The sequence below is a fragment of the Equus caballus genome, chromosome 11, assembly GCF_041296265.1.
Source record: "Equus caballus isolate H_3958 breed thoroughbred chromosome 11, TB-T2T, whole genome shotgun sequence".
NCBI classification, from domain to species: domain Eukaryota; kingdom Metazoa; phylum Chordata; class Mammalia; order Perissodactyla; family Equidae; genus Equus; species Equus caballus.
In genome coordinates this window covers 1475736-1528937 of record NC_091694.1, presented here as the reverse complement: position 1 = coordinate 1528937, position 53202 = coordinate 1475736, and the positions used below count along the sequence as shown (strand labels likewise).

At 57.3% G+C, this 53202-nt stretch overlaps 7 protein-coding genes across 18 annotated transcripts; 4 read left to right on the top strand and 3 right to left on the bottom strand.

The window, feature by feature from the left end:
• Positions 1 to 4477: 4477 nt before the first annotated feature.
• Positions 4478 to 9902, top strand: TSPAN10 (tetraspanin 10). The gene is made up of 3 exons (XM_005597064.4): positions 4478 to 4755; positions 6512 to 7104; positions 8781 to 9902. Exons 1-3 carry the CDS (start codon positions 4699 to 4701, stop codon positions 9208 to 9210), a joined length of 1080 nt encoding a protein of 359 aa, XP_005597121.1. The 5' UTR covers positions 4478 to 4698; the 3' UTR covers positions 9211 to 9902.
• A 716-nt stretch (positions 9903 to 10618) lies between these two features.
• Positions 10619 to 16374, bottom strand: PDE6G (phosphodiesterase 6G). Of its 2 annotated transcripts, none has more exons than XM_070226797.1 (4): positions 16020 to 16374; positions 12280 to 12485; positions 11728 to 11768; positions 10619 to 11257 (listed from the first exon to the last, which is right to left on the bottom strand). In XM_070226797.1, the coding sequence occupies exons 2-4, from the start codon at positions 12423 to 12425 to the stop codon at positions 11181 to 11183; spliced, it is 264 nt and encodes an 87-aa protein (XP_070082898.1). In that variant the 5' UTR covers positions 12426 to 12485; positions 16020 to 16374; the 3' UTR covers positions 10619 to 11180. The 2 variants fall into 2 exon arrangements, with proteins under 2 accessions (XP_070082898.1, XP_001488767.1); XM_001488717.5 differs by lacking the exon at positions 16020 to 16374 and adding an exon at positions 14043 to 14089.
• A 217-nt stretch (positions 16375 to 16591) lies between these two features.
• OXLD1 (oxidoreductase like domain containing 1) lies at positions 16592 to 18435 on the bottom strand. Its single transcript, XM_023651791.2, has 2 exons — positions 18172 to 18435; positions 16592 to 17204 (listed from the first exon to the last, which is right to left on the bottom strand). The coding sequence occupies exons 1-2, from the start codon at positions 18229 to 18231 to the stop codon at positions 16785 to 16787; spliced, it is 480 nt and encodes a 159-aa protein (XP_023507559.1). The 5' UTR covers positions 18232 to 18435; the 3' UTR covers positions 16592 to 16784.
• Positions 18416 to 25157, top strand: CCDC137 (coiled-coil domain containing 137). Its single transcript, XM_023651785.2, has 6 exons — positions 18416 to 18576; positions 18965 to 19098; positions 20513 to 20735; positions 22189 to 22271; positions 22441 to 22520; positions 22657 to 25157. The coding sequence occupies exons 1-6, from the start codon at positions 18422 to 18424 to the stop codon at positions 22885 to 22887; spliced, it is 906 nt and encodes a 301-aa protein (XP_023507553.1). The 5' UTR covers positions 18416 to 18421; the 3' UTR covers positions 22888 to 25157.
• ARL16 (ADP ribosylation factor like GTPase 16) lies at positions 24582 to 30992 on the bottom strand. 3 transcript variants are annotated; one of them, XR_011423113.1, is made up of 7 exons: positions 30848 to 30992; positions 30589 to 30647; positions 30000 to 30113; positions 29090 to 29205; positions 28248 to 28935; positions 27151 to 27277; positions 25124 to 25362 (listed from the first exon to the last, which is right to left on the bottom strand). XR_011423113.1 is itself a non-coding variant. In XM_070226796.1 (5 exons), exons 1-5 carry the CDS (start codon positions 30906 to 30908, stop codon positions 28764 to 28766), a joined length of 522 nt encoding a protein of 173 aa, XP_070082897.1. In that variant the 5' UTR covers positions 30909 to 30992; the 3' UTR covers positions 24582 to 28763. The 3 variants fall into 3 exon arrangements, 1 of the variants encoding a protein (XP_070082897.1); XR_011423112.1 differs by having other exon boundaries at positions 27151 to 28935; XM_070226796.1 differs by having other exon boundaries at positions 24582 to 28935.
• Positions 30966 to 47053, top strand: HGS (hepatocyte growth factor-regulated tyrosine kinase substrate). 8 transcript variants are annotated; one of them, XM_023651780.2, is made up of 23 exons: positions 31139 to 31260; positions 32160 to 32279; positions 32867 to 32951; positions 33286 to 33361; positions 33778 to 33870; positions 35600 to 35723; positions 37121 to 37173; positions 37614 to 37682; positions 38426 to 38550; positions 39697 to 39775; positions 39845 to 39943; positions 40115 to 40210; positions 40892 to 40930; positions 41007 to 41150; positions 41249 to 41308; positions 42008 to 42218; positions 42673 to 42845; positions 42917 to 43057; positions 43139 to 43316; positions 45222 to 45355; positions 45455 to 45574; positions 45792 to 45881; positions 46372 to 47053. In XM_023651780.2, the coding sequence occupies exons 1-23, from the start codon at positions 31224 to 31226 to the stop codon at positions 46480 to 46482; spliced, it is 2457 nt and encodes an 818-aa protein (XP_023507548.1). In that variant the 5' UTR covers positions 31139 to 31223; the 3' UTR covers positions 46483 to 47053. The 8 variants fall into 8 exon arrangements, with proteins under 8 accessions (XP_023507549.1, XP_023507550.1, XP_023507548.1 ...); XM_023651778.2 differs by having other exon boundaries at positions 31169 to 31260; positions 42005 to 42218; XM_023651781.2 differs by lacking the exon at positions 32160 to 32279 and having other exon boundaries at positions 30966 to 31260; positions 42005 to 42218.
• An 829-nt stretch (positions 47054 to 47882) lies between these two features.
• Positions 47883 to 52791, top strand: MRPL12 (mitochondrial ribosomal protein L12). Of its 2 annotated transcripts, none has more exons than XM_001488514.5 (5): positions 47883 to 48673; positions 49278 to 49464; positions 49610 to 49696; positions 52148 to 52282; positions 52389 to 52791. In XM_001488514.5, exons 1-5 carry the CDS (start codon positions 48600 to 48602, stop codon positions 52503 to 52505), a joined length of 600 nt encoding a protein of 199 aa, XP_001488564.1. In that variant the 5' UTR covers positions 47883 to 48599; the 3' UTR covers positions 52506 to 52791. The 2 variants fall into 2 exon arrangements, with proteins under 2 accessions (XP_001488564.1, XP_005597118.1); XM_005597061.4 differs by having other exon boundaries at positions 49248 to 49464.
• The last annotated feature ends 411 nt before the right edge of the window (positions 52792 to 53202 follow it).

Here is a 53202-nt window from a genome sequence, read left to right as displayed (position 1 = left end):
AAGGGGCCACAGGAGAAGCAGGGAGACCCTCAAGGAGGCTCATGCCATAGTCCAGAGGACAGCTCATGGTGGCAGCGAAGGCCGAGAGGTGGCTGGACCCCGGACGGACATTGGAGGAAGAGCTGGTAGACTGTCCGAAGAACTGGTTTTTATTCTGCTGGTACATCCTTCTCCTCTTATTTTCCCTCTTCTTCTTGTACAGAATGGCCTCTGATCTTTTCACTTCTCTTATAACCAAATGTATCCCTTACACAGAAGGGCCCGCCTATGCCTTCTTCGTGATGTCTCCTGGTATGATTGTGTTCGAGCATCGCATGAGGATGGACAGGTTATTCTATGACACATTGCTTACTTTTTAACCTCCATTATGTTATTGTGAAGGTATTACATTGGTTTTTTTTATTAAGGTTATGAAAGTTAACATCCTTGTGAAATTACAGTTGTACATCATTATTAGTCATGTTGTAGGTACATCACTTCACCCCTAGTGCCCTCCACCCACCCCCCCTTTCCCCTGGGAACCACCGATCAGTTCTCTTTGTCCGTATGTTAACTACCACCTATGACTGGAGTCATACAGAGATCGTCTTTCTCTGTCTGGCTTATTTCACTCAACATAATACCCTCAATGTCTATCCATGTTGTTGTGAATGGGACGACTTTGTCCTTTTTTGTGGCTGAGTAGTATTCCATTGTGTGTATATACCATATCTTCTTTATCCAATCATCCATTGCTGGGCGCTTAAGTTGGTTCCACATCTTGGCTATTGTGAATAATGCTGCGATGAACATACGGGTGCATGGGACTTTTGGAATTGCTGATTTCAGGTTCTTAGGATAGATACCCAGTAGTGGGATGGCTGAGTCATAAGGTATTTCTATTCTTAACTTTTTGAGGAATCTCCATACTGTTTTCCATAGTGGCTGCACCAGTTTGCATTCCCACCAACAGTGTATGAGGGTTCCCTTTTCTCCACAGCCTCTCCAACATTTCTCACTCTTGGTTTTGGATATTTTTGCCAATCTAACAGGTGTAAGGTAATATCTTAGTGTAGTTTTGATTTGCATTTCCCTGATGATTAGTGATGATGAGCATCTTTTCACATGTCTATTGGCCATCCTTATATCTTCTTTGGAGAAATGTCTGTTCATGTCCCCTGCCCATTTTGTAATTGGGTTGTTTGATTTTTTATTGTTGAGTTGTGTACATTGATTTTTTTAAAGTGATATTAGTAGTTGTATTAGTTTTCTGGTGGCTGCTTTAAAAAACGCCAATGACTGGGTGGCTTAAATTTATTTTCTCACAATTCTGGACGCTGGAAGTCCGAGATCAAGGTGATGGCAAGATTCTGAGGATTCTTCTGAGGCCTCTCCCCTTGGCTTGCAGACAGCCACGTTCTCCCTGTGCCCTTCCCATGTTCTCAAGCATCCCTGGCGTCTGTCCATGTGTCCCGATTTCCTCTTATGAGGACGTTGGAGTCAGGCCTGCCCTAATGGCCTCATTTGAAGTTAATTACCTCTTTAAAGGCCCTGTCTCCTGGCCCTGTGGCCTAGTGGTTAAGTTCAGCACGCTCAGCTTCAGCAGCCTGGGTTCAGTTCCCGGGCATGGACCTCCACCACTCTGCAGCAGCCAAGCTGTAGCAGTGACCATGCTGTAGCAGCAACCCACATGCAAAGTAGAGGAAGATTGGCAGTGGATGTTAGCTCAGGGAGAATCTTCCTCAGGAGAAAAAAAATGCTCTTTCTCCAAGTCATGTTCTGAGGTACTGGGGTTGGGACATTAACAGATGAATTTAGGGGAACACCATTCAGCCCATAACCATGGTGGTGACTATAATTTCATCCAAAGGCTGCCCATCATCAGGACAGGACAGAGATGGAGCTGGGGAGGTGATGGTTGTTGCCCTGAGAGCCTGGCTTCGGAGCTGGATGCAGCCTGAGTGTGTCACCTTTGAGGAAGAGGTGAATGATGGCTTGACTACAAGGTCTAATCTCAGTTCTCATCCTTGCCCTGACTTCTGCCCGCAGCACAGAAGCCTGAGTGGTCCTTTTAAAGCATGAGGCAGGTCACAATGCTCCTTTACTTGACTCCCATAATCTCCCCATCTCACTTGGAGCAAAATCCTTCCTTCTTCAAACTTACCAGCCTTGCTCCCACCTAAGGCACTTCCCATGCCTGAAATGCTCTTCCCGCACACATCAGTGTAGTGTGTGCTGGGTGCACCGCCCAGACCCCCACTTGGGCTGAAGCTGCTGAGAGTGTGAGCGGCCAGCAGTCCTCATCTGAGCTCCCCTTGGGGGACTGCCCTCGCCCTGGATCACTGTCCCTTTCCCAGGCAGCCCATGCTCAACAACAATCGATGGCTATCAAGGCCCAGCCCTTTGTCCCAGTTTAGGACATCTCTGCAGGCCATCCCGGTTCCAGAGCTCCTCATAGGATCCCGAGCCTTTGTTGTGACTGCCTGACAGCTCACCTTCTCCCTGTGCCCAGTCCTCTTTCCTTCCCAGAGGTGGATCCCTGGTCACTTTCTCAGAGTTGGCCTTGCGGGGGGCGTGAGCTGAGAAAATCCATGTGGCTTGTTTCCTTGCCTCCTTAGGTTTCTTCTCAGTCCTCTTCTTCTTCTTTGAATTGAGGTGAAATTCACATAACATGCAATTAATCATTTTAAAGTGAAAAATCAGTAGCATTTAGTGCATTCACAATGTTGTGTAACCACCTCCCCAAAAGGAAACTTGTCCTACTCAGCAGTAGCTTTCTGTTGCCCCCTCCCCAACCCCTGGCAACCACCAATCATCATTCTGTCTCTGTGGCTTTACCTATTCTGAATATTTTCCATAAATGGAATTACATGATATGTGGACTTGTGCGTCTGGCTTCTTTCACTGAGCATAATCTTTTCAGGGTTCATCCGTGTTGTGCGTGTGTCAGTGCTTCATTCCTCTGCATGGCTGCATAGTACTCCACTGTATGCATAGAGCACGTTTTGTTTATCTGTTCTTCGTCGATAGACATCTGGGTTGTTTCCACTTTTTGGCGACTGTAAATAATGCTGCCTTGAAAATGCATGTATATGTATTTGTTTGAGTCTCTGTTTAAAATTCTTTCGAGTATATATGTACCTCGGAGCCAGACATCTTCTCACAGTGAGGCCCTCCCTGATCACCTTATATGAGACACCACTACCCCACACCCTTTATCTCTCTTTCCTTGCTTCATAACTCTTATGATTATATAAAATAGAGTATATTGACTTATTTATTCTCTTGCTTTATGAGTTCCCTGTACTAGAATGTAAGCTCCTGGTGACTGGGGATTGTCAGGTTGTTTTCACGGCTGTGTGGCAAGGGCTCAGAATGGCCCTAACAGAACAAACCCTTGTATCAGTTATGTGTTGTCACAGCAATGCTGTGTAATGGGCTCTCCCAAAACCTAGTGGCTTAAAACGACAAGCACTGCTTCGGCTCACAATCCTGCGGGTCAGGAAATTAGGATGGGCGCAGGCTGTGGTTGTCCTGTGGGAAGCTCGTAGGGGGACATGAAGCAAGAACAGAGAGAAATAGTAAACGAAGCAAAATTGAGTACATCAGAATAGAAGCGAAAAGCGCTCCAGAAGCCCAGAAAGGGGGAGCCCACTGCCCCCTGGGCAGGAGACGTCTGGAGCTGGACGCAGGAAGGAGATTTCAGGGGATGGCAAAGGTCGGGTCGTACGAGTGTGGGGCCATTTGGGGCCAGCCAGCAGCCCCTGTGGCTGGATTGTGAAGTGGTGGGTAAAGTGGGGAAGAGAAGCTGGGGCTGGAATGCCAAACCCCGGTGGGGAGGATGGTGGAGACGGGATGGGGCCCTGGCATGCCCCGGAGGTCACCCTCTCTCCTGCCATGAAAACACGCGTGTGCAGAAGGTCTCCTCCCAGTCTCTGCCCCCACGACCATCAGAGGTGCCCGGAAGCCAACAACTGACGTGCACATCATAGCCTCACAAATGGAACAAGGGAGGTGGGGAGACGTGCGTGCCCAAGCAGGTGGGGGTCCCCTCTGAGCCTTCCTTCCCACCACTGTCCTAGCCACTGAGAGAAGACGAGATGAAACAGAGTCAGAGTGTCAAGCACACCTTCTGTCCATCCACAGGGTGGCTGCGTGGCCCGGGTCCTTCCAGGCACTAGGGCACAATGCTGACTGTGACAAAGTCCTGCCCCTGAGAAGCCCAGAGGGTTGGGGAACCCAGGTACCATGAAACCAGGAAGGATGTGAGCTGGCCAATGGATATTGTCTCATTCTTACCATGAATGAATCAGGGGAATAATCTTGCCTATAGCTGCGGGCAGGTCTCCAGGGACTATTCCTGTGAACAGGGTCTGATCTCTTGGGTGAGCTGATGGAGCAGCCAGAAACCTGCCAGGCTGAGGCCCACCCCAGGGCCCTGTAGTGATGGCCACGAGGCCCACACCCTGACAGCCCCATCCACGTTGTGCTTATGCAGAACTTCAGGGAATGCACAGAAAGAGCCAAGAATCTGGGCTCGAGAAGAAAGATCGTCTGCATCTCAACAGGCAGAGGCTGTCTTAAGCCCTAAAATGTGACTCCTCACATGATCCGGTTGTGACTACAGCGTCCTGGTGGGGCTCATAGCTGCCAGAGCAGCCAGAGACAGGGGCAGCATCAGGCCCGGTGTCCCAGCCAGAGAAGCTGGGCAGGGGACCAATGTGCCTGTGCTGGTGGAGGATGAAAGAGGGGGAAAGGAGCCCCCTGCTGTCCCAGGTAAGCCAGTGCCCTGGTGGCCTCCCCTGGGTTTGGAGATGTCCCCAGCCCTAAGGCCCGTGGGAGGCCCCTGGGCCCAGTTCTTACACACCCTGGCCCCTAGCCCCATCCCAAGCCTTGCCGTATGCTGGGGTTAGCCAGGCGGCGGATGTCCATGAGAAGCTGCTAAGATTGGGGTTGAGGTCTTCCCAGTCAGGCTCCTTCACCTCACCCAGCACCCCGTTCAGACTCTGAAATGTGACCCGACCTTGTCCTTGCATTTGACACTGCACAGATGTGTCCATGCCCCGAGGAAAGCACACGCCCAGGGCTTGGTCCCCCTCCACTTGTGACTTCCCCCCACAGGCCCCTTGGCCTTCTCACCTCCCCTGTGGCCCCTTCCCCACTGCTCCTGTTCTCTCAGCCCAGTGCTGGCCCCCGGACAAGGGGTTGGGGGCGACCTCTGGCTCAGGGTGAAGGAGGGACTAAAGGCCAACATCCCTCCCACCTGACCGTGGAGCTGCAAGGTGACGTCCCCAGCCCACGTCCACTCCCATGGCCTCCTCTGGCCCCAGTCCACCCAACCTAGCACTGGCAGCCTGTCCTTCCGCTCCTACTGGCTTGTTGGTGTCTGGGGGGCTGATAAATAGCCCTCCTTCCCTCTGCTCTGAGTTCAGAAGAAATGAAGCATCCATACAGAGTCAGACAGGTGGGGATGAGGGGCAGCTTCTTCCTGGTAAACTGGACTGGAATGGGACCCCTGCCTAGACGTGGGGTGTCAGCTTCCTAATCCTCCCCCCATTCAAACTTCATCACTGGCAGAGCTGGGTGCCTGCGGGCCTCCCCAGCGGGGGCTGGCAGGGGCAGGCTGTCCCTCTGCTCCTGCAGAGAGAGACCAGAAGGCCCTCCCACACCTGCCTGCGGGGCAAGGGGGTCAAGTGAGGAAGAAGGGGCAGGCAGAACTGAAATTGAGATCGTCCATTAAGCGGCCAAGTAGAACAGGCTTTGCAGTTTCTCTAAACCTCACCGATCAATGAGCCACTCCTCTGTGGGGAATTGTGAGGGGGGACAGGCCCCCAACATTCAGCACCCCTTAACTATTCACTTTGGTACGGCCAGGAGCCCCAGGCTTGGCTGAGTCCTGCTAGAGGATGAGGGGGCCCCTTGGAAGGCCCTGCGTCCCACAGAGCCCTGGTCTCCTGGTGGCCCTTCTCCCTGCCCCGGGAGCCGGGTGGGCAGGGCCCTGGCCTGTCCCCCACTGTCGTGGGCCCAGCACAGCACTTGCACTCAGTTAGCAGGGCTGACCAAGTGGATTCTGGGACATCAGGTCTGGTTTCAGAGGCAGTGAAGGTGGTCACTTGGGCCAGCCCCTCTGCCTGGTGGGCCCCAACCTCCTGGCCTGGTTGGAGAAGCCCCCCAGTGACCACGTCTTTTGCCACACAGGTGCAGAGGGGAGAGGCGTGGAACGGGAATAGTTATTTCCCACCATCGCCTTGCTTAATCTCCACCACGGACTTGGAGGGGGTAGTAATCCCCCTGTTCTAAAGGTGCTGGGACCCTCACTGTCCCCTCTGCTACCCGGCCGAGCACGACAAGCCTGGAGGCTCCATGTCTTGGCCATCTAGGATCTCTGAGCCCCCTCCCCCCTCCACCGTCCAGCTTTCTCCCCTCTGCCGGCTCTACCCCTTGCTGTGAGGTTTCCTCCCTCCTGACTGTCAGGGGTCTGTGGGAATGGGGTGGCACTGGCAAGGTCTCCCTTTTCTTCCTCCCTCTGCAGGACGCTGGGGGCCAGGAGCCACCCCTCTCTGGGAGCAGCCCACTCACTTCGAGCCACCTGGGTCCAGCACTCCAGGAGGGCCAGGCCTGGAGGACAGGCCTTGGGGGAGGCCTGGTCCCCTTCCTCCCCTCGGGAAGAAGTTGCCTCAAGTGCCTGACCTTCCTATCCAACTTCCTCTTCTCTCTGCTCAGCCTGCTGGCCCTGGCCATGGGGCTCTGGGGCCTGGCCATCAGGGGCTCTCTGGGGAATAGTTGGGGGGGCCCCCTGCCTGCAGACCCCATGCTGGGGTTGGTGCTGGGGGGGCTGGCGGTGAGTGTGGTGAGCCTGGCGGGCTGCCTGGGTGCCCTCTGCGAGAATGCCTGCCTGCTGCGCTGCTTCTCGGGAGGCCTTCTCACTTTCCTGGTGCTGGAGGCCGTGTGGGGGGCCCTGGTGGTAGCCCTCTGGGGCCCACTGCAGGATGGCCTGGAGCATGCCCTGCGTGTGGCCATCACCCACTACCAGGATGACCCAGACCTGCGCTTCCTCATGGACCAAGTCCAGCTCAGGCTGCAGTGCTGCGGGGCCGCCTCCTACCAGGACTGGCAGAGGAACCTGTGAGTCCCGGAGCGCGGGAGGGAGGAGGGTGGCCTCTGGTGGTCAGCAGGGTCCCCGGGGCTGGAGGGGGGTCACCCCACACACACACACGTCTGCACACATACACACTCAGACCCAGCCAGGGCCAGGTGGACACGCAAGGATCTTAATGGAGAAGCCCAGCCAGCAGACTTAGAAAGTCACTTTTGGGGGATTTTCTTTGGTAAGGACATCATACAAAACACCTCAATGTCAAATGACAATAACTTTTAGGTTGATTCAGGATGTCATTCTGGACCACGACTCCACAGTCCTCCCTCCACCGTGTGTGCGTGTGTGTTTCAGCACTCTCTGCTCAGGCGCACAGCAGTTTCTTTTTTGTTCTGCTCGAGGCTATCTGTTTTGTCAACTGTCCCCAATGCACAGACTCTGGAGCAGCATCTGCTCTCTATGTGACACTCACGACAGATGGTATATGCTCCCCCCTTGGGCCTTCCTGGTGTGTGTATCCAGGGGAAACTGACCACAAGAGATGGAGTCATGTGGAGACTCTCAAAAACCAGCCATTCGTACCCAACAGTCACTAACACGTGTGGAGCCCATCCATGTGCCAGGCACTCTAGAAGCATGCACCTGGGTTGTTCTTGTTTGCTGGCTGCATGTGACCTTGGATTGGTGGCAGCTCCCTGTGGAGTTGTGGCCACTTATCCTTTGAGCCCCTTCCTTACAAGACCCACTCTTTTGGGAGATGAGGCAGTGCCTGTGAGGGAAGGTGAAGGGGATGAGCCTACAGGTTGCAGGGTCCTGGACACCTGTCGGAGGCCAAGGGCGACTGGGGACTGTGACCAGAGCAACACTCCCTGGCAGCCCTGGGAGCTCTTCCCAAGCCTCCCACCTCGTGTCACTGGCCAGTGCTGCCCCTCACTTCCCCACTATGACCCAGTGACCACTAAAGAGGCCTCTGTCAGGCCTCATCCCACCTTCTCCCACTCCAGTTCCACTGCTCAAACCAACTCAGCAGCATCTATGGAGCCAGGCTGTCTTTTTTTTTTTTTTTTTTGAGGAAGATTAGCCCTGAGCTAACTGCTGCCAGTCCTCCTCTTTTTTGCTGAGGAAGACTGGCCCTGAGCTAACATCTGTGCCCATCTTCCTCTACTTTATATGTGGGATGCCTACCACAGCATGGCGTGCCAAGTGGTGCCATGTCCACACCTGGGATCCGAACCAGCGAACCCCAGGCCGCCGAAGTGGAACATGGGCACTTAACTGCTGCACCACCGGCCTGGCCCGAGAGCCAGGCTGCCTTTATTTCCACCCCTCATCAAATGCTTGTCTCCCCTTCAACCATCTCATTAAATATGGCCCCTCTAGCCAAGAAGCTATTACATCTGCCTGCATGTGCAGAGGGCTACCACATGCCAGGATCAGTTATAGAAAGCTGGGTATTGTGTGTGTGTCTGTGTGTGCATGTGCATATGTATGTGTACATGCTTGCCTGTGTGAATTCATGCCTGTGTGTATGCAGGCGTGAACGTGTGCATGTGCATGAGTGTGGGTGTGTGTGCATGCGTGTGCACCTCTGTGTGTGTGTGTGTGGCCATGGAAGCTTGAAGGTGGATGGGAGACACTCTGTGCAGCACCAAGTCCCAAAACAGTGGGTGCTGCCCTCCAGCCTGACGCCCTGTGTGCCCTGCAGGTTCTTTAACTGCAGTTCCCCCGGGGTCCAGGCCTGCAGCCTTCCTGCCTCCTGCTGCATCAACCCCTGGGAAGATGGAGCCTCTGTCAATGACCAGTGTGGCTTCGGGGTCCTGGGCCTGGATGAGGATGCAGCTCAGAGAGTGGTGCACCTGGAGGGCTGCGGCCCCCCACTCCGACAGTGGCTGCGCGGAAATATCCCGGTCGTGGGTAGTTGCTTGATCACAGTCGTGGTGGTCCAGGGGGCAGAGCTCCTGCTGGCCACCCAGCTGCTGAGGGTCCTGGCTGGCCGCAAGGGGGCGGCGGAGAGCCCCGGAGGGGAGAGGGAAGGTAGGCCTAGCCACTGGAGTCCCAGAACTGATGTCTGGCCCTCTGCCAAGCTGGCTGGGGATGACTGGCACCGGGGACAAAAGATGGGGGCAGTGGGATAGAGTCTGGGACCCTCCCAGGGAAGGCGTCAGAGTGACCTGCGTGGGTGCTTGTGGACGTGCACCTCGGACACCCGAGCCGCCTCCACCTGCTGGGCCTCTGCTCCCCAGGGTCCCCTCTCCCCAAGGGCTGAGCCTGCCTGCCTCCTTCTCAGTTCTGTTGTTTCCCCAAGGCTCGGCTGGAATGAGTCCCCGGCGGCCACCTGATTTCGCTCTGTTTTGGAGGCTTTGCCCCCAGATCCACTGACTCACACTGCCTGATCGCTTGCAAAAGCCACTGTGGTCTAAGTGTAGACCGACCCCCAAGAGGTGCTGCCGGGCCAGCGTCTGCCTCCCACAGAGGATGCAGGCAAAGCCACCTGGCTGGGAGGGAGAATGGGGTGGGACAGGGACTGGATGAAATCTTGCGGCCAAGCCCCCAACTCTGAGCCCTGCCTGTGAGGTCCCACGTCCAAGGCCCATCTCCCACCCGCCTCTGAGGCCAGCCTCAGACCCCCACCTTCAAGGCCTAACCCTGAGACCCAGCTCCTTACCACAGCTTGGCATCTGCCCTCCTCTGGGGCCACCTCCCCCTTTGCTATCCATTGTGGTGGTTGAGGGTGAGGCCCAGGCCTCTTCCTCCAGAATTCTTTTTTTGGGGGGCAGTAAATGTTATTGAGATGTATCATTCATGCAGTAAATTGCACCAATCTTAAGTGGGCAGCACGAGGAATTCTTACCTATCTAAACACCTGGGGAACCACCACCAGGTCAAAATCCAGCCCCAGCAGGCTCCCCCAGCCCCTCCCTGTGGTCACCCCTGTTTGGACTTCACCGCCTTCGGTTAGTGTGGCCTTTCCTGGCTTTCACATAAACGGGATCACTGAGGGCCCTTCCCGAGAGTCACCATCTGGTCACCACACCTGGTCCATGTCGACACGCACCTGGGTGGCTTCCGGATAATGACTGCTGCCAGCGACAGTTTTGCACAGGTCTGGTATGGAGGTGGCCCTGCTTCTCCTGGCTGTGGTGTCAGGAGTGGAATTGCCAGGTCACGAGTGGGTGCCTGACCAGCTTTAGTGGACACTAAGGACAGGCTGGCTGGGCCACTGGGTAAGTTACCGAATCTCTCCGCACCTGTTTCCTCACCTGTGAGGAGGGGAAAGACGTTCCCTCCTCCTGGCGTGAGCTGTTGTTGGGCCTTGTCCTGTCCCACCTTCTCGGTCAGGCCTGCTCTGGCCACTGGGAGTGCGCGAGGCCACCTGCCTGCCTCGTCCCAGCCCTGGCCTGGCTGCTTGTGTCCCCGGCCATGAGAGAGCCAGGCTCAGAGCCCGATGGGTTTTCTTCCCTCTCAGCCTGGCCAGGGCCCTGCTGCCCCCACTGCCCTGCACCTTCATCCATACATTCTACTGACAACATGCCCCAAATGAGCAAGTGGGGGTGCACTAACTCTATTTTGAAACAAGGACAGCAAGCATGGGCCATGTTGGAAAGGACGAGGTCCTGCAGGCATGATGGTTCACAGTGGCCTTGCTCTCTTGCTGATGCCCTCAGGACTCCTGCCCACAACCATCCCAGACCCAAGGGCGCCTGCTGGGACGGGCTAGTGGGAGGGGCTTGTTCTCACCCTGGGACAGGGAGGATGGGGGCCTGGGTGAGGGGGACACTCCTGGGAGGTCCTGCTCTGGCTTTCCAGCCACCAGTGGAGAGGGGCTGGGGTCCAGCTCCCTGTCTCCAAGGGCAAGCCTGGGGGTGTGGGCCAGAGTCTCGGGAAGTTAAGCAGGGCCTGGCCGGCCCCAAGAGGGCATCCTGTGGGGAGATGGTGGGCTCCTGGGAACTAGTGTCTGGGGGCCTGAAGTCGCTGCCCTGTGCAGGTCTCCAGACACAATCTGGGCAATCCGGACACACTGCACTGGGGGGTGGGCCTCCTCCACAGGAATCCTGAGCAGGGGTTGGAGCAGACAGCAGGGTGGAGGGTCCCGGGACCCTGGGTGCTAGATGATTCCGTACTGGGCCAGCTCATGCAGCTCCAGGTGGTTGAAGGCCTCCCATGGGCAGATGACTGTGATATCTGCAAGAGAAGGAGGCCAGTGTCCAGGAGGGTGCCATGGCCTCAGAAGCCACTATCCCTCGGGGCCCTATTATCTACACCCCAAGTGGTGAGAGTACACGTCTTGGGTGTAGAGGCCTCCTCCCAGGACACACCAGCTTTGGGGGTGTGTGGAGTGGGTGTCCTGCCCAGGAAGAGTGGCTACAGCAGGCCCAAGGGAGGGACTGGAGGAAGGTGGGCCTTGCTGCCAGGGGGAGGGGACGGCAAGGGCGCCCTGTTCTTTTCCAGCCCCTCCAAGAACCCGGTGAACCCACAAATGAGAACAAGCTTCAGTTTCCACTGTTGGGGGAGATGTTGGGGGAGAAAACAAAGGACAGGCTCGGGGCGGGTGACACCCTAAATAAGCCTGGGCCTGAGAAAGCAAGGGAGGTTGGGCCTGGGCACACCGGTGGGTGAGGGGGCAGCTGGGTGGACCCTAGCAGTCGTCATACCTGTTCCCAGGCCTTCCATTCCAGGGATGTCGTCCCCAAACCTGTGAGGACAGAGCAGTCAGGGACTGTGGCCAGGAAGAGAGTGGGGTTGGGGGGGGGGGGGGCGTGTGTGCTCTTGACTCAGGTTCCTGAGAGCGTGGTGTGTCTGGGAGTGTGTCCCTGGTGTGTTCACGTGGGCTGTGAGTGTGTGTGCAGGGACACTAGTCGGTTGAGGGGGCTGTGGCTGAGTCTCAGGTGGGAGTGGGTGCTTTCGAGACCTGATGGCAACACCAGCTAGAGAGGGTGACTGGAGCCCTCTGAGCATCCCCCTGTCCCTCCTCCCATGCTGGGGAGTGGGGGGCTCTGAGACAGGCTGGGCTCGGGCCCTTGGAACTGCCCCATCCCATTAGCATGATGGGACCACCCAGCCAGGAAAGGGTGGCTGAGGCCCCTCCCCAGCCTCCCAGCTACAGCACAGCCGCCCTCCTATGCCACCTGAGGATCAGGGGGGTTGGGTGGGGGGGCTGGCCCTCCATCCCCTTGCAGAGGCTCCCCTCCTTGAGCTGTGCTTACCCTTGGACGCCTTTCTTGGGGGGCTTGCTCTTGAATTGTCTTGTTTGTCGCTGCTTAAACTTGGGGGGCCCTTTCCTGGGAGTGACGGGCCCCCCGGTCACCCGGGTGGCGGACCGGATCTCGGCCTTGGGTGGCTCCAGGTTCATGGTCAGGCCGGCAGACACCCTGTGGTGGCCTCTGGCTTCTGGACTCCTTCACGCTGTGGGCTGGGGGTAAACCAGGCCGGGGATCCCAGTCAGCCCTCCTGCTACTGATGCCCCTCGCAGATCTTGACCACCAGAGCAGAGGAAACCCTGAAACATGAGATCCAGCTCTGCCGGCCTTCACCCTTCGGTATGACCCTGATGGCAGGCCCCAACCAGCTCCTCGTGGGGCTCGACGTGGGGCTAGGCAGGGGAATGGGAATGCTGGGTGACCCCCAAGTGTACCCCTCCTCACACGTCTCCCCCTTCTCCTCTGTTCCCCACCCCTATCCCTGGGGGTTGGGACAGTCGGTCTCATTCATGGTGACATTCCAGCACCCAGTGGTGCTGATGAAGAATGACCGGAAAAATGGGAGGGCAAGGTGCCTGGGCAGAGCAGGGCCCTGTCTCAGAATGAGACGCCCAGCTGAGCTGTGTAACCCTCACCCAAGCAGTGTCTTCCCTCTGCTGGTAAATCCTCTGGCCACTCACTGCGCTTGGAGCCCACTCAATGCCAACATCACCTGCCTGGCTCGGGTGTGGCTGAGCAGGTCTCTCCGCTGCTCCAGACAAGGCCAGTGTCCTTGCACCCACCTCAAAGGGTGACCTCCCCACCTCTCCCCCAGAGCCTCTCCCCAGATGCCCTAAGCCCCAGTGACCTTGGCCAAGGGTAGCTCGGCTTCCTCTAAGCCTGTTAACACCAGAGGGAGACTCTAATCCCTCAGGGAACACCATGAGCCCAGAAGGGTCTGGGGCTAAGCACATGACACACAGGAGCCACTGCCCCTGGCACTGGAGAACCCAAGGACCACCTCTTGGGTCCTGTTTCTTGCCCTCGGTCTTGTGGGCTGTGATGCCTGACTCCAGCCTTGGGCTACCGTCAGCTCCCTGCTAGAGCGTCAGGACTGAGACCAACTGCGAGGTGAGGACAGGTGGCCCCACAGGGAGCAAGGCTTGGCGGCAGGTCCAGGGCACCTGGGATTGGGGTGGACCCCGCCATGGACCATCCCTCCCTAAGGTGCAGCCTTTGTGCCAGGACTAGCACCAGCCTGGGAGGAACCAGGGCTCAGGAGCCGGATCTGCGTGGGGTCTAAGGCGGACAGCAGCAGGCCTGGTGGTGCTGGCTGCTCAGACCCCACAACCCCACTCCTCACAGCCCAGATGTATAGGCCCAGTCAGACCCCCTCCCCAGTCCCAGGCCATAGGCCTGGCAAGGACAGCCAGGGGCCCTGATGGAGCTCCAGCTATCATGCTGTCCCCGTGGAAACTGATGCCTGAGCTGCCCAGGGCCCAGCCCCCCCTGTGGTTGGGGCCCACTCAAGCTGGCTGAGCATGTGTGGCCTAAGGCTCCCAGACCATTGCTGTCTCGGGGATGGCCTGCACCACTGTTCGACATGGGGGAGCAGGGAGATGGGCTGGGCACCCTCTCTGATGGAAAGGGCCGGGGATGGACTCTCGCAGACCCAGGCCTAAGTGTGGTGGCGAAAAGCCCACCTGCTGCCCACCCTCTGGGTAGATGCCCACTAACACCCTTGGGTAAATGGCCACCAGGAAAGGCGACCTGGGAAGGTCACTACTCACCAAGCTCTGGGGCAGGTCTCAGGGGGTTATGGGTGTGAGTGGCCAGGTTTCCCTCAGCAGGGTGCCGGCCTGGGCATTTATCCTGCTGTGGGTAAGCTGATTAGGACTGTCCTCTGACACCACACTAATGAGATTGTCAGGGGCCCTGGGGCAGGCACCCCCCGCCTTGACGCTTCTGGGGGACAGGGAAGCAGCTCAGGTGTGGTCAAGGGCCTGAAGGAAGGACAAGCCAAGGACGGGGCCAGGACAGGGAGGGGAAGTGTGATCAGGAACAGAACAGCAGGAGAACAGCAGCACTCTCTCTTGAAGCCGCTCAGCTTTGAAATGAAGATGAACCCGCACTGGCTGCCGTCTTGCACCTCTCCCTCTCTTTCAGTCCTCTGACTTCTGAAGAACCCACCTTTGTGGCCCCCAAAGCCGTGTGTAGCCAGGCCTCTATCTTTTTTTTTTTTTTTGAGGAAGATTAGCCCTGAGCTAACATCTGCTGCCAATCCTCCTCTTTTTGCTGAGGAAGACTGGCCCTGAGCTAACATGGATGAACATTTTCCTCTACTTTATACGTGGGATACCCACCACAGCATGGCTTTTTGCCAAGCGGGCCATGTCTGCACCCGCCAGGCCCCTATCTTTGGCCTCACCTTTCACCCCTCTCTCGTTCTCCGTACTCCGATGAGCCCCTTCCACCCCAGGACGTTTGCACCTGCTGCTCCCTGGGTGGTGCATTTTCTACACCTCTCTGCTTTCCCCCAGCTCCCTCCTCCTAGGCCTTCAGAGCTCTGCCCCAGTCTCATCTCCCTGGGGCGACCCCTCACACAGTATCAGGATGCCTATTTCATAGGACCTCACAGCAGCTGGAAGTTTCCTTCATCACACTTATCATGTAATTGTATGTTTGGATAATTCTTGTGTTAACCTCCGTCTCCCACACTAGAGCAGAATGGGGAGACAGATTTCCACCGGATCCCAGAGTCTAGCCCAGTGCCAGGTATTTGGCAGACGCTCCATAAGTACCTGTGGGATGAATGAATGAATGAACAATGACAAGATCCGCACTGGGACGGTAGTTTCAGCAAGGCTGGTGCTGACACTGTGCTGGCATCCTCAGCCGCCATGTTTTACATGCAGGAGGGGGCCTGCCCCATGGCAAGGGGCGAGGCCAGTGGCTTCTCTTTGGGGATGTCCCACACTGAACGGGCCTTTTCCACGACTGGTGAATTTTAAAACAAGGCTAATTTCGTAGGATCCACTGGGTGGGCTGTATACATACGTACACAAGTACACACACGTGTATATGGATATATGTATACATGTGTATACACATATATACAAGACGTTTTGTAAATCCCTATTTTTGAGGAAAATATAGAAACCCTCTTCCTACATCTCTGAGATAAACCCCCTCTATGTCGTGGACGACTTCAGGGGGTCCCGGAGCACACTGAGCTCTGCTGTGCTGCTCTATGTGGGGAACATCTTTTCCTGCACTGTTTTCAAATCTGTATCACAGGGGTTAGACTAGACACTGAGATAGACTCTAATAAATATGTCACCATAATCACATTTCTCTGAACCCACCAAAGCTCTGAATGCTTCTGGATGACACTCATTAGCTGTCCAAGACAACAGCCTGAACTACTGCGTGTCTTGTTAGGCATTGGTATGGCACATTTTGCGGTTGCGTGGTTTTAGTCTACTGTCCACAGATCTCTATCTCTCTGTGAAACGCTGGCTTTACACTAAAGACCCCAACCTGGGAAGACCTGTTTATCAGCGCAAATCCCTTGTGAAGTCCTGTTACAATCTTAGCCAAATGAGTAGGAATAAAACAGGCATAAATTCATGTAACCCTCGCCAGGCCCAGGCCACTGGAATCAGATCTTGGAGTTGCTTGGAGGCGGATGAGGGGGGAAAGTTTCCATGGAGGAGGGTGAGCAGGACATGGGGATGGGCAGTGAGGGCCCTAAGATAAAGTCCTACCTGGGCCAATGGTCCAGTGCCAGGTCTGTAGCCAAGGACCAGGCTGGTGCCGGGAGGCTGGTTCCAAGGCTAACACTCGAGGTCTTCCGGTCCTTCCAAGCCCACTGCCTTGGGAGCCATGGCTAAGCAGCTTGAAACGGCTGGTGGCCAAGCAGTGCTCAGGCCCCTGAGGCTGACCTGCAGCCTTCTACCTGGTGGTGGAAGGGTGTCTCCCAAGGACCCGAGCAGCTGAGGGCTGACTGCAGCTGGATGAATGGGGTGCTTCCCGGGCTGCCTTCAGGCGTTGGCACCAAGGGCTTTGCCAATGGCAACTTCACGGGACCAGATGGTCCTCTCTCTGCCGCATGTTGAGAGTAACCAGAGCTGACCTCTGGGCAGGACTTCTGGGATGCTGGGACATGGAAGGGAGCCCCGGGGTCACTGTCACTTGAATATTCAAGGAAATGAGTCTTATTTCACCCTCACAGGTTGGTGAAGGCTGTGGGTGCTCGGTAAATATGACCACCTGTCCCTGCTTTCTTTGATGAGGCAACACAAACCTTACAGACATATAACGACACAGAAGCCTCCTGTCTAACCACCACAGAGAACTTATTTATTCTCAGATAAAGTCAATAAATAACTCTTCCTATTCGCATCCAACACAAGCCCCATAAAGAGATGACAAATAAAAGAGGCAGTGTTGCTTCCCAATAAGGAACCGCCAAGCTGGAGCCCCTTAGGGCGAGGGCCTCCGTCCGGGTGAGGCTGTCTGGCTGGGCCGGCTCAGCCTCCACTCCTCACTCGGAGCCGGATCTCCATCCTGAGGAAGGCCTTGAGGTTCTCGTCAGCCACGTGCTCCTCCAGGGCAGCCAGGGCCCGCTCCCCACCGTCCTGGTAGTGCTGCAGCAGCGTGTCCGCGTACTCCACCCACACGCAGTTGGGACAGCCGCTCATGCAGCAGTTGGTAGGGGGCTGGAGCTCAGGTGGCAGGGGGTACGGGGGTCCCAAGGGGCCCCTGCCGGGCAGGGAGGATTTGGGCTGCCTAGTGCTGTCTGCACCTGATTGGGAGCCCACCTCCACATGGTCCTTCGTGAACTCTCTGCGGCCTTCACGGACTCGGATCCAGGTGTGGTGCCTGTGCAGAATGTTGCTGCCTTCAGGAAGCCTTTGGCAGCAGTCCCAGCTGGAGAGTCGGCGTGGCCCCTAAGAATGCAGATAAGCATATGAGTCTCTAGGAAGCTGGTAAGGCCTCGCCTGCCCCCAGCTCTGGGGAAATTTCATCCTCCTGTCACTGGTCGGGGGCTCCATGTCCTTCTTGGCTTCCTCATTTCCTGTGTTACTTTAGACAAGTTACTTTTCTAGACTCAGTTTCCTGTCTATAAAATGGGCATGATGGTTGGTATGAACACGACACAATTATGATTCATGAGAAGTGCTGGGTTCAGGACCAGGCACTAGGTGTGCACTCCAGCAGTGGCGGGGTGGGAGGGGGGGAGGGGGGGAGAAGCTTGGTACCTCCAGCTAAGATAACTGCTCTATGGACAGGAATGGTGGCAGGGAAGCCTGTAAGCTTCGGCCACACAGCCACCTCTCCCTCTCTAACCAGTACAGCCACGCCCCCCACGCCCAACCATCCTGACTAACCACATCATCCTCTCATCTCTGTGTCCCTCTGTCACGAGAAGCCCAGGCCTCCCAGGTCATCCCCCAAAGGCCGCGGGAGGATGGGGGGCAGCCTTCCCTCCTTCCTCCCTCCCCAGCCCAGGTCCCCAGGGCCCCTTCCCTGTTCTGTGTGTCTCCAGAGCACTCAGCAATGACTGACACTGCCCAAATTTCCTTCATTTCTTCAACTCCTCCTGCAAGAAGCATCAGCTCCTTGTTCACTGCGGCTTCCCCAAGGGCTCGCACACAGCAGACGCTCGACAGATACTGCCGAAGGAGTGAACGAGCTGAGAACCCGGCTGGTGCTATCCCGGGGCCCTGCCCAGTGGCAGAGCGGCCCTTCTCGCACCCCGCCAGGGCGGAACAGACAGGAGGCGAGGCCCGCAGGCTGTCCTGCCCACCGGGAGCGCGGCGGTTGCAGCTGTCCCCTAGGAGGCGGGGAGGCCGGGCGGGCGCCGGGCCCCGGCCTCCCGAGCGCGCCCCAGCCCCGGTCCCCGCCGGTACTTGCCGGCGCACGAGCAGCGGCGGCCACCGACCGGCCTCCCACGGCCAAGCTCCGCAGCAGCATCGCCGGCGGCCTGGCCCACGGCGCACGCGCGCCTCAGACCAGGGCCCCGCCCGAGCCGTGAGCGGCAGCCGCGCTGTCCAATCGCAGCCCGTCAGGGAACAGCGCCGTCCCAATGAGCGTGGGGCTGAGCGCAGGAAGCGCAGGTAGCGGTTGTGGGGCGGGCCGTGCGGGAAGGCGGAAGTGGCTTCTTATGGGAGCGCAAGGAGCGCAGATGGCGGGAGCTCGGCGCGGAGCGGCGGCACCCGCAGGGGCGGCGGGGCCTGGGATCCGGGGGCGACTGCACGGCCGGCAGCAGCCGCAGCAGCGGGGGAAGCAGGGCTCGGCGCCGTGGCCCCGGCCGCGCAGGTGGGTGTCACCGCTCTGGAGTCTCTCCCGGCCCCTCCGCCGGCCGGGCCCAGCGCCCTGGTGTTGGTGCGGTGGGCGCGCGGGAGCGAGTCTCCGCTGTGGCGCCTGCCACTTCCTGGGGTGCTGTCTTTGCGAGGCGGACGAGGTCAGGAAGCGACGGGCCTCCCCGGGCTCTCGGAGCGCCCCTCACCCAGCGTCCTGGGAGAACCCGGTTCGGGGGCCGCCTCCGAGCGAGCGTGAGAGGAGGGGTTGCTGCTGCCTTGACCCGCACGCGCCGCGGCAGCCAGGGTGGCCTGCGAAGTTTCTTTCTCGAGGCCCAGCTTCGGTTTCTCTGATTCTGCTTATGCTGGGCTTGGGACGCGTCTCACTCTGGTGTTCTCCTTTCCAGCAAAGAGAAGAAGAAAGTGAATTGCAAGCCCAAGAACCCGGATGAACAGGAAATCCCTTTCCGCCTCCGAGAGATTATGAGGATCCGCCAGGAGATGAAAAACCCCATCAGTAACAAGAAGAGGAAGAAAGAGGGTAACGTGCTGGCCCATGCTGGGGAGCTGTAAAGCTTTGTGTGTTTGAATACACTTAATTGCGCAAATATTTAATGGCATTTCAGGCAAAGGACACTGCCCAGATCCAGTGGTCCGAGGGTACAGGAGCACACGGAGGACTGACTGACGGCCACTGTTGCCAGGGCCAAAATGGTGACTGGTGGAGGGGCAGTGTGGTTTTAGGTGAAGCTGCAAAAGGAGCCTGTGGGGCCTCACATAAGGAGTGTTGATCTCCACTCCAGAGCAGTGGAGATCTCTCAAACGGGATGGTGGGTTCAGATTTACTCTGAGAAAAAGTCACTACGTAACAATTGAGAGAGTGAGAGTGGACATGGCAGGCCCGTGAGGCTCTTGCAATTGAGAAATAACTGTTCCCTGGACCAGCGTGCAGAAACCACGGTGGAGAGAAGTGGATGGTTTCCTGAGGTTAAAGGGAGAATTGATTAGACCCCGTCTGAGAAAGTTACCTTTCCTCCCCTCCTCCAAGGCCAGGCCGGGTGCCCTCCTCCCAGCCTCTGCCAGAGGTGACACGCAGGGCACACTGGGGAATGGAGTCCAGCGTGTTTGTCTGTGCATATTTGTTTTTCCAAATGTGGGGCTGATTTTATAGCAATGCTGTTTTATAATTTCTTTGTAAACCTTAGGTTTTTCACTGGGGGCTATAGCTGCCAAAGGCATAGTGAAATAAAGAGTCGAGGAAGGGGAGGGGCAGAGGAGGGACGCTGCCCCTGCTGGAAGATGGCACATTTTGAACCGTGCTCCATTGAATCAGCACTCTTTTTGGTTATTTACAAGATACAAGCCTACCTCCTTGGTAGAATCCAAGAGCTCTGAAAGGTATTGAGGCCCAGCCCTGCTCCCTCCCCTGAGAGAACCCCGCTGTTCATCCTCTTGTATGCCTTCGCTGGAGAAGTACCATGTGTATTTTCACATGTTTATGATGTAAAAGCTATGCTTTCATTCTCTACGTTGTTGAGTGTCCTGGGTTTCACTTCCAGTGGATTTTATAGGTCTTTCCACATCCCTACGTGTAGCTCCCCTGTGCTCTCTCCCACGGCTGTGCAGTGAAGTCTCGGGATGAACATAGGGGAATTCATTCAACTAGTCACCTACTAATGGACATTTAGTTTGTTTCCTGTTTCCTTTCTCAGCCGAGCTGTGGTGGACATCTTTAACGTTTATCAGGGCTGTGGGAATCCCATCCCTGTGGGTGCCCTGAGCTGGGCAGCTTAGATCCTCATTAGCTACTGTGGTTGGGCTGCTCCCACTTGAGCCTGGTCTTCCCTTCCTGTGGCCTCGGGAGGGGAAATGAGCGTAGACAACCGGCCTGGCACCTACCTGCTCCCTCCAGCACCTGACACCACACCCCCTCTGAGGGCTCCCTTTGTCCTCAGCCCAGGTGGCCTTCAGAAAGACGTTGGAGAAGGAAGCAAAGGGAGTGGAGCCAGACATCGCCGTCCCCAAGTTCAAGCAGGGGAAGTGGGAGTCCGATGGGGCCTATATCCAGCGCATGGAGCAGGAGGCCAAGCATGTGCTGTTCCTCAGCAAGAACCAGGCTGACCGGCAGCCTGAGACACAGGCAGCTCCCAAGAAGGAGAAGTCGGAGCGGAAGAAAGCGTGAGTGGGTGCTGGAAGGGGCTGGGGTCTAGCCCTGGAGGCCTGGGGGAGGCAGGGCAGTGGGGTCCCATGATTATCTTCTGCAGCGACAGCGTCTTGTTGCCATGGGGCACCCCCATCCCACCCCATGATCAGGGAAAGCGTGGGAAGAAGGTACAGCCCTGGTCAGTTGGCAAGTGTTTTTCTCTGTATCAGAGCTTCTTAATCTCACGGTTCAGGATTTAGGGAGGCTCCCAACCCACAGAATCCTGAAGGCATAGCTGTGTCTTTGCCTTTCTCTGGAAAAGCATCACGGGTGTCCAAGAGCCAGCTGAGGTCCAGGGCCAGCTGTCCAGCCCGGGTCAGTTACTGTAGGGAAGTAGAAAAAAATGAGGCTCACTGCCCTCTCAGCAGGGCCTGCTGGCCACCGGCGACCGTGCCTGCCCCACGGAAATCAGTTTCCAGTGTTCACCTTTCTGATCTAAAGGAGATCTGAGAGCCTTTAGCTGTCATTTATACAAGTTCTGTGACCTCTCTCAGACTCAGCTTCCTTGTCGGTAAAGTGAAAATTCCGGCACCTCCATGGAGGCTCGGACGAGATCCTTGTATGGTTCCTGAGGGTGATGTCCAGCTCCAGGAGGGAGCCCACCGTCAGCTGCAGTTCCCCTGCTCTTCCCGCCCCCAGCCCTGGAGGAGTCTAGGCCGGAAGCCATGAGCCACCTCCCTGAGCCTGTGGGCAGGGTCTGGGGAGGTTGTTTCAACAAACAAGGGCTTTTTGAGACATGTTTCTGCCTTAACTGTAACTTTAGAGATGAAGCAAGCCAAGCTTTCATCAGAAGTTTCTCTAAAAGCTGTGAAAGTTAGATTGTTTTCACCTTTGTGGAGTTTCTCCATGTCTGAATTCCTGTCATACATGTAGTCATATTAGCCAATGAAAATTACATCACAGAAAACCTATCCCAGATACTGTCTAAAGCCACAGTGGTCTCCAAAACTGTCAATAAACATTAAGATTCCAAAGTCACATTACAGGCCATGTCACGTATCTGCTACCTTGTGAGGCCCTTTAGATACAGCAGCACAGTTGACACTTGGGGCCAGATGCTTCTCTGGAGTGGGGCTCTCCTGTGCACTGTAGAGTGTTGAGCGGCATCCCTGGTCTCTACCCAGGAGGTGCCAGGAGCACCCCCCCCATTGTGACAGCCCAGAATGTCTCTGGACATTGTCAGATGGCCCTGGGGGCTGTTGCCCCTGCTGAGGACCACTTACTTGGAACTTTACAGGGGCTTGCTGGGCTCAGGGCCCTCTCTGGTGGGTGGCAGTGGGTTGTGGGTGGTGGCAGGAGTGGGGACTTGGAGGCAGCCACCTGGGCTCTGCCATAGGGCAACCCTTGTGGGCAGGGGTGACCTTTGCCTCCTGAGTCCAGTGAACTGAGAGGTTGGGAATCTCCACAGCACTGGGTTTTCTTCTCCAGGTTCCAGAAGCGGCGATTGGATAAAGTCCGGCAGAGAAGGGAAGAAAAGGCAGCAGAAAGGCTGGAGCAGGAGCTGCTCCGAGGTAGCTCTTCCTGCAGCCGTTGTGTCAGCCCGGGTCCTGCGGGCAGGCGGGGTGGGGCTGGGCACCCGTGTCTCCCCAGGGTCAGTGGGTGGGTGGACAGTGACTCTGGGTGCCGGGCTGTGGGGGTTGTGTGGGCAGCAGGTTTCAGTTGTGCTCCTCTGCCCTCCAGACACGGTGAAGTTTGGTGAGGTCGCCCTGCAGCCCCCAGAGCTGACCGCCAGGCCCAGGACGGGCATGAACAGAGGCCAGGTGAGCAGGGACAGGGGAATGGCCCTGTTTGGCCCTGGTGCTCACAGGGCTAAGGCTGTTGGAGCAACCTAGGCTCTTTGTCACCTCCCCTCCTTCCTCAACCTGTGCCTCAGCGTTCCATCTTTCTGTTTCTCAGCCTGGCAAGAAATCGCTGATGCTGAGGATGCTTTTGAGCCCTGGTGGTGTGTCCCAGCCTCTGAACACCTCGCTGGCTCGACAGCGGATCGTGGGGGAGGAGAGAGAGAGGGCCGTGCAGGCCTACAGGGCGCTAAAGAAGCGGCAGCAGCAGCAGCAGGGCGCACGGTCACCACAGACACCCCAGGCACTCCACCTCCCTTCTGGGAAGACGCCAGAGCCACACCTGTGATGCTGAGAGACCAGGCCGCTGCAGCTGGGTGGAGAGGGACGGCAGACCACCTGCAGATGAGCAGCCTTTCCCTGGACACACCTGGGACTCCCAGGGCCTAGCACACCACCTCTCAAGAGTGGGAGAGGGTGCCAGGTCCTTGCTGTCTCGTTTTTTCCTCCTTAAGGACTGCTCTTTCACGAGTGACCATCCGCTGGACCCATATCTCGCGTGGGGCATCGTCCGTCCCCTGAGCCCCCATAGATGGGGCCCGTGCCTGGTTGAGACGCAGCCACTTGGGCACACCTGATGTCACTCACAGCTTTGTTCTGGACACACAGGTCCAGGCTGAGACATAACCCAGGGCCACTTTAGCGGGGCCAATCCTGTAATCCTGTCCCTAGATGGCTACTAATTGTAGATGCTGCCGATTTAGGTCGACTAAATTGATAACAGGCTCAGCTGGATTCAACAGAGCAACATGGCTGAACATGTGGGCCAGCACTGGGGGAGGAGGGACAGACCCCGGGGAAGGGGTCAGCGTCATCACCTAGACTTGCTCGTGGCTCCACTGTGACGGTCCCCACAGAGGCTGGTGGAGCCCACCCAAGTTTTGGTTCAGTTGTGGAGACTGCTGATGCCATCCACACTTGAGAAGATTTGAGGTTTGGTCCTTATGTCATCGAGGTCCCTGTGGCGAGCAGGGCACACCTCTCAAACAGGTCCCAAGAGGCTTGACAGCGAGGACAGGAGCCTCGCCTGGGACTCCTGTGGTTAGAGGGCCTGAGCAAGAGTTCCTGCCAAGAGTAGTGCCTGGCAAGGTTTGAATCTCCCACTGGTGCCAACAGACGGAGCACCCCGATTTTATCAGTGTGCCCACATGTGGGGCCCTGGGGAGCCGTGAAGGCTGTCAGCTGTCAGATGGAGGAAGGGAGTGGGGCTGTGCACCCCCTCTGAGGAGGCCGGCCACCAGCCCCTTGCTGGTGCGTGGCTCAGGCCCTTCCTATTGGCACAGACAGGAGCTCACTAGGTGCGGGTGGGCCCAGCCAGTGTGCACGTGCAGTGGAGTGGGGTCTTTTTGCCCTTCCCTTGAGGTGGGATGCACTGTTCCCACAGGGTGTGGGTGGTACTGTCGCTTCTGTAGTCTGAGTGCAGACTTGTCAGGGTTTTAGACTCAGCAGCTCTGGTTCCGAGAACCAGGAGGTAGAGTTGTGGGTGCCGCAGGAGTGTGGGTGGGTGGGTGGGTTTGCTGAGCTGACCCCTGACTTCCTAGGATCCAGGCCGCAGGGACACTGGGCAGGAGGAGGGGGAGGTGTGCACCTGGGCTCCTGTTGTCCAGAAAGTCAGCATTTTAACAACAAAAACTAGGAGCAGAGCTCTCGGAGAACACCACCACCGTGGTAGAGCAGGCTCCCCTGACTCGGCCTCTAGGGCGCACAGGGTGGTCAGGACCGGGAACTCGGTTTGCTTCCCACACACGGGACCAGGGCCCTGGGGCCAACCTTGCCCCGTGGGAAGACCTGTGAGAGCCAGCCCAGGGCAGCAGGGTGTCTGGAGGGCGGGCTGAAGTGCCTCTGCTGCCCGGCTGGCGGCTCCGGCTCAGTGACCGCGCCTTCTGTGCGGAGGGAGCCGGGCCTGCATGGATGCATTGGAATCAGAGTTGAGGGTTTAGCGCTGCTTCTTTCTAAGCATTCCTCAAAGTCTGGCACTGTGGAGACGGTAATATTTGCCTTTTATTTGAATGCCTTGTATTTTTGTTGCCTTATTCATTGGATGACATGCATGAAGGGCACAGGATTGAATGAATTCTGGAGGGAGCCGACTTCCAAACAGTCCCTCTGCTTCTCAAGCAGAACGTCTGGGTTTAGACACGGGCTCTGGGTGTCCTCCAGCCTACTCCTGGTCACCATCTTCAGTGGTTACTTCAGTCACTCACTAAAACTGGTCTGTGCTCTGGGGACTTCCAGGCACCACTGGCGCTTCTAGAACTGTGGTTCTGAACCTCTTTCTGGCTTACAGGTCTCGTCTGACAAAATACCAGGGAGATCATGAGGAACAGGACAAGAATTTCTACTGTCATTAGTTAATATAGTCCTGGAATTTCTGGTCAGAGGAATAAACCAAGAAAACAAATGTAACAAACTGTTTGCCAAGTGATATGGTTGTGGACCTGGAAAACCTCAAAATAACAGGAAAACATATAATACAGAATGTATATTTGTATCATTTATGTGAATAATTCAAAAAATATATGCAATTTAGATTTGAAATATAAACATTTATGTAGTGTATAGAGATTCTTGTATTTGTATAAATACATAAGAATAACATAAAGATAATTCAGTAGGTAGCCTATTAAAAATGAGTAAAAGAAAATAATTTTTAGGGGGCCAGCCCCATGGGATGGTGGCGAACTTTGCATGTTCTGCTTTGGCAGCCTGAGGTTCGCAGGTTCAGGTCCTGGGCATGGACCTACACACAGCTCATCAAGCCATGCTGTGGCGGTGTCCCACATACAAAATAAAAGAATATTGGCACAGATATTAGCTCAGCGACAATCTTCCTCACCAAAAAAAAAAGTTTTTATATATATCAGTAAAATTAGACAAGTTAATGAATTGTGGGTTTCATTCAGAATAGTGACAATTTTTAATATAGAAGTAAATTTGTCAAGAAATGTTAACGTGGATGAAGGAAACTACAAACTAGCAGGGAACAGGAAAGATTTACAGAACACAGAGGTTCTTAACAGGCAGTCTTGTTGCCAGGGGGCAGTCTGGAGACGTTTTGGGTGCTCCGGCATCTAGTGCATGGAGGCCGGGGATGCTGCTAAATATCCTACGGTACACAGGACGGTCCCACAACAGAATGATCCAGCCCACACTGTCAGCAGTGCTGATGCTGAGCAACCCTGGTCTAAAAGGAGAGGTGTACCTTGCTCCTGGATGGGAATACGCAAAATCAAACAGGGAAAAACTTTCAGCAGGGACTGTGGGGGAGGGGCCAGGGCTGGGTAAGCAGACAGCATATGGCCGCCCAGTTAACAGGGAATGTTGTCTCTGCAGTCAGCTGACGCCGGATGCTTAGTTGTTAGGAGGACGTGCCTTGGCTTTCCTGGTACCCCTGTGCCACACACCACCCCTAAACACACACACACATACATGCATACCTCAGATACACCCACACATGCACATACCATATCCAAACACACACATGTGCTCACACTCAACACTCATATACATGCACCATCTTATCACACGTAGTACATCTGCCACACATACACTCCAAGTACACTCAGACATACACATGCACACACATTCCAGACAGAATCACACATGCACACTCACCTACGTACACTCGTGCACAAACCCCCATCATCTGGACACATACACATGCACATCTGTGTACACATGCACCCACTCAGATGTAGACAGCCCCACAGTCACACCATCACACCCCATACTTTCGGTCCTCCTCCTGGGCCCTCTCCTTTTGCCCTGGTGACCAGCCACCTGTCCCCAGTGGCAGGCACGGGCTTCCCTCTGCACCCTAGCACTGTCAGCCTTTGACTATGCTCTGCCGCAGCATTTTAGACCAGGCCTCTGCTTTGCTCCGTGTCACCGGGAGGAGCGAACCCGGAGGATAAGGGCAGCCTGGCCCTTCCACATCCTCCCCGCAAGTGCCCAGTGCCGGGCTCTGAGGACAGATGGCTCCACTCATACTGACAAAGCAGCTGGCCCATGATGGCCTCTCCTGTGCCCCACTGCTGGCCTGCCCACTAAGCCCACACTGCAGGCTGTGCTGCTTTCCCTCCCACTGGAGAGAGGTAACTGCATCCACATTCTGCCAGTGTGGGAATGGAGCTCCTCCAGTCAACCCTCCTTCACCACCCTGCCTCGTGGGAGCTGCTTCTCTGCTGCCCCTTCTTTGTTTAGATCCTGGTCACCCCTCCTCCCTCCCTGGCATCTGCATTCTCAGGAGGTTCCCCTCATGCCCCCGGAAACTGGGCGAAGCGACAGCATCCAGGGACGGAGGGAGCTGCTGAGGCAGACGGGGCTCTGGCTGGGCCACAGCTACATAGAGCAAAGCCTGAGCTTCTGTTCCTTCCTAGCCCGGGATGCGCAGTCACACAAACACTCTGCACAAAATAGGGGGCGGGGGGAGCAAAACCAGCCATCCCAGACTGGTCACCTTATTCACACTGAAAAAGCACAGTTGAGGGGGTTCTGCCCAGGCTCCGATTCGGGGAGCTCCCGTCTCAGCATCCTTCCACCTCTCACCTACCCTTCGTTCCTAGGATCTTTAGGAGATGTGGATGTACATCAGCTCAAAGTGGATGTTTAAGAGATGAAGACCAAAGATGGAGCTTCCTGTGTGTTCCAACCTCCCACAGGGCTGAGCTGGTTTCTCTCTGTACAAAGGGAAAACAATCTGCACAAAATTGGGGGGGTGGGGGCAAAACCAGTGATCCCAGACTGGCCATCTTACTTGTACACACAGGCCTCGCAACACCCTGCGTGTGGATTCTCTCAGAGCCAAGTGTTTTTTCAGACTAGTCACATTTAAACATATGTACAACGTCATACTTTTCATTACACTGCTGCATAATGCTATCCTTTGTTATCCTAGTGTTGGATTTGATGGGAAACCCAAACCCTTAAAGAAAGTTCTTATCCAGATGCTATGAAAGCATGCTGACAAGAATCCACAGGCAGAGACGTCCTTTGAGAAGAGTGGCACCCTCAGCAGTGTCAGTTCCCAGATTCAGGAACTGAATTTAGCTCCCGGGGGTGGGGTGGCTAGGCCATGGGAGAGTGTAGTGCTCCAACACACAGGGTGCTTGGACCCAGAACAGACCCCCAAGAGCAGCGGAGGACCCCAAAGACAGGGGTCGGGGGCATCCCCGCCACTGTTAGGGTGAGCCACCTCTACTCTGGAGGACACACCAGTTTACTCTTAAGAAGCGCCCTAAATCCAATCATAGGTGTCCCCATAAGAAAAAAATGGGCAGCCACACAAAGACAGAGGCAGAGATTCAAGGTCTGCAAGCTGCAAGCCAAGGAACGCCAAAAACTACCAGCAGCTAGAATCCATTCTCCCTCAGGGCCTCCACAAGGAGGCTGTGGACACCTTGATTTTGGACTTCTGGCCTCCAGAGCTGTGAGCATAAGTTTCCATTGCTTTAAGCCACCAGTTGGTAGTAATTTGTTACAGAGGCCTTAGGACACAAATATACCAATCGATACGTGTTCTCCAGAAAGCTCCCCCAGCTGTGAAAGGACACGAGCGGGACATGGGAGCCTTGGCCCTGAGGGCCTGGTGATGAGCTCGCCGGCAGCACCTCCCATGCTCCACTGGAGCCTCTCCCAGCCCTCGCCTACCTGCAGGAACCCCACATCCTCCTGGCTTCTCGGGGCAATGAGTGTTCACGTAACAAATGCACCAATGAAATGCTTCTCTGGTTTCTGATTCTAGGCTTGGTTCTTCCTGTGACACTGGCTTCATCCAGCAGGGGTCACACCATCAGTGTATCAGACCGCCACAGGCTACAGCTTGTACCACAGTAGAAAGAGGTCTGTGGTGCTTGGAGTCTAAACACCTTGGGGAAAGAGGAGGGGGTTTCCTGGTGGGAGGGGAACAAAACCCAGTAGCAGCAGGACACCAGCTACCCACCAGGCCTGTCCCCTTCCAGCCCTGGGGACAGAGGCAAGATGTCAGGAGTTTCTGTAACCTAGATGACTCCATTTATCCATCACTCAGCTCAGCACACAAGCCTATCTTCTACGGCTCACATTCAGCCATCCCGCCCCCGCAAGAATAAACCGCCAGAGGCCAAGCAGTGCTGTGCTCTGCCTCCTCGCCACAGAGCAGGACAGCCACATTCCTCCACCCTGTAGTCAGCTGTGGGTTCTGTGGGTGTCCTGGAGCCAGCGCAGCACCTCTGACAAGCCAGTGCCTCTCAAGGCACTGATTTCTGCTGTGGTGATGTTCTGCTTGGCGCAAGCAATGATGTCCGGGAGCCTGATTAATGACTGCATCTCCTCTACGGTCATATAACAGGGCAGGTCACTGCAGCAAAAGAAGCACTGTCAGAGCGGGCTGCCCCAAGGCTACCCCAGGCCCCACTGCACCCTCTCCTAACAAGCCACCCTCCTGGCTACACTCCAAAGGAGCCCTGCCCTGAGGCACCCCCTGCACTCTCTCTCGGCTCACAGACGCATACATTTTATTGAAGAGTATCAGAACCGATGCTTCTGCAAGTTGTTCTGCAGATAGAAGACCCAAGAGTTGCACACAGGATGCAGACAGCTGGGTGGGGTTAGAGGCATCCATCATGAACTGTGAAAGAAGGAAAAAGAGATCAGGACCACCCTGCGAGGAAAGACAGTCCTTGCCAAATCTCTCCCCTTGGGCATCACAGAACTGGCTTAGGAAGGGCAAAATGACTTTTAAACAAAGGGTTTTGGGGACAGGCAGAAGCAGAGAGAAACTAGTTGCACGAGAATGACCTGGTGTCATTTGTTTCCATCTACACAGAGTCTCTTTTTTTTTTTTGAGGAAGATTAGCCCTGAGCTAATCTGTGCCCATCTTCCTCTACTTTATATGTGGGACGCCTACCACAGCATGGCTTGCCAAGTGGTGCCATGTCCGCACCAGGGATCCGAAGCAGTGAACCCCGGGCCACCGAAGCAGAACGTGCACACTTAATAGCTGCACCACTGGGCCGGCCCCTACCCAGAGTCTCTTTGTGTGGTCATCAGTTCTCCAAGGAGCAGGTCTGGAATTTGGGGCACAGGCCTTGCCAGAACCAAAGGGATGTAGAAATCAAACATGAACATAAAAACACACCTGGGGCAACAAGGCAGACAGTATAGATGTCAGACAGTTACGTGCAGAGAACAAACACTGCCCTCAGCAAGGCTTCCGTGAGCTTCTATATTCCTCGGGAACAGGAGCACTTGGGATCAGGCTGGCTTCCCAGGAGAAAGCAGCTCTAGTGTGGGCCCTGTTCCCTTGACTAGCATAGTCGCTCAGGAACCCAAACTCCATCTCATACAAAGTGAGGTTGGGGACAAGACAAGGCCAGAATGGGGACACACTTCCCTAAAAGCAGTTCGAAGGATTGACCTACCAGGAGAGAATGGCAGTTTCCATAGTAACTGGACCAGATGGGGCCCATGCAACCCCCTAGCTCCCGGATGGTGATCTTTCTCTGGACCACGATGTCAGTAAGGTTAGTGCCCACCTGTGGAAAAAAACACGATGCAGAGAGGACAATACAGGCGTCTTCCCATTCGAAACTCCTAGACAGCAACTTGCACAGCCTCCTATGCTGTGATCTAAGCTTCAACAGATCCCTCTCAAGGACTCAGGCTTTAAGGCAAAACCTATACCCAAGGAGAATTACAGATGCTTCCACCGGTCCAGGGCCTGGCCCCGCAGGGCCGGGTGTGGCCGGAGTACCAGCGCCCATCAGTGGGATTCGCCCTGTGGGGCGACTAGCGAAAACAGTCTTGAGGGGTGGGCGGCTGGGGCACCTATCTCCACTGCGGCTCTGCCTCAAGGGAACCAGGCTCCTTCCGGGACTCCCCACTCGGCTCCCGAGGGCCATATTTAACTATCGACCGGCTGGATTCCAGCCTCCACTTAGAACTCAAAGTCCTCTGCAAATCGCAAAGGGTCCCCGATTCTACTAGCCCTGCGGGAGGGCGGACGCCTACCGTGGGCCGCGTCGGGGGAGGATCGCCCAGGTGTCCCTTCCCATCCCGGGAGCTCAGCTGTGCGGCGCAGTCAAGGACCGGGAGCAGGCAGAGGAGGGCAGCCGGCGGTCAGCCCCCGCCCCCCAGGAGCCCCCGCATCCCGGACCCCCAGCCCCGGTCCTCCGGACGCCCCTGCCCCCGCAACCCGTCCCCCGAGCGCAGCCAGCACCCCCCAGGCGCCCCTGCCCCCCAGGTCTCCAGGCTCGGCGCGGAAGGATAGCTTGCAGTCGTTTCACCAACAGCGTCTTCCCGACGCCCGTGGGCCCCAGGATGAGACACATCCCGGCCCCTAGCTCCACCCGGTACCCGTAGCTCTGCCCCGCGGCGACGCAAGGCCCGCCCCCCGCCCCGCTCTCATTGGAGGGGCCTCGCCTCCGGGCGGCTCATTGGTTCTCGGCGCCCACCGACTCGACGGGCGCGGCCCGATCGGCGCACAGAGTGTGGGCCAAGCGTAAAGGCCCGCCTCCTAGCGGCTCGCGGGCTTGCCCGGCGACGTGCGCGTGAGCGCGCCCGGGGTGAAGGCGGAAGCGGAAGTCGGGGGCGCGCCGGCTGGCAGGGAGGGAGTGCCGCGGCGTCGGGTCGGCTCCGGGGTCGCCATGGGGCGCGGCAGCGGCACCTTCGAGCGTCTCCTAGGTAACGCAGCCCCCGCCCGCCCCCCGCCCGCGCCTCCGCCGCGCGGTCCACTGGCCCCGGCCCGGGGCGCGCCCCGCCGGCCCCCGCCCCCTGGCCCAGCCCGCGGCCGCCGGGAGGGCGCCGAGGGCGGCCGCCGCGCGACCTGGGCCCCGTGTGGGCGCGCCGGCGACGCGGGGGCTCGGCAGTCTGGGCACTGGGCGGACGTCCCCCGCAGTGGGCGCGGGTCCGCGGAGGTGCCCTCGCGCGGGGCTCTCGGCCCCTGGGGCTTGGAAGCTGGCGGGTCCCGGGAGACGGTCGGGCTCCTTCTGGAACCGCGAGCTCTGACCCAGCGACGGGGCCAGAAGTCCTGAGTCACGAAACCGGTGACTCAGTCAAATAATAAGATTTCAGCAGACTTCCCTCCCCCGAAAAAAGCCTAGATTGTATAGGATTTGGAAGTTATGACCCAAACATTGGGCCCCGAAGGGTGGAGCCAGTCGCGTCGTTCCTGGACCCTGCCGAGCTCTTTTGAGCGCTGCTTCCCTGGGGAGCCGGACCAGAACCCAGGGAGCGCCCGGTGGGTTAGGAAGGCGTATTCTCTGTTTGCTGGAGGTGTAAGGCTGATCCTTTCTGAGCCTCCTGGAGGTCACAAATTTTAGGAAGGAAAGTGAATATTTGTGGGCATGTTCCCCCTCCCCAAAAGAAGCTACTGGCACCCGTGTTTGGGACAGGCTCTCTGGGTGCTCCGGTAGTCAGCCCGAGCCTGCCCTCCGATGAGGCGTGGAGCGCCTCCTTCTGCCTTCCTTGCTTTTGGAGCATGCAGGCTGAGGAACTCAGCCATACAGGGATGGTTCAGCCCTTCAAGGATCAATCCAGAAGTTATTACCAGATCAATACTGAAAGTGGACATGCCTTATTAGGTCATCTGTATGTCAGGAGATGGTGCCAGCGGGGCTGGAGCAGCAGCTTCTCGGAGCGTCTGCTATCTGGGACAGCTGTGGCACACAGTAGTGATATTGGGTGGAGAATCCTTCTTGGAGGTCAGTCCCATCTTTGCCCCAAAAAACACTTGAAGTAGAGGGCTGGAATCCGTGCTGCGTCTCTCTCTAGCCTTGCCCCAACTGAGATCTGATGGAATAGGTTAAACTTCTAGAAAAAAACAGAAACTCTGAGGGACGAGATGGCAGAATTCTCTTTGTTGAGAAGCAGCCCAGCATAGAGTTGAATTCCGGCTTTATCCCCAGCAAGCTGTGTGACTTTGGGCGGTAACCTCACCTCTCTGCTTCAGTTTCTTTATCTGCAAAGAGGATGGAAATAGCACCTAGCTCTTAAGCTTGTGTGAGAGTGGAGTGAGTGAGTTCACAAAAAGTGTTTGGAACAGCACCTGGTGGATAACAAGCCCATGACGGGCATTCTCTGTTACTGTTTTTCAAGTTATTTGCCCCTTGTTTGGGCAGGACAGCGCTCATCGTTATCGAGCATCAGGAGGATTTTCACATGGTTTTCCATTTCGTTCAAATGTTTAAAATGGGAAGGAGGCAGTTGCTCCTCCCGGTTGCTGAGCTGGGGGCTTCCTAAGGAATCACACAGCAGGACAAGCCCTGATCGTGGTGCGTTTCTGCCTTAGACAAAGCAACCAGCCAGCTTCTGCTGGAGACCGACTGGGAGTCCATCCTCCAGATTTGCGACCTGATCCGCCAGGGGGACACACAGTAAGTGGGGAGGGCCTGTGCTCACTAGAACCAAGGGCCTGGTCGTGCCATCTGTTGGGGTTGCTTGGTGCCCACTGACCCTCCAAGATCCTGCGATGATCTTCTGGATGGAGTTTTCTTCAGGCGGAGAGTTGCCTGGTGTGCTTTCTGGGATTTTTGAGACCTTGGGACAACTAAAGGATTTTCTCTGTATGGCTGGGAAGCACGTGGTTACCTGAACATTTGCTGGGGGTTCTCAAGGACCACATGGCGGTGGACTTTTCTCATCTTGGTTGCTGAGACTATTTCCTTTTTTCCTTCTCTTTCTGCTTTTCCCAACGCCCTTTTTTCTCAGAGCAAAGTATGCCGTGAGTTCCATCAAGAAGAAAGTCAACGACAAGAATCCCCATGTGGCCTTGTATGCCCTGGAGGTAATGAGACCCCTGCATTCCCGTCGTCCAAGGGTCCCCGCCCCCTGTTGGGATGGCAGAGATGAGTCAACCAGTGGCTTTGCCCACCTGCCTGGGCATACCACCAGCAGTGAGGGGCCCAGAGGGAGGGCAGATGCGAGCAGCCCTGATGAGGGCTGGGGCAGGGGAAATGCTGACAGACTTGGATCCCTGAGCTCGACTCTGGTCTGTCCTTGCGATAAAACGTGGAGTTAGAAGGAGCGTGTATAGCGCTGGCTGCCGCCTGCCTTAGAGGATGCCACGTGGGCTCTCCTGACTGCCTGGGTGGCCCTAGAGGCCTGTCAGCCCTGCCTTCTTGTTGGGGGGTGCGCCTGTCCAGGAGGGGGTGTCCCTGCCCTGACCGGCAGCCTGACCCTTCCCTTCCTTGGGGTCTGCAGGTCATGGAGTCTGTGGTGAAGAACTGTGGGCAGACCGTCCATGACGAGGTGGCTAACAAGCAGACCATGGAGGAGCTGAAGGAGCTACTGAAGGTGGGGGCCTCGTGGGGAGCAGTGAGGTCCAGGCTGGGGATACGGCTACCCCATGGCCTGCCTTGTGGGTGTTTGCTGGCACCTCTGGCAGGAGCAGTGCCAGGTTGGGCAGAGGACGGGAAGGCGTGCATTGGTCGTCCTCGCATGGTGCCACTCCCAAACCGGTGAGGTCAGGGCCTTACCGGAAGTGAGCCGGGTGCTGAGCCTAGGGGCACAGAGAAGACCCCGCTCTTCCTGTGGGGTCGGGATGGCTTACTGAGGGCAGGGCTTGGAGCCAAGTCTTGAAGGAGGGGGACCTCACCCTCACTGAGTGGTAGAGAAGTAGGTGGAAGGAAACAGGGTGTGCGAGCAGAGGCCTAGGGGTGTCCCGGAAGGCGCTGGGTGGGTCCCACGCATGGGGCCCCAGGAGGGATTCTGAGCAGGGAGGCCTGTGAGTCTGACGTGTTTATTATGAAGGGACAGTTGAGGGGAGACAGCAGAGCAGGGACACCTTGGAGAGTGCGTTTCATGCTATTCTTTGGCAAAGCAGGGAGAGTCCTCCAGAACCCCAAGAGAGAGTGTTCTGAGTGGGCAGCTGCCTGTGGCCTCAGGCTCGCACTGCCCACCTGCGGGGATTGTGATGTGGGCAGTGACACCGGGAGGTTGTGTGATGCAGAGTGGAGTGGTGCAGCCATTCTTTGAGGGGAAAGGGCATTCCCCAGAGATGAGGCTGCCCAGGGTGGCAGCTGAGGAGCACAGCCCTGGGCTCCATCTCTGCCACCACTGGTGAGCCAGGCCATGGTTTCGTGGGCCTGTCCAGGTGCCTGTGGGCCCACGTGGCCAAGAGCCCATCTGGGACCTGAGCTGACAGCAGGGCTTCTCTGAGGCCCTGGCTGGTGACATTGGCCGTTCCCTACTCTGGGCAGGCTGAAACAGCAGAAGGAGTTAGAACCTGGTCTCTCCTTGTATTGGCACCATTGTGTTCTGTTCGTGGGGCATGTGGTTTATGCCAGTTAGTCCTCCCTTGGCGGGGGCAGGGTTATGAGAGGAAAGGGGGGGGCCGCTGACTGGACACAGATTATGAGAAAGAACCGAAGCCCAGCGTGCGAGCTGTAGTAGGTGTCTCTGTGAGCAGCCTTCTTATCCCACCGTTCTCCTGAGCATCGTGTGTGGACTTTGTCCCCAGGAGGACTCTGGAAATGTGATTCGCTGTGCTTTGACCTGGTGGAAATGGTTGCTGCCCCCAACCCACCCCAGCTGGCTATGGGAAGGAGGGAGCCAGCCAGAGGCACATCTGCTCCCTCAGCCCAGCCTGTTTGGCTCTGCCTGTTAGAGGCCAGCGTTAACTGGGGCCAGAGCGGGTTACAGACTGAGGGGCTCCTGAGGCTGATCAGGGTCCCAAGGGGCAGGAGAGAGAGAAGCAGATGGTTACAGGATGGCAGAACTGGAGAACTTTGGCTTCAGGGGTACCCCAGCTTTTCTCAGGGTTAAAGAAAAGTCCAGGCCCTGAGTGGACAGACAGGTGCAGTAGGTTTGTCCTCAGGGACAGGGTTCCATGGAGGAGGGCTGGGCCTGGAGAGTGGGTCAGTACATGGCCCTGGCACCCCGCTTGGGGGACCCAGCCTGCCTCTGCCAGCTCCGTCTGCTTGGAGTTGTGGGGTCTTGCCAGCCACTTCCTCATGCTGAGATGTCTCTTTGGCACTGGCCTTTCCCAAGGCCCTCCTTATCTTTCTCCTTCCCTTCTTTGCAGAGGCAGGTAGAAGTAAATGTCCGAAATAAGATCCTGTATCTGATTCAGGCCTGGGCACACGCCTTCCGGAATGAGCCCAAGTACAAGGTGGTCCAGGATACTTACCAGATCATGAAAGTGGAAGGTGAGTCGGAGCAGGCTTGGGATGTGGCCTCCAGGAGCCAAGAGGCTGCCCCTGTCCACCCTGAGCAGGGTGGGGGATGGCGCCTCACCACATGACCATCATTGGGAATGTGGAGTAGGTGTCCCCACAGCGGGGACATGGGATCAGCCTGGTTCTGGACACCCGAGCCCCTGCCTTTCCGAATCTTATTCCCCATCGGGGTAGGGGTGGAGAAGGGGCAGTGCAGCAGACAACACAGAAGTGAAAAGTTAGCAGAAGAGCTAATTTCCACGAGAGATGGGTTCTAGGAGAGAAGTCAAGCTGAGGGACCTGGCCCCTGGGGGGGCTGGGTTAGGACAAGTGGTTGGGGAAGGCCTAGAGAGCAGGTGGCACGTGCATCAGACCTGAGCCTGAGAACGAACTGGTGAGAGACGTCCTGGGCCACACTGTCCCACAGAGGACCACGGTTCAGAGCCCCGGGGCTGGTGCAGACTGGCTGCTGAAGGTGTGGGAGGCACCAGCCTGGAGGAGAGCTGTGGGCCAGAGCTGGGGTCCTCTGAGCACAGCAGGAAGTCCTTGGAGGATTTTAAGCCAGGGTGTGGCAGCTAAGGAGCATTTTTTAAGGATTCCTTGCATTCCTCCTGGCTGTTGGCAGTGGCTGTGGAGAGCTGGTGGGGTTTGGCAAGGTGGGCAGTGGATTCAGGCTGTAGTTGGAAGGTTTGCTGATGCTCATGCTGGGCAGTGAACGAGAGGGCTGGGGCTTCCGTGCCCTGTGCAGAACACTTGGCCAGGTCCTCTGGCCTTAGACATGAGGCGTGGAATACAAGCAGAAGTGGTGTTTTGTGGCTGTGGGGTGGCAGGACCCTGTGGAGAATGTATGACCAGGGTCCTGTCCAACATCCAGTCACTCAGTCCCTGAACATTGGACATGGGATGCTGGAAATGTGCTCACATTAACTTTCCTGGGGCGAATGTCTAAAGTTTTATAGGATTCCCAAGGGGTCTGTGCCTCAAAAAAAGCTTGGGAACTCCATCTTTAAGAATACTGGGAAGTGTGGTTGCCTGGAATGTGGGTCCAGGAGCCAGACGGGAGGCCCAGGGAATATCTGTGAGGCCTTGATATGGTGGGAGAAAGGCTTGGCTCTGTGTTGGGGGCCCCCAGGATGGAGTGGCCGTGGGGAGCCACCTGGGTGTGGTGTGGGCTGACTGAGCTGTGCACTAAGACACTCTGGCCCGTTGTGGGTCACTGCACCTGCCTCCCGGGGGCTCTGGGCCTCCTCCTGTAGGTTTCTTTGGGGAGGCAGATGTCAAGAGTTAGGACATAGCTCCTGAAGGTCTCAGGGCGAGGACAGATGAGGCTGTCAGGGCCTCGCATGCCAGGGTGGCACCCGGTGGTAACCGGGGCCTCCTTTCTCCAGGACACGTCTTCCCAGAGTTCAAGGAGAGCGACGCCATGTTCGCTGCAGAGAGAGTGAGTTCTCGGGGTACTGCGGATCTGGGAATTAACTTGCTTTGAGGAAGCAGGAGGGAAGCCCTGGGATCCGGGCTTGTTGGGAGCGTTGGTGGGTGAGCTGCTATTTCATCTCGAAAACAAGAATATCTGACTTTTTCAAGTAAACACGCAGCCGTGTCTCTGCAGGCTGAGATTGGAACATGGTTCAAGGTGCCTTTGGACTGTGTCTAGAAAGTTCATATAGTTAAAGTAAATATTTGCTTGTCCCCGAAGCTGCGGGAAGCCTTGCTGTCATGCCTGTATGAAGAAAAGTCTGTTTTGCAAGGGGCTTCTTCCTCATGTCTGCGGTGACGTGGCCCTGGGCCCTTGCCCACATCAGGGTCTTCTTCCATCTGTGGGAAGTGGGGATCTTGGCAGGGGGGGTGCAATGTGTGATCCTGACTCTGTGTGCCCACCAGGCCCCCGACTGGGTGGACGCCGAGGAGTGCCACCGGTGCAGGGTACAATTTGGAGTGGTGACCCGAAAGGTGAGTGTGCCTGCCCCTGGGGGGGTCTGCCGCCTGAGCAGCCATGTGGGAGGGCCTGGCTCCTTGCACGGCCGGGGCAGACCCCAGGCCACCCACCGTCATCATGAAGCCACTGCACACGCATGATCCTTTCCCTCTTGGCTGTGACTTGGTGGTGCAGGGAGCCAGTCCAGTCTCCAGCTGTGTGGTGAGCATGGTCACCAAGGGGTCCCGTGTCTGATGGTCAGTGCCATCAGGTGAAGCTCGGGCAAGGCTGCGCTCCTCCCAAGAAATGGAACACCCCAAGCCCAGCTCGGGGGGCTCAGGTCTGTGTTGCCTCAGCTGACAACCCCTTAGCTGCGTCTCCTCAGCTGACTTGGTCTGTCCAATTTGGATCCTCAAGCCACCATCTCTTGCCCCTGAAGCCCAGGTGGGCAGCAGCCAAGGCTGGGAGCCTGGGAGGTCTGAGCAGACTCACAGGACCCACTACCCAACAAAAGCTCTCCTTTATCAGCACAATTCACGCACGCTTTTTGTGAATCTTTCTTTTTAATTTAACTTTGCCCCAAAATGGTGTCTGCAGCTGAGAGCCTGGAAGGGAGCCTGTTTTTCCAGGGCCTCTGTGGCCTCCCACACCTGCTTTCTGCCCACCCTTTGCCCCCCCCGGCCTGGGAGGCCCAGCCTGCTGTGTTCAGCAGTAGGCGGTGCTGGGCGGGGTGGGGGCCCATCACCAGGCCGCTGCCCTGACCCACCCTGTGTCCCAGCACCACTGCCGGGCATGTGGCCAGATCTTCTGCGGCAAGTGCTCCTCCAAGTACTCCACCATCCCCAAGTTCGGCATCGAGAAGGAAGTACGCGTGTGCGAGCCCTGCTACGAGCAGCTGAACAAGTGAGTCCCTGCGGGCGCCTTGAGGACAGCTGCGTGCCCCATGGAGCCGGGCCTCTGTCCCCCTGTCTCGGAGGGTTGGCCCCAGGTCCCGGACTCCGGGCAGGTCAGGCGGGCGAGACCGAGATGCCTCAACCTCGGGTCTGAGACTTGCGGGCCAGTTGCTTGGGTTTGTTTTTTGGTTTGTTTGTGTTTTAACATTTTAGTTTGGAAGTAAAACCTAGAGAAAAGATGCAGGAGTATAAGAAGACCCTGCGAGGTGGGCCCTTCACCTGGCTTTTCCGGTGTTGACACTAACATGTTGCCATGTTGGCTTAATCACGTGTCCCCTTGTCTGCTTGTGTGTGCACACATACGCATTTTATTCTGAACCATGCAAGAGCAAGCCACAGCCACCCTGTCCCTCAGCCCTGGAACCTCCTGGGTATATTTCCCAAGGAGAAGAATGTTCTCTCATGTAACCACAGCACAGTTGTCAAATTGGGGCATCTGACAGCTACTTTGTAGTCCTTGTTCTGGTTTTGCTGAGTCCCAGTAACATCCTGTGGCAGTTCCGTCCTATCAGGACCCATCCCACTCTACAGCGTGTGGCAGGTGGCTGTCACGCCTCCTCAGCTGCCTGAACCCAGACGTGTTTTCCTCCTCTTTCTCTTTCATGATGTAGACATTTCTAAGGGTCAAGGTCATTGTAGTGTGTCCGTCCGTTTGGGTTTAAGGTTTCCTCATGGTTATAGTCAGGTTCTGCACTCCTGGCAGGATCCAGGAATGAGGCTGTGTCCCTCTCGGTGCCTACGCTGTCCGTCTGTCCCAGTGTTGGCGATAGGAGCTGATCCCTTGGTTAAGTGATATCTGCAGGCCATTTCACTGGAAAGTCCCTTTTCCGTGGAAAGCTGTGGTCTGGCCAGGTGGGCGTTTGAACTTGGTTTTCGGGAGAGGGGCTGTGGCTTAAGCCAAGTGGCTTGGCCAGGGTCCTGTGGCCTGGAGGCAACAGAGCTGGTTTGAAAGTCCAGCTTTTCTCTGGATGTGGATGTGAAACCACCACTTTCATTTTGTGGGGCTGTTGGAGGGAAGTCCCAGGTGGTGTCCTCGAGAACCTCGGGGGGCCTGGGGTGTGGTGCTTGGTCACCCACAGCATCCTGTCACTTCCAGGAAAGCAGAGGGAAAGGCCTCCGCCACGACAGAGCTGCCCCCGGAGTACCTGACCAGCCCCCTGTCGCAGCAGTCCCAGGTACTGGCCCCGGGTCCCTGGGGGCGCCTATCCCCTGGGTCCTGCTCACTCAGCCCTATCTGCCCCCAGCTGCCCCCGAAGAGGGATGAGACGGCCCTTCAGGAGGAGGAGGAGCTGCAGCTGGCCCTGGCCCTGTCACAGTCAGAGGCCGAGGAGAAGGAGAGAATGGTGAGCCAGGGAGGCACTCCGGGGGGCAGGAGGGGGACCTAAGGCTTCACTGAGTCCAGAGGTGCTGGGGGAGCGCCCCTAGATGTTCAGGGAAAGCAGAGGAGTGTGGAGGCTTGGCCTGCCTATGCCACGTGCTCCCCACGCAACACTCTGTTCCTGGTTGTCCCGCAGAGACAGAAGTCAGCATACACCGCATACCCCAAGGCAGAGCCCACACCCGTGGCCTCATCAGCGCCCCCCGCCAGCAGCCTGTACTCTTCACCTGTGGTGAGCCCTAACCCTAACCTCTGGCTCGGCCACACTGGCTTAAACCACTTCCCATGGGAGTGGGCAGGAGGATGGGTGGGAGGGCTGTCCCAGAAGGGATGGCGCCGTGTCATGCAGGCGAGTGTCAAGGGAACCTAGCTTGGCAGCCCAGCTCCCATGGCTCTCGGCTCCCTGGTCAAGGATCCTCTTTCGGGGTGGAGGACACTGGGAAAGCTGGAGGCCCCACTGGTGAGACCCCAGTCTCTTCCACACTTCCCGCCCGAGCCTTGCCTTTTTCTAGCCCGCCCTCTGCCCGGCTGTTACGGGACTTCCTTTCTGAGAGTTGATCCAACCTTTCTCTGGCCTCACTCAGCCCCCTCTGTAAATAGTGGGTGGGTGGCAAGTGGGACGGAAGGTTTAGAAAGTGATTTGCAAGCTCTGCAGGGCTCTGTGGGTGCGACCAACTTGGGGAGGAACTAAGCTCAGCCCTGCCAGCTACTTGCTGGGACCATCTGTGCAGCTGACGGGAGGGCTGGCAGTCCTCCCTGGGACCAGCTCCAGCCAGCCCCTGGGTCCACTGTCACCACTGTGCCATCCAGGCCTCCTGAGCAATGGCTCGAGGGGAGCTGGGGCGAGTGGTTTGAGCCTGCAGGTTGCTGCTTCTCTGGCCTGCGGCCCCTCAGACCCCTCGTGTCTCCCCAGAACTCATCGGCGCCTCTGGCTGAGGACATGGACCCCGAGGTGAGGACACCCCACATGCAGCGCTTTCCCCTTCTGCTGCTTTCTGCCCTTGAGAGTGAGTCCCTTGCCTGTGTAGCTTGCCAGGTACCTCAACCGGAACTACTGGGAGAAGAAGCAGGAGGAAGCTCGGAAGAGCCCCACGCCCTCCGCGCCTGTGCCCCTGACGGAGCCTGCCGCCCAGCCTGGGGAGGGGCACACAGCCCCTGCCAGCGTGGTGGAGGTGAGGGGGCTGCTCTCAGCGCTCCTAGTCCCTGGTCCCTTGGGAGGGGGGACACTGGCACAGTCTGGAGGCCCCATTCACGCTCTGGTCTCTTCCAGACTCCTCTCCCGGAGACAGACTCTCAATCCATGACTCCCTCCAGCGGCCCCTTTAGTGAGGTAAGTTGTGGCTCCCTCCACAGGCAGAGGGAAAGCATGGCCTCCACAAGTGCAGAGCACCTCACAGGCACCTGCCCTGACAGGAGGGTCAAGCAGCCCACAGTGACTTCCCAGAGTTCCGGCCCAGAACTCTTGATTGAACCTCTCTGGGCTGGCTGGCTGTGGTCCAGGAGCTCAGCCACTTGCTGTCTACCCTGAACGGACTAGAATATTTCAGGGCAGCCCAGAACCACCCACATGAGTCTTTGGTCTATCCTGGGGCTTCTGGGCTTTATTGGCCCTTGGAGTAAGAGACCAAGGCCTTTGGGAGGGAGGCAGGCCCTGTGTCACCACTGGTGGGAGCGCCTGTGGGGAGGGGCAGAGGGGCTGCGAGCCAAGCTGTCCAAGCCCCAGACAGCTCCGTCCTGGGCAGCGCTGTGCCCGTGGGCAAGAGCCGAGCCTCCCTGGGGGTCAGTTTCTTCATTTGGAAAAGGGGATGCTGAGGGTGTCCCCTCACAGTGTCATGGGGAGGATCAAGTCAGAGATGCACAGCTGGTTCAGAGCTCAGTGCCTGGCAAGGCCAAGTGCCGCCTGGGGCTTGTGCAGGTGGGGCTATCGAGGCCTTGGACAGAAAGCCCTGCCCAGGCAGGCTGGTCTTGTTCAGGGAGCCTGGGGGGCAGGGGGGACACTCAGCCAGACCCCACTGTGTGTCCCCAGCAGCAGTACCAGAACGGGGAGTCAGAGGAGAGCCATGCGCAATTTCTGAAGGCCCTGCAGAACGCCGTCACCACCTTTGTCAACCGCATGAAGAGCAACCACGTGCGAGGCCGCAGCATCACCAACGACTCGGCCGTGCTCTCCCTCTTCCAGTCCATCAATAGCATGCACCCCCAGCTGCTGGAGCTGCTCAACCAGCTGGATGAGCGCAGGCGTAGGTGCCTCCAGGGCCGCGGGGCCTTCTGTTGAGGTCTCACTGTACATGCTAGGTGCGGTGGGTGCCCTCTGGGCCAGGCACCGTCAAGCCTCTCCAGTGTTGTGTGAGCACCTTCTCTGCTGGCCAGTCACTGGGCACTGGAAAGGTTCCTGAGGGTGGGGCTGTGGCTTCTTAAGAGTATGTCTCTGGGCCCTGGACTCCGCAGGAGATGGTCCCAGTGATGGGAAATGTCCCACCAAGCATGGGACAATCAGCTCAAAGAAGAACCCCACCCCCAACTCAGATGCCAGCTGTGCCCTGTTGACAAGTACTTGGCTGGGCCTTGCTGTTTCCTGAGACTGGCTGGGCAAAGGCAGGCCTGGGCATCACAGCCCAGGGCAGGAGCCCACCACCAGGCAGCCCATGCTTCCATCCAACACCAAGGGCTCCCCACTCTGTCCTCTCCCCACAGTGTACTATGAGGGCCTCCAGGACAAGCTGGCGCAGATCCGCGATGCCCGGGGGGCACTCAGTGCCCTGCGGGAGGAGCACCGGGAGAAGCTGCGCCGGGCAGCTGAGGAGGCCGAGCGCCAGCGCCAGATCCAGCTGGCCCAGAAGCTGGAGATCATGCGGCAGAAGAAGCAGGTGTGGTGACGACCCAGCTGTGGGCGCACCAGGCACGAGGCTGGCCCTGACTGCTGCTTTGTGGCCCGCAGGAGTACCTGGAGGTACAGAGGCAGCTGGCCATCCAGCGCTTGCAGGAGCAGGAGAAGGAGCGGCAGATGCGGCTGGAGCAGCAGAAGCAGACCATCCAGATGCGGGCCCAGATGCCTGCCTTCTCCCTGCCCTATGCCCAGGCATGTGGCTACCACCCGTCTCACTCCCCTAGGACTCCGGCAACTGAGAACTGGCTCTGACAGCCGTCTCTTTGTCCCCAGCTCCAGGCCATGCCTGCAGCCGGGGGCGTGCTGTATCAGCCCTCAGGCCCAACAAGCTTCCCCAGCACCTTCAGCCCAGCAGGCTCGGTGGAAGGCTCCCCCATGCACACGGTGTACATGAGCCAGCCGGCCCCGGCCGCCAGCGGCCCCTACCCCAGCATGCCTGGGGCCGGAGCAGGTAATGGGGGTGGGTGGAGGTGCTGACCAGCTAAGACAAGCCCCACACCTTTATCTTTTTCTTCTTTGATCTTTATTTTGGCGTAATTGCAGATTTACAGAAAAGTTAGGAGAATGGTACAAAGAATTTTTTCAGTTCCCCAGATGTTAATATTTGACCACGTTTGTTCTCTCTCTTCACGTGCACAGACACGCACACATGCACATGCTTTCTTCCCTGACCTGTTTTAGAGCGCAGCAGGCGTGACGCCCTCTCCTAGAGGCTTCAGCATACATTTCCTAAACCAGGACACTCCTCACAGCCTGGGCACAGGTACCAGACCGACCAGGAGCCACTGAGGCCAGGGCCTGACCTCATCCACAGCCGTGTTTGTGCTCCCACATTGTCCCAGTAACACCCTTTGTGCCAATAGGAAACCCCACGATATGGGTTGTATTCAGCCACCCTGCCTATCTCCTTTAGGCTAGAATGCTCCTCGGTCTGCCTTTGTGATTCATGACATTGACTTCTCAAAGAGCACTGACCCTCCGTCTTGCAGACCAGCCGTTTGGGTTTGTGTGGTCTTCCATCGGTGTGACATTCCAGGGCTATGTTTTGGCAGCTATCACGGGAGCACGTGGTGTTCTGTGGGAGGCACAGCAAGCCGCTTTGTCCCATCACTGGTGGTGGTAGCTCTGGTCATGTGGTGTGGGGGGCCGCCGGGTTTCCTCACTGTAAAGCGACTCTTTTTCCCTTGGTAGTCAACAAGTGTTTTGTGGGGACATAAGACTTGCAAATATCCTGTTCTCTTTAAATTTTCACCCACTAGATTTAGTGTTTTTTGCTAATTTTTACCTGAACCTGTCATGTTTGCCAGTAGTGACTGACTCCGTTGCTCCCGCATTCCTTAGTTGTCTTGCCACCGTAAGGATGCCCTCTTCTTTTCTCCTGTTTATTCATTTGTCATTCTTAGTGCAGACTCGTTCTAGTCAAAGGTGATAATCCTTTATTCTCACTGTTTATTTGGATGCTCCGATTGTCCCAGGTGGGACTCGGGGAGCCCTCTGGCCGGTTCCTCTGCCATCCTGACACGTCCTGCTGCTGTGTGGGTGCTTGCTTTCTGGAACAACTAGATCTTCTGTGGTCATCTTGTCCTTTCTCGGCGCTGGAAGCAGCTATTTCTCCCAGGAGCCTGGTTCCTTTTAGTGGAGGATGGCGTTTGGACGCCGAGGTCTAGGTTTACGTGTGCTCAGTGCCTCCAGACCCTCTCAGCAGACAGGGCTGGGCAACGTGTGGACACACGCCCAGCATACGTGCATATATGCGTGTGGATACACCCACCCCTTTATCTGTATGTGTAAGAAACATGAGTTTACTCCGATGCCTTCACCTCCAACAGCATCAGGGCTTCCTGCCCTTTCCGTGTTGTGACTCCCTCCTCTGACAGTGAGTCTGCCCCTTCTCTTCCTGTTCGCATCCTGTTCATTCCCAGGACACACAGAAAGCAGCTTTAGGAACACTGACCCAGGCCTCCGGGAAAGGTGCCCTGACCAGGTTTACTGTTTGCTGGGGGTCCTGTGTCTTTAGCCTGAGGGCAGAGTCCAGACTCTGTTACTAGGGTTAGTCTCTCTACTCCCTTCGGTGTCATCATGTTACCTGTTTGGAATTCAGTTTGGTTCATTTTTTCTGATTCGTTCAATTTAAGGGTTTCTTTCTCATTCCAATTGATTTCATTTATTTTCCTTTTGTGAGACTGTGAAACATGAACTTAGTTCCAAAAGTGACAACAAAAAGGAAAACTCAAGAGAAGCAACTCCCCTCGCCATCCTCCACCCTCGCCATCCTCCACCCTCGCCATCCTCCACCCTCTCCTTCCTGGCCCCGACCCTCCAGGGTCTCAACCTCATTCTTCTTTTTCCTCCACAGATCCCAGCATGGTGAGTGCCTACATATACCCAGCAGGGGCCTCTGGCGCACAGGCCGCCCCCCAGGGCCCTGCTGGGCCCACCGCCAGCCCAGCCTACTCGTCCTACCAGCCCACTCCTACACAGGGCTATCAGGTAGGTGGGCGAGGCTGCTCCCCTCCCCCAGTGAGGCCTCTGCTCTGGGGCACCCGGCCCCAGCCCTTCTCCCATCTCACCCCTTCCTTCCGTCCATAGAACGTGGCTTCCCAGGCTCCGCAGAGCCTCCCAGCCATCTCCCAGCCTCCGCAGTCCGGCACCATGGGTTACATGGGGAGCCAGTCGGTGTCCATGGGCTACCAGCCTTACAGCATGCAGGTGAGAGACTAGGGGTGTCCAGACAGGGGAGGGGCGGGGTCCCTTGGCGAGAGGCTTGGGGAGACTGAGCAGGCTACACCCTTCTGCTCCCCACCCTATCCCCTCCACTGGGTTCTCCTGGCTGGTCAGCATCTGATTTTTCCAGGTCAGAAACCAGCCCATTTGTGTGGTTACCCAGCTCTTTTCTCAATGTCAGGGTTCGTTTTATTCTTCACAGAATCTCATGACCACCCTCCCCAGCCAAGATGCCCCTCTGCCACCCCCACAGCAGCCCTACATCTCAGGGCAGCAGCCCATGTACCAGCAGGTGAGCCTCTCCCAGGGCTGCCACTGTGGGTCATGACCCAGTGAGGGCTGTCCTGTAAGCCAGCTCACAGGGGAGACAGGCTTGTGCTCCAGGCCCTCCTCAGGGTGGGCTGTTCTGGGACGAATGGACAGTGCAGGCCAGGACTGCTTCTCGTCAGAGAAAAGTAGGATGGAAACACACACAGAGAACACCTGTAGGTATCAAAACCACTGTATTACTTACAAGCCCAAGGCCATGTCGGCTCAACCCTGTAGACATTGGTTCGGAACTCCTGGAGTCTGTGCTCTGCTAGGGACAGGAAGAGGACAGGGAGCCCAGAGTAGGCTGGAGGGAGGGAGTCGGGAGGCCTCCTTTGCCGCGGCCCAGACTGGGCTTGATGGGACTGAGTACTGGGGATGAGGCCAGGACAGGGTGTTCTAGAGAAGCCATTAGAGGGTGGGGAGGCTGGGGCCTGGGGAGGGAGGACCAATGGCCTGTGTCCCCACCCCAGATGGCACCCTCGGGCGGCCCTCCACAGCAGCAGCCCCCCGTGGCCCAGCAGCCACCTGCACAGGGGCCGCCGGCACAGGGCAGCGAAGCCCAGCTCATCTCATTCGACTGACCCTGGGCCGGGAGCTTGCTATGCAGAGTAACACCGCAGTTCTCCAAAACTGTCGCCTCCGTGTCTAACTAGCCGCACCCTCTCCTCTTTCCTCTTACACCGTGTAGTGTCCCTGCTCCATGTGAGCAGAGGGGGGCCCTTCACCCTGGCCCTCCTCCCTTTTTCTGTCCTTGCCTGCTGGCTCTTCATCCCCCCGGCCCCATCCTCGTCCTTGTCTCCCTAGTTGGTCTCTGACTTCTTTCCCCAAGGCGGGGGCCTCAGGGAGGAGGCTGGGAGGGAAGGACCTTCTCTGAGAGGAAGCCCCTAGCCCAGTGGGTCAGGTCCCTCTGCCCCGTGCAGCCCGTGCCCTCCCATCCCCACCTGTGAGACCACGGGGCTGGTGGTCTGTGACTAATGTTCGTGCTCCCCGGAGCCCTCCAGCATGGCCCCTGGGCTGTCAGCAGGGGTGCCCTTGGCCCTCACAGGAAGGGTGGGGGCTTGTCTCCAGCTTCTCTGCTTCTGAGCTGTCATCTCATCCAGTGCCCCAAGTAGACGGAATGGAACAGTGATAATAAAATGTCCTTCAACAGGTGTCCAAGTGTCTGCTCAGGGGAAGGTGGTGGGCAGCGGGTCTGGACAAGGGCATGTAGGTGTAGCACTATACCCAGCCTGTCTCCTGCCACAGGCCCAGCTCCACAGGCGGTCCCCACAGGTGGACCCTGGTCTGGTCCTGCTCTGGCCACAGATGCAGATCTATCTCCCTTCCTGAGACTGAGCACCTCAGAGCTGTGCCCTCAGGGGGAGCTGAGCAACAGTCCTCCCCCCCAGCCCTGCTCCACCCGCATCTCCCCTGACACTCCTGGGAGAGACTCACAGGGCCCATGGCTCCCATGTGACTGACAATCCAGTTAGAACTGTAGTCTGGAAGACAACGTTTAAGATGATAGACTCACAGCCCCTTGCGTCCAGAGTTCAGAACATTTCACGCACCTTACATACCCAAACCTCTGAGGTGAGCCCAGCATTAGCTCTTCTGTGAAGGAAGACTAGTGTAACAGGCACAGAGAGGCTACCTGAGCTCAGGTCAAAGGCAGCGCCAGGATAACAGGAGGTGCTGGGCAGAGGGCAGCCCTTCTCAGTTTGACTTAAGTCGGGGCTCTCCTCCAACCTTGGTTCTTAGAAAATCATTTGTGGTGTCTGGGACAGCTGGGAGAAGAGACGCCACTTGCTGCATATAAAGAGCAACAGCTCAGGACCCTCACGGCAAATGCCGGCTGAGGAGCTGGGGACACCCCACGTGCTGGATGTTTGGGAGATGGACGGAGAGGCTGGCAGGAGTGCAGAGGATTGGGGCAGTTGGAGACAGAACCAGGGCTTACAAATACTCTCCTCCGAGGTGAACTGTTATCCCTTCTGCCCAGGACCCCGTCACTCGTCCCCTTCCCGACTCGATCACAATCCAAGCAAACGCTGTAGGCGGAGTCCCGAGACTCGCGCGGGCCCAGGACGCGGCCTCGCTCCCGGCACCGCATGGACGAAGAGGCACACGTGCTCCCGTAGAGGAGGAGCCCAAGGGGAAGGCTGCCCGAGGGCAGCGGAAGCTCCCCGCGCTAGATGACCGCGGGCGGCGGGGCCGGCGGGGCCCCTAGCGCGGACCTCTGCGAAGGGCGTTCGGGACCCCCGTGCCCGCCCTGCGGCAGAGCAAACGTCTCGGGCCGAGAGCTGCTGCAGCGGACGCCAGACTGCGGCGGGGTCCCGGCCAGTCCTCCCTGGCCGACCGCCCGGGGGCCAGACCCGCCTCCCCGACCCGGATGGAGCCTGGCGCCTCGGTCTTCTCTGGCTTCCGTTCGCCCCACCGGGCGAGGACAGGAGCAGGTCACCGTCTGCTCCCTAGTCCCCGCCACGGGCCGCCGCCACCAACGACGCTCTGCGCCTGCGCGGCCCGCCGCCTTGTGGGTAATCTGGAGAAGCGAGAGGAGGCTGGCGCAAGGCGCGGCTAGAGCGTCACCACCCCCAACTCGTATGCTCGGCGGCCCCGGAGGCTAGAGCGTCCTCCCCAGCTCGTATGCTCGACGACCCCGGCGGCTAGAGCGTCCCTCCCCTCAGGAGCCGCGTGTGACCTTCCCGCCTGCGGACCGATGCTGCCGGCGGCTGCTCGCCCCCTGTGGGGGCCATGTCTCCGGCTTCGGGGCGCCTCGCTCCGGCCCGCCAGGTATCATGGGCTGCCGAGGGCCGGGCGGGCGGCAGAGTGGGGGCCCTCGGCCAGGCACTGAAGGTGCAGGTTGGGGCGGTGTCCGTGGGCGGCGGGCGCCACCCCCGACTCGGCGGGTCCTGGTGTGGGTGGGAGGCCGAGGGCCCCCGCGTGCCGACACCCTAATCGCGCGTGCCGCAGAGAGTGTCCGGGAGGGCCCGATGACCTTGGACGAGTCCGTGCCTCAGGGCTTCAGTTCCCCCCTTCAGCCCGGTGACGTGGTAGGACTCCCGTCAGTAGATCCCGCCTTCTGCCGCCAAGGGCCCCAGGTTGTGAAAGGTTTTGTGCAACAAAATGCATTTAAGCAATTATGTTACCTCCATGGGCTGATACAGTTCATTCAAACGGGAAACAACCTTGTTGGTAGCTGTTTGCAAATAATTGTGTGGATTTCTAATGCTCTTTGAAAAACATAAGGTAGCTGAGAATTCCCCTTGTTATCCACGTGGAGCCTCCAGTCTGAGAACCTTAGGTTGGGACCTGAACCCATGGCACCTACCTGTCCGATCTGTGTCACCCACCTGTGCCATTCCAGGCTGATGGCTCTGTATGAATGGGGGGCTAGGCAACAGGTGCTGCGTGTGTGTGCCATTCGGCTGATGAGATGTAGCAGCCATCGCCGGGGGGAGGCCCTTGCTGGTGCACCCCTGGATAACGCCCCCAAGGAGTACCCCCCCAAGATCCAGCAGCTGGTGCAGGACATTGCCAGCCTCACACTCCTGGAGATCTCAGACCTCAACGAACTCCTGAAGGTATTACAGGCCCGGGTTTGGGCAGTGAGGTCTGGGGCTTGTTTTTGGTATATTTGGGAAGTTTGGTAAATTGTCAAAAGTGTGGTCCCTGGGTGTGTTGGGTGTGATGGTCAGCTGCTGAAACTGCTCTCCTCTGTCCGTGTAGAAAACGTTGAAGATCCAGGATGTCGGACTCATGCCAGTGGGTGGCATGATGCCTGGGGCTGCCCCTGCTGCAGCAGCGGCCCCTGAGGTGAGCCTGGGCTGGGTCCTGTGCAAAACGTCTTTCTTTGGTGCTTGGTTCCCATCTTGTTTCACATTGCGTGGCCAGATTTCTCTTGTTCCTTCTCTCGGTCCTACATCCATCAACACCCCCTGGAAATGTGTGTGCTTCTGGTGTGGGCTCCCCTGTTGTCCCCTGGGAGCTCCTCCCACCAAGGATGTGCAGCTCCCTGCCCACATGGAGACCACATTTCTAGTGGAGGGAAACAGGATGAGCCAAGTGAACGGAAAAAGAAAGAAATTATGTTGAACATAATTAATAATTATGTGGAACATTGTAAGTGCTATGGGAAAAAGGTAAAGAAGCAGCAGAAGGGCAGGGGAGGGCTACAGTTTCAAGGAAGGCCACATCAAGGAGGTGACACTCTGAGGGAAGGCTTGAGCTGAGGAAGAGAGCTGGGCATTCCTGGCAGAGGGACGGCAGGCACAAGGGCCATGAGGCGTGTCCCGGGCTGGAGCAGAGAGTGGGGGAGGTGATGAGCAGCTCCATTCTCCGGCTTACTGGGGCAGGTTTGTGTCTCTGAGGAAACCGGCAGACTGGAAGCCACATGCTAATGGGGGGGAGAGGGGGTTGCAATTTTTGTTAGGAAAAGTCTCAGACTCATCTACAAGTAGACATAATAAAGAACACGATTACCTGTATACCTGTTACTCAGGTTCAGTAATTACTAAGGTTTTACCACATTTGCTGCCCCTGTTCCTTGAAGTTTAATTTCTGATCTGAACTTTCCTTTTTGTGCATTCCAACACACATCACTAAAAACAGATATTTTGTTACGGGGCCATGAGCCATTTGCACAACAGACATAATGAGCAGCGATTTCTTATGCCGTTCTATTCCACTTTTGCCAGTAGTCTCAGACTTCTTTGTAACAGTTGGTTTACCCAAATCCAAACAAGGTTTGTGTGCTGCATTTGGTCATTGGGTCTCTTAAGCCTCTTAAAATCTGGATCGTTGCCCTAAGCCCACTTCCTCTCGCTGTCACCTACTGAGGAAACCCAGTCAGTAGAGCATTCCACCTTCCAGATGTGTGTCATGGTTCCACCGACGTCATCCACCCCCCGCACCCCATGAACTGGAAGGTGGCTTCACAGGCTGAACAGATTCGGGCTGAACATTTGGGGCAAGGAGAAATAGAATTACCATGCCATGTGATTTGTTGTCTAAATTGAAACGCTTTAGAGAATGAAGAGGGTGCTATTAATAATTAGGCAGCAGATCCAAACCAAGAGTGCCTCAGGCTGTGAGCCCTGTGGGCCTGCTCTGGGAGGAGCTCCGGCACTCCCAGGCATCCCATTGTTGGTCACTTGGTGAAGATGGAGCTGAAGCTGGTTGTGAATTTGCCGTCCATAGTTCACCTGGGGTTTGGCTGAGGACTGGAATGGCCCTGCTTTACTGTAATGTGATTTTATCTGCAGGTTACTTTTGTTGTTACTCTTTCCTGTCGTTATCAGTCACAATTTTTAAGGGGTGAGGGAGCTCGAGTTTTGGGGGGCAAGGGCCAGGAGGCAGTTTCCGAGCAGCCTCTGCAGAGATGGGAGTGTTTCTGGGTGACGGAGCCCGCCCTGACTCCTGGAGCGCGTGAGCGAGGGAGGGCACTGGGAGCCTAAGGAGTGGACCGGTCGGGCAGCCTGAGCCTGCCTGGCCCAGTGAGGCCTTCTGCTGGAATCGCAGGCTTGGGGCTACAGAATGGGGTGCTCCAGTCGGGCAGCCTGAGCCTGCCTGGCCCGGTGAGGCCTTCTGCTGGAATCGCAGGCTTGGGGCTACAGAATGGGGTGCTCCAGTCGGGCAGCCTGAGCCTGCCTGGCCCGGTGAGGCCTTCTGCTGGAATCGCAGGCTTGGGGCTACAGAATGGGGTGCTCCAGTCGGGCAGCCTGAGCCTGCCTGGCCCGGTGAGGCCTTCTGCTGGAATCGCAGGCTTGGGGCTACAGAATGGGGTGCTCCAGTCGGGTAGCCTGAGCCTGCCTGGCCCAGTGAGGCCTTCTGCTGGAATCGCAGGCTTGGGGCTACAGAATGGGGTGCTCCAGTCGGGCAGCCTGAGCCTGCCTGGCCCGGTGAGGCCTTCTGCTGGAATCGCAGGCTTGGGGCTACAGAATGGGGTGCTCCAGTCGGGCAGCCTGAGCCTGCCTGGCCCGGTGAGGCCTTCTGCTGGAATCGCAGGCTTGGGGCTACAGAATGGGGTGCTCCAGTCGGGCAACCTGAGCCTGCCTGGCCCGGTGAGGCCTTCTGCTGGAATCGCAGGCTTGGGGCTACAGAATGGGGTGCTCCAGTCGGGCAGCCTGAGCCTGCCTGGCCCGGTGAGGCCTTCTGCTGGAATCGCAGGCTTGGGGCTACAGAATGGGGTGCTCCAGGAGCGAATGTGCCAGCTTCACCCCATCGTTTCCCACTTGGCTGCCCACTTTCTCTCCCCCCCCCCGCCAGGCAGCAGAGGAAGACATCCCCAAACAGAAAGAACAGACACATTTCACCGTCCGCCTGACGGAAGCAAAGCCCGTGGACAAAGTGAAGCTGATCAAGGAAATCAAGAACTACGTCCAGGGCATAAATCTCGTCCAGGTGTGGCTCCGTGCACCGCACGGTCTTCCCGGCTGGTGCCAGCACCTCTGGGGCGGGTTTGGTTTGTGGCAGCCCAGGCCCAGGGTCTGACTTTGCTCTCTGACAGGCAAAGAAGCTGGTGGAATCCCTGCCCCAGGAAATCAAAGCCAACGTCGCCAAGGCTGAGGCCGAGAAGATCAAGGCGGCCCTGGAGGCAGTGGGTGGCACCGTGGTTCTGGAGTAGACCAGCTCAGAGGACTTGTGGACACAGCTCCCTGGGACCTGGGCGAGGCCCCGCCCGCTCCACCCCAGCACCCAGGGGCAGCTGATGGGACCGGCCCAGAGCTGAACTGCGGACCGGCACCACATGGCCAACTCCGGTTTGGGACAGACGGATGGACTTACTCAGATGGAGAGGGAGGGGCCACAGCTGCCTATGCGAGCACCAGGGAGACAACTCTAGAACATACTGGAGTTAACGCGCGCCCCCCTGGTGGCTGCTGAGAGAAATACATTGTTCAGGCGCCGTGTGTGGAGTGATGTGTCGGTTGTGCCAGTGTAGGATGTGTGAGTCTGCAGGCGATCATCACCTCATCATCTGGGTGCTCCATCTGCAGGGCATGTCCTCTGAGACCCCACAGCAGGCGGTGTCCTACAGGCAGCGTGGTGGGGCTTCTGGGCAGCCCCCGTCCTGCCTGGGGGCAGCCGTTGCTGCATGGCTGATACCAGATCTTCACCTGGGAGCTGGGTGTGGGGCATTTGTGAAATGTCCTGGTTTTAAACATCGGTGGTCTAACAGTAATACGTTATGTGCCGGCCTCGGAAACAGGAAGTCTTGGAGTGAGCGCTGCAGTCTCCAGCCTGGGCGGGCAAATGGGAGGTGAGGGGTGTACAAAACGACAGAGCAGGCCTGCGGGAGGCTGCTTGGCCAGTGGTGGGCG

Coding starts and splice junctions, on each gene's coding strand:
- TSPAN10 (XM_005597064.4), top strand. CDS start 4,699: ATGTGCCTGTGCTGGTGGAGGATGAAAGAGGGGGAAAGGAGCCCCCTG. Junction 4,756..6,511: donor GGAGCCCCCTGCTGTCCCAG/GTAAGCCAGTGC, acceptor CTCCCTCTGCAG/GACGCTGGGGGCCAGGAGCC. Junction 7,105..8,780: donor CAGGACTGGCAGAGGAACCT/GTGAGTCCCGGA, acceptor TGTGCCCTGCAG/GTTCTTTAACTGCAGTTCCC.
- PDE6G (XM_070226797.1), bottom strand. CDS start 12,425: ATGAACCTGGAGCCACCCAAGGCCGAGATCCGGTCCGCCACCCGGGTG. Junction 11,769..12,279: donor CCCAAGAAAGGCGTCCAAGG/GTAAGCACAGCT, acceptor CTGTCCTCACAG/GTTTGGGGACGACATCCCTG. Junction 11,258..11,727: donor AATGGAAGGCCTGGGAACAG/GTATGACGACTG, acceptor CTTCTCTTGCAG/ATATCACAGTCATCTGCCCA.
- OXLD1 (XM_023651791.2), bottom strand. CDS start 18,231: ATGCTGCTGCGGAGCTTGGCCGTGGGAGGCCGGTCGGTGGCCGCCGCT. Junction 17,205..18,171: donor CCGCCGCTGCTCGTGCGCCG/GCAAGTACCGGC, acceptor CTGCATTCTTAG/GGGCCACGCCGACTCTCCAG.
- CCDC137 (XM_023651785.2), top strand. CDS start 18,422: ATGGGAGCGCAAGGAGCGCAGATGGCGGGAGCTCGGCGCGGAGCGGCG. Junction 18,577..18,964: donor CCGTGGCCCCGGCCGCGCAG/GTGGGTGTCACC, acceptor TCTCCTTTCCAG/CAAAGAGAAGAAGAAAGTGA. Junction 22,521..22,656: donor CGGGCATGAACAGAGGCCAG/GTGAGCAGGGAC, acceptor TCTGTTTCTCAG/CCTGGCAAGAAATCGCTGAT.
- ARL16 (XM_070226796.1), bottom strand. CDS start 30,908: ATGTGTCTCATCCTGGGGCCCACGGGCGTCGGGAAGACGCTGTTGGTG. Junction 29,206..29,999: donor GAAACTGCCATTCTCTCCTG/GTAGGTCAATCC, acceptor CTTCTTTCACAG/TTCATGATGGATGCCTCTAA. Junction 28,936..29,089: donor CTGATACTCTTCAATAAAAT/GTATGCGTCTGT, acceptor CTTTTGCTGCAG/TGACCTGCCCTGTTATATGA.
- HGS (XM_023651778.2), top strand. CDS start 31,224: ATGGGGCGCGGCAGCGGCACCTTCGAGCGTCTCCTAG. Junction 35,724..37,120: donor CCAGATCATGAAAGTGGAAG/GTGAGTCGGAGC, acceptor TCCTTTCTCCAG/GACACGTCTTCCCAGAGTTC. Junction 41,151..41,248: donor CCCCTGCCAGCGTGGTGGAG/GTGAGGGGGCTG, acceptor GGTCTCTTCCAG/ACTCCTCTCCCGGAGACAGA.
- MRPL12 (XM_005597061.4), top strand. CDS start 48,600: ATGCTGCCGGCGGCTGCTCGCCCCCTGTGGGGGCCATGTCTCCGGCTT. Junction 48,674..49,247: donor GCCTCGCTCCGGCCCGCCAG/GTATCATGGGCT, acceptor GTGCCATTCCAG/GCTGATGGCTCTGTATGAAT. Junction 49,697..52,147: donor CTGCAGCAGCGGCCCCTGAG/GTGAGCCTGGGC, acceptor CCCCCCCGCCAG/GCAGCAGAGGAAGACATCCC.